The sequence below is a fragment of the Rhipicephalus sanguineus genome, chromosome 3 (assembly GCF_013339695.2).
Source record: "Rhipicephalus sanguineus isolate Rsan-2018 chromosome 3, BIME_Rsan_1.4, whole genome shotgun sequence".
Classification (NCBI taxonomy): domain Eukaryota; kingdom Metazoa; phylum Arthropoda; class Arachnida; order Ixodida; family Ixodidae; genus Rhipicephalus; species Rhipicephalus sanguineus.
This window is the reverse complement of record NC_051178.1, coordinates 82,019,843-82,091,931: the sequence shown is the minus strand read 5'-3', so window position 1 is coordinate 82,091,931 and position 72,089 is coordinate 82,019,843.

The window sequence follows — 72,089 nt, the reverse complement described above, 5'->3', positions numbered from 1 at the left end:
TAGATAGATAGATAGATAGATAGATAGATAGATAGATAGATAGATAGATAGATAGATAGATAGATAGATAGATAGATAGATAGATAGATAGATAGATAGATAGATAGATAGATAGAAACGCTCAAAGTGCCAAAGGTTCGCTAAGAAATGCTTCGCATTTAATAAAGAAAATAAAGGCATAAAAACATGGAAAGACGAAAAAGGACATAGACACAGACACGAAAAAGAGATGGAAAAAACAGAGAGCAAAAGAGAAAGAGAACGAAAGAAAGTAATTTAGAGAAATTAAGAAAGAAATAGAAAGGAGAAGAGAGAGAGACAGGAATTTATAAAGAGAAATATAGGAAGACAGAGAAAGACATAGAAAGATATCGAAATAAACAAACACAAAAAGGAGGTAGAAAATGAAACAGAGAGCAAAGAAAAAACAAATAAATAAAGAAATAAAGAAAAAACAAATGCGAGAAAGAAGCAGAGAGAGAGAGAGAGGGAGACGAAGGTGAGAGTAATAAAGATATAAAGAGCGAGAAATAGAAAGAAAGAATAGAGAGAGGAATAAAAAACAGAAAGAAAAAACATGGTTGATCCATCCGTCAGAGGAATCGGAATAACACGAAAGTAAAACGTGCCCTTATAGAAGTAACTGAATGTTTACTGTACATTGATATAAGAAAGCTTACACAATGTATATTGATGTCTGGCAGGTATAGCACCGTTTAACGTGGATGCACCCACTTTAATGCTTTGTGGTACATCTCCATGCCGACGACTAACGTCCATGTTCAATGATTAAACAAACCGTTGTGGTAGCTGTAGTAGTTAACGGCGAAAGCCTAATCGGAGAACGAGGTGTGATAGCCAGAAGAGCGTCGCATATTGGACGCAGAACTTGGTCGCCATCCCGCGGCCTGTTAAAATGTGACTGATCACCACGGCCGGACTAGAGGGAAACGCAAAGCGCGCCGTGCCGCCTCGGTAGCCCAGCCTCGATGTTTCTCGGGGCGAGCGCGTGAGCGTGGAACGCGGTGTTACAGCCAGGTGAGGCATGCGCGCGTCGCAGAGCTATTTTAGGGGCGAAGCTCCTTAAGGCGGCACCCGTTCGTCCGTCGTAGTTGTCGTAGTCGTAGTGCGTAACCAGTCGTAACGCTAGTACCAGATCTTGACCTCGAAGGCGGTGCAGGTAGGAGATTTTTCCTGTGCGTTGTTGAACAATAAAAAATTCGCAGCGTGCGCGTTAACTAAAAGCCGAATTCTTCGGTCTCTCATTCCCCATTAGCACCCATTGGCATGTTCCAGTAGGAAACGTCAGTAGAAGTAGAAGTGTAAGTGTTAGCTGAAAGCCGACTTCTTCTGTCTCTCATTCTCATTAGCAGCCATTGTTTACCTCCAAGGTACTGCCTGGTGAGATTTCTCCTGTGCGCGATTAAACAATAAAAATTTTGTTCAAAACGCCGTTGATTGATGAAATAAACCAACGAAAGACGCCAGATGTTTTCTAAAATCAAAACGAAAGAACGCCAGATGTTTCTAAAGCAAAACGAAAAGACACGAGCTGCTTAACGAAAGACGCCAGATGTTTTCTAAAGCAATGGTTTTCTAAACAATGAAAATTCACAGCGTACATGTAAAATTAAAGTGAGCTGCAAGTCGTCATAACTCATCGAACCTTTAGTATAAACGCGCCCGATCTCACGTCGGTGATGATGTACTGGGCAGAATTCACGCAAGATTCACGGTTTACCGATGAATCTCCGCAGCTTCGCCCACTCATCATCATTCACTCCGTGGATATGCTGTGATTTTTTTTTTGTATTAGCGTGATGCTATGAGCGAGGCCGACGCTTTTACTACGCTTGCGCAAAGGTCACCACCTCGCGGTGTGTTAAGGCATTAACAAAATTCAACTTCTATTGAAAACGCGCCGAACGGGACGGACGCGTAACGCGTTGCAGGTGCTAGTCGCGAAGGACGCAGCAATGACGAATTACTTTGCTTTGCCGCTCCCAGAGGTCAACACCACCCAGCCGACCGGGAGAGTGGTAGATATAAAAGGCGCGTTCGTAAAGCCTTCAGAGTCTGTGACCGTGGCGCAGTGTATAGCGCGCCCGGCATCTGTTGTTGTGGACCGAGCGGTCGTGTGTTCGAAGCCCGTTGACGGTACCTTTTTTTCTTTGCCATTTGATCGTGTATATTTTTTCGACGTCATTTCCGTGACGGAAATACGTCACTGAAGTCTTGGTGGGCCCCGGCATAAAACACTTTCGTGTTAAAAAAGAAAACATGGTTGATCCCTCCGTCATAGGAATCGGAATAACACGAAAGTAAAACGTGCCCTTACAGAAGTAACTGAATGTATACTGTACATTGATATAAGAAAGCTTACACAATGTATATTGATGTCTGGCAACTATAGCACCGTTTAACATGGATGCACCCACTTTGATGCTTGGTGGTACATCTCCATGCCGACGACTAACGTCGATGTTCAATGATTAAACAAACCCTTGTGGTAGCTGTAGTAGTTAGCGGTGAAAGCGTAATCAGAGAACGAGTTGTGATAACCAGAAGTGCGTCGCATATTGGACGCAGAACTTGGTCGCCATCCTGCGGCATGTTAAAATGTGATTGAACACCACGGCCGCACAAGAGGGAAACTCAAAGCGCGTCGTGCCGCCCCAGTAGCCCGGCCGCAATCTTCTCGGGGCGAACGCGTAGACGGGGAAGGCGGTGTTACAGCCAGGTCAGGCAGGCGCGCGTCGCAGAGCTGTTTTTGGTTTGATTAGCGTGATGCTATGAGCGAGGCCGACGCTTGTACGACGCTTGCGTTAAGGTCGCCACCTCACGGTGTAATAAGGCATTGACAAAATTGAACTTCTATTGAAAACGCGCCGAATGGGACGAACGTGTAACGCGTTGCAGGTACTAATCGCGGAGCCACAGTAATGATGAAAACTTTACCTTACCACTCCCAGAGGTCACCACCACCCAGCCGACCAGGAGAGTGGTAGATATAAAAGGCGCGTTTGTAAATCCTCTAGAGTCTGTGACTGTGTCGCAGCGGATAGCGCGCCCGGCATCTGTTGTTGTGGACCGAGCGGTCGTGGGTTCGATGCCCGTTGACGGAACTTTTTTTCTTTGCCATCTGATTTTGTACATTTTTTCGACGTCATTTCCGTGACGGAAATACGTCACTGAAATCTTGGAGGACCCCGCCATAAAACACTTTCGTGTTAAAATTGAAAGGAAGGCATAGAAAAAAATTTGCAGTGGCTTAGCTCGGCTATGCCAGGATATACGTAGCGTTAGCAAAGGTTCAGCTGATTATTCTTAGCTTTCCAGATTGTGTAGGATTCTTAGCCTTCTTCTCATTACCCTGCCATGTTGATCTAGTGTTTATGGCGCTCGACTACTGACCCGAAGGTCGCGGGATCGAATCCCGGCCGCGGCAGCTGCATTTTCGATGGAGGCGGAAATGTTTGAGGCCCGTGTACTTAGATTTAGGTGCACGTTAAAGAACCCCAGGGTGCCGAAATTTCCGGAGCCCTCCACTACGGCGTCTCTCATAATCATATCGTGGTTTTGGGACGTTAAACCCCAGATATTATTATTCTTCTGCTCATTCTTCGTACGCTGAACCGCTAATTGCCAGGCAACTACTTCGGGATCCGATGAGATAAGCTTCTCGGCTCTTCTGCGCCGTCGAGCAACATTTCCGCTCTCCTTCTCCATGGCGTTACCCACCTGCAAAGGCAAGTTAGAGGCGCTATCAAGAGGCCCCAGCGCAGTGTCAGACGGCGATTGCACAGCGAAGGCGAATATCTGCGCACGCGCCGTCGCCACTGTGTCTATGCCTACGACGTCACTCCTCTCGAATTCGGCGCAGACCAGAAGCGGCGAGCCGCGCGTGGCGGTGGCGGAGTCTGCGCGCGCGCCGGCGCCAGTGTGTCTGCCGCGCCTACAACGCCACTCCACCCGAACGTGCAGACCAGCAGCGGCGAGCCGCGCGCGGTGGTGTAGGAGAGCGCGTGAGATGCCAGCTCCGGTGACCCAGCTGTGTGACATCACTGATCCTCGCGCATGCGCAACACGGCTCATGACCCTCCACGCGAAATCGGCTCCGGCTAGGCAAGTGTAGCTAATGCTACAAAAGAAGATACAGCGAGCAGAGAGAATGTGCACTTTGCTGATGTGGGGGCTGATTACGATAAAGAATTATGACTGAGCCTTTTGTACTTGGATGCGGAAGCACTAAACGACCCAGTCGTTACGCAATTCGCATTGACACCTGGTTGTCATTTTACTCTTCTACCACGCTATATAATATATGTTGACGCGATTCCTTTCCCTGCATGGTGCCTGTATAGGGCCTTTTTGCGACGCAGTTTCAAGCGCTGGCGCGACTCTGTGGTAGACTACCTGGCTGCCGCGCAGAGGGCCCGTGTTCAAAACCCATCCGATAAACATTCTTTCTCATTTTCATTTTTTTTCCATTTTGCACAATAGCTGTTACGGACACCGGCGCCGACGATGGACCATTACGACGCCGAAATCGGCTGTTGTGACCTCATAACAGCTTTCGCTGTAAAACAATAAAGAGAAACAACGAAGGCCACCCAGCTGCAATCTTCCTTGAGGCTTAGCGCCACTGCCATAATTCTATAATCATCCTCAAGTGAATATATCTAGAAATGTTATACCGTTGCTAAAATATTCATACTGCATAGGTTTTAATGTCCACCTTTTGGGTTCGCGCTCTTTTTGCCGGCCTTATACTGTTTCACTCATTCCCTAATGTAGTCGCATTCGAAGACCGTGGGCACACTGAATGTGTGCACTACAAAGGCTGTCTAAAAGAAAAAAAATTGGCCGCATATCTGCGTGCTTCGCTGCAAATGTCGTCTAAAGACGACAGAAGAGGCGCTGCGTGAGATATGGACGCCATCTGGCAATACGTCGGGAAACATGAGTGCTGTGTTGCGGGCTGGTAGTCCCGGCGCGGCTGCAGGCGAAGACCGGCGGTGACCAACGCGACCGGCGGAGGCGCCAGTCAGCCCGAACACGCGGTTTGGCGCGAAGCGCTGTAGCAGAAGAAACGTCCGCACTCAACGGGTACTCTCCACACACTCTTTTATTGACACGTCGCCTGGGTAAAACAGGAATGCCAGAGCGGCGCCCCATGGCATTCGTACAGTTCAATACTGAACCGAAACCGAAACACAACAATAAGTTCGTGCAGAGGACACGGGTGAAGGCAAGTTTCAGCGCAGTCGCATTTTCAGCGCAGCTTAAGAAGCTAGGGTCTTTAGAACTACATATTTATGCATTTTCTATTAAAGGAACACACCACCTAATACTTGCCTAGTGATGTTGCGCCTCAGATATGCGTAATGTTTGCTTTTTGATCGACAATGTGCACAAGTATGAACCTAGTCAGCCATTCAAGATGGCTGGCCCTTGGGCAAGTGGTTCAACTTTGGCCGAGTGGCTGAATCGAGTGACGTGCCGACAAACAGAAAGACAGAGAGACAGACAGACCAAAATTTCTCCGTTTAAGTATCCCAAGAAAGACTATCGTCTCTAATACACCATCTCCCGCTAAAGACGACCATGAGGCGATGCGAAGCCGGAGCACTTGCACGATCGCGTTCCGTTGGCATTCGTTGGGCATGCTACCGACCTCGGGGATGCTACCAACCTCACGTCGTGGAACGCGAAGAGGAAGACTACGTGCGTCGTGTCTTCCCTCTAGCCTGGTCGGTAATTCTCACAGGGCGAGCGGGAATCGCGGTTTAGAGGCGCGCGAGAGGGGAGCAGCGTTGGAGAGGAGAGAGAGGGGGAGGGGACCCGCATGCGCTGGCGCTCATCGCGGCGCTGCGCAGGAGAGAACTTCGGCATGTCGAGCCCGCATTTCAAAGGAGTCAACCGAAGCAAGCGCTGGACTGAACGCGCGCAGCGCTCCATCAATTGAAGGAGACGAGACTAGGGGAGGAGAGTAGCGCATGCACCGCGAGAGCAGAAGAGATAACGCAGGAGAAGCGCAAGCAGGTGCTGGTCGAGAAGAGGAGAGAGTAACGCGCAGCTGTTGAAGAGAGGGAAGGAGGTGAGTTGCGCATGCGTAGTGTGAGCGCGGACTAGCACGCCACGGGATATAACCCGAGCAAGAGATGCCTTCGCATCTAAAATATAATATTTTCTTGTAATTCACAAAATTCAAACACGTGAACTGTAATTAAAGAATGCACTGGAATACCAACTACGGACTGCTTCCTTGAAATTGTAGATGCGTTGTTCATAGGTGTCGAAATAATATTGGCGTAATCGCATAATGTCTGGTATACCTATACCTTCGCTAATTGTGTATGTGGCGCATTGCTCATCTACAAGAAAATGCGAATTGTTGCTGTGTTTGGGTCTAATGTTTCTAATCTAGCTGGTGAATGTATAGTGCTATCCACACTTAGGGTGAGAACGGCTCAGCGTGGCAACGCTCCGCGGAGCGCCATTGCACCCGGCGCGGCCGAGCATCGAAGCTTAGCGACGCAAGCGCACAGGGACCCACGGGTTTATACTTCACGTCATCTGCTAAACGCTGGAGCGCGCCGCGTCGTAGTAGCCACAATGGCCGTGGCTTCGCTCTTGCTTGGCTAGAGTACAGGAAGACGGCGCGCTCGTGTGTGCCTTCGCCACTTTGATTCGGTGCGCGGCAGCGCCGGGTGCAGTTGCGCTTCGCGGAGCGCGGCCACGCTGAGCCGCGTTCGCTTTTAGAGTGGACGCCACTGAACATGTTTCAGTACCAACTACCGGCTGGAACATCCATTTGGAGGTTATGGCCAGAGACGAAGCGATAATATAGCTTTCTCGAACCCTTCTCGCCCCGCGAACTTTTGTAGCGTTAGCTACACTGGCCGAGATGGAGCAGTTTTGCGTTGCAGTCCATGAGCCGTGCTGCGCATGCGCGAGGAGCAGTGACGTCACACGGCCGACAGCTGGCGCATGGAGCCGCCGCCGCGCGCATCGCCGATCTGCGCATTCCAGAGGAGTGACTTCATAGCCGCGCAGACATACTGGCGCCTGCGCGCCCAGCTGTGCGCCTCCGTTGCAATGGGCCGTCTGACGCTGCGCCAGGTGTTGGGGCCATAGATACGGCATCGTGTTACTATTGGCCGCGAGATCAAGCGGAGTCGCGGCCTGGCGGCTTCTGGCTGAACTGCGCCTCGTGTGGATTGCTCCATGGGTCGTCTGCTAGCCACGTTGTGTTTGCATACGCGCGTACGTCATGCAGGTCCTCAAAAGGCGGCTTGTTCCGTTGCGTTAGCGCTACTTTAACCGCTCGTACGGATGCCTAACACGATGTAAAGAAGCATTTGGCCTTGACCGGCTGTATATGTACTGTAATAAGATCAGTGAGTGCACTTGTCGAGAGTGCTGTGTGTGGTCGTCGTGCCCTCCGTTCACGAGGGTCATATCAGTGTAGGTGCCGCTCTGTGGTCCAAGCGCATTGCCAAGTGCACTTGGCGTTGTCCTAACGACGAGAAGTATTAAATCTCATGTGAATATAGCCTTTTAGCTGCTCAGTGGAAAAAAAAGGCTCTCATGCACTTGCGCGTTGTGGTTAGGTGTGTAACTTCGGCACTGTCGTTTATAGGTTACGCGACGAGCTTTAGTTAGATACGTACGGTCCTGGTCCCAATGCAGAGAAATATATCTGTCAAGTCACGTCTGACACTACGGTACTTAAATTATCCCCTAAAAAGAACAGAAAATGTAACGACATGGAAACCACAAAACTGAGTTCCATCGCGCAATTTTAACTTGTGGCGAAATTTATACAAAAATACCCATGTACTTAAATTAAGGTACGCGTTATAGAGCCCTGATGGTCAAAATAAATCCAAATGGCGTACTTTAGATTCATGTAGTAATTTTACGCGAAGCCACATCATTTTTTCTTTGCCTTATCTTGAGCGTTTGTGTTGCGTTGTCCTAGATTGACGGAAGGCAGCGGACATTATTCGCATGAAAAAACGTACTGTGGTCCCGTGAAATAACCGGGTCTTTGTTCCATTACTGTCGTGCAAGTAATCAATTGAATAAAGTTCCGTGCTGTACAGTTACCTTTGTGTACTGTTACTGGAATAAAAACAAACGTGTGCGTGAGCGTGTACGTGGCATCTCCGTAGCGCTAAAGCGCTGTCAGCCACGTAGCTTTCCTCAGTAAACCTCTCAACTGTCCTACATTTCACGGAGAACTGAATAAGAAATGCGGATGAATATTTGAGCACGCAGGGCACAACTGCTATTTGAACTCATCGTGAAGGAATACGGGCGTTCTTTTCGTTGGGGATATCCAGATGAACAAGAAGTAAATAATTCAGTCGCGCTACATCAGTGCGCAGTAGGTGGAACACAAGCTAAACATGTACAAATAAAACAAGAAAACGCCATCTATTGCGAAAACGCCGACTGTTGCCGAAGGCGAGCAACCCGTTTGTTGAGAGAATGCGTTCCTCTCACAAGTGATAGTAACGTTCGGCGCGCTTTGTGCATTAATTCGGGAATGAAGAGCGCACATATTACCAAAAAGCTGCAGTCAACGCATTTTGTTTGCCGGAAATCGGGTCAGATCGCTCACAACGAAGAGCTGTTGTGTGCGTTTCCGTACGCGCCGACAACCGCCTATCCACACTTGCGCGGCGACGGCGCTGCCACCTGTAGCCCGATCTCGCGGCGAATACTGACCACCGAGTCGTCTTTGTGGCAATAGAGAAATGACGATGACTAGCGTAAAAAAAGTAAATATATATGTCTCAAATAATGCGTATACCGTGTGTGTATCATTGAAGCAGCAGTAAGCATGATAATCAAGATAATCCTGGACAACCAGGAGAGCTAAGAATAACCAGCTGAACCTTAGCTCACGCTACCTATGTCCTGGCATAGCCGAGCTAAGCAACTACATTTTTTTTTCTGCTGGTTGTACACTTTTGGATGCACGTCGACGCGCACGAGCTATGGGGCACCAATCGCGCACTCGTACATGAGGCGTAAAGCACCGCATCCGCTTTTGAAGTGAAATCTTCTCTGTTGTTCTCGCTAATACTTAAAAAAAGGGTCTTAAAAGTGTCACTTGCTGTAGTCATGTCATAGTTACGACAAAAGAAGGCACGCAGCTAGATTCACCGCCGCTGAGCAAGTGAGGCACGCCTTCAATATAGGCGATGCATGCATCCAACTGAAGAACGTTGCCGCGAGTTGTATTCTACGAAAAAAGTACTACTACACAAGTCGTCTCAGTTTGCAACTTAGGTTCGGCTGCGTGAAAGAAAAGCGATACGAAAGGCGTATAACGTGTCAATCTTCTCTCTCCTTCTTTGTGTTTCGTAACTTCTTACTACAACCCTTGCAAGCTGCTGGCTTTGTGACTACCATCCAGGCCGTGCTGTTGTCATGATGTGCCTCTTTAAACACCAATCGATCGTATCGAAACCTGGATTTCCCGAAAACCTGTCGGCTTCGTTTGATGGATGAGCCACATATGATGTATGGGACCCACTTTGTGAGTTGTGAGCGCAAAGAGCTGTGAAATTTCGGCGCTTGCAAAAGAACCGTCTATCTTATGCTGCGTGTCGAAGATACTTCGGATATTTTTGCAGGGAAAGAGAATACAGTTATTTTCACTATGAAACGACAAAGTAGCAGACAGAAGCCAATGCGCTCTAGTTTCTCTTTATTTTCTAGCGAAAAACAATATTTAGTAACCAATCAATTCAGGAATCCCGCCTGACTCGATTGTTGCTAAAGACCTCTTTTAAATAACACTTCGTTATAATTATTAAGCACCAATAAACTGGGCGGTATTTCCGTAGTTATTGTCACTGCCGGCATTTTGCGCACACTATAACTACCTGCAGTTGAAATCTGTTTTAGCAAGTGCAGTCTTTGCTTTCGGCATTTTGTTTTGCAGTTGACACCGTGTGTGTTCAGGCCTGAATGGAGTTCTGTATGCGCTGAATAGATTCTCGGAAACTGACACGGCTACTTGCAATAAACTTTGTCGACAAAATTTCACTTCCGAGCTTTTGCGCAGTACCCAAGATATAGCGGGTCAAAAGCCTGAGTAGAGCATCTATTGCTGATGATCGCATCGTCACGATGTGCCTCTTTAAACACCATTTAAACACATTCGAAGTATACCGCGCGATCCAGGTAGTCGTAATTTGAGGAGTCCACCACTACGGTGTCCCTCATAATTTTATCGTGGTTTTGGGACGTTAAACCCCAGATAGTATACCGCGCGATATAACTTACAAGTTCGATGCGTAAGTTTCTGCATGACGGGGGGGCGATCTCACTAAATAAATAAAGCGCAGGCTGAAGATGGCCTGCACGCAGTTTTGAAACTGTCGCCCTCATATGTTCGGAGAAATATGGCAATACCATAAATTTTTCGGGCTGAAGGATGTCTCGGCGTTCGTGCATATCGCCACACGCGCTTCTTGTTCTATTTTAATGTAACCAGCCGTTTACACTTACAACCACTGCCTTGCGCAGGTTGCGCCTGTATGTCTTGAAACGTTCCCAATTATTTTAGAATTTCCCGATAAGAGTGCGCGCACAACGCGAACAATAGAGTTTATTCTAGAACTGACACGAGGACCAACGATAACTCTGGAAGGTTAGATAAGGAATATATAAAAGCCGACGCATTTTACAGAAGAACAGATTATTCGATGACCGACGACTGTGTGCGCCGATATCGTTGCAGTTCGAGAGTCATTCTTTCTCTGGACAGAAGTCCGCCCAATAAAGAGTTTCATCTTTACGGACTGCGATTGCATTCTTCACAGTCGCTACCACGGGACATCTGGTGGAGGTGCTGCTTCGTTGATGATCCGGACGCCCCCGCGTAGCGCTCACTGAAGCCAAAGCCGCGAAGAAGGTGACGCTAAGGACAGTCCGCATCGCGGAACTGACCTTCCGGCAGCAGGGACTAAAGCCAGTGCAAGGGTTACTTCCCGAAAATACCAGGCAACATAAAAGCCCAACCTCTAACACAGGGTCATATTGACAGCCACTGTGCTGCCTTAATCGATCGTTCTCGGGCAACCCAGGGAGCCGCCAACCTTCCGCGGATCATCAATAGAAGACCCGGAAAATTGGCGCGAAGCATACGACCGGTTCGCCGTGTTCAATAAATGGAGCAGCGAAAATAAGCTACGCCATCTTTCTTTCGCCTTAGGAGAAGCCGCTAGGACATGGTTCGCGAACCAGGGGTCAACCCCCAAAACACAGGAGATTTCCCGAACCAGGCTGTCGGCCACCTTCTCTATTGTCGTACGCAATAAGAGGGCGCGCGTTGCAGTTCCGTCCAGCGAAGTCCAGGAATACGGACGCACCCGATCCTCTCAAGCTGTAACTGGAGGAGACGATTTGATTTCCGCAATAATTGTTTTATTCGCTCATTCATTGTTGGAGACGATGACTATTGAAAAGACGCTAGCGATGCGTACTGGACAATTCCATCACCACTCGACGCCAGGCTGCGCTGATGTTCAGCCAGCCTACTCCAACGATTTTCTTTAGAAAGATGACTATTGAGTTGTGGTTGGAAAAACTGTTGAGGATTTACTGAAAAAAAAAAAGATTTTCATTAAGTTGGCAAAGACTTGAGCTTGCTCAAGATATATTCAATGGCTTTTCTGCTGAGTATATCACCGAAAACGCCGTTGAAAAAAATAAATATTGTTTTTTTGTTGTGCAATTATTGAGTACCAGTGTATGCATGAGCGGGTATTACCAAGCGTATAAAGCATGCAAACCTTTTGATCGATCAAACCACACGAAGCAAGCAGCCCATACCACCAAAGGACGCATATTGCAAACTTCCAGCGAGCAGTGGTCGTCTGTCGGATGAGTACTAGCTAGCTACTCTTAGCAACGTGATTTCGCCAGCCGGTCTGCTCTAATGAGCTCAGTCAGAACGACCCACTACATAGCTCTTCAGGCGGCAAAAATGAATAGCTGACTTCTGACTGCAGTTACCAAAGCAACGCAGATAATTGTAATCTCAGTTTACAGAATCCTGCACAGCAACTGCACTGCAGCTGAATACACAAAGAAAGCTTGATTATTAATTACCGGGGTTTTGTATTCCAAAACCACGATACAAAGCCGCGTAACCGCGTCACGGAATACAACGCCTGTCGATATGGTGCCGATACGACCGCATGTCTGAAGCCTTACTGCAACTTGCTACCAGAGGATCGTGATGTACCGGCGACTGTATTTTCTTTTCATTTTATTTTATTACTACTCTTGATGTTGACAAACATATGCCACCCGCGCCATTTTCTCCATGTAAAAATCATTGCAACTTGAAATCGAGCCTGCGCGTCATGTCTTATTGCGACAAAGAAAACAACGCGCAAATGGATAAATTTGTGAGGTGCTGGCATTGCTTCGGCAATCATGAAGAGTTCAAAGTTCGTTAACCAGCAAGCTTTACGTAACTTACTAACAGCGATAACCATCTAACATTTTGACGGACGTCGCAGCGCTGACGTGGTATCCATCCGCCGTCCGTATAGCTTCAGTTGAGCACGCGGAATTGGGATGTGCCGGTCGCGCCGGCCACGCTCGTCTCCTCTCGTTTTGTTTCGTGCTCTGTGCGTGGCCTGATTCACGAAAAGTATTAACGCAGTTGCGAAGAAGCTACATCGGGGCATGTTCAGCAGTCTGCGGACTAGAAGTTACGCCTGGTCCCGTAACATTTCTCGACGAGAAACGGACGTCTCAGGCTGCGTGCGAAACCCTCGTAACTTTTCTGCTAGGCTGGAGGGACGGACGCGATCACATTGATGTGCGCTTATCATTCCTTGGATTTTCGGACTCATACTGCAGGCCTCCGCCAGTCCATTTTTCTTGCTTTTGCACTATTTTATTTAAAACCATGAAATATGAAAACGCGTGTTTTGTTGCATCACGGGCTGCATGCGCGATATGTTTCAAAAGGAAGTCACTGCGCAATTGTTGCTGCATGCATTGGTCAGCTGTCTGAATATAAATATCGGCTACGATTTCCGTTCGCCTTCGTATATACCAGCTTCTATTGGCTGCACTTGTTGGAGCTTGTTTCATTGTACACATTATCTTTCAAGCTTGAGCGCATGTACGACTATTCTTCCTCTGCAAACTACCTGTGCCGTGTAATGACTTGGTAGAAATTACGGCATTTGTGTGCGCTTTATTGCGTCACTACGACAAATTTGTGGATAAGAGAATGTTTGTAAGAGCAAAGTCCTAACATTTTTCGGGGGGCAGGGGGGTCGTTAAACCATACTTTATGCATGTTCGTGCGTGCGTTTGTGTGTCCGTATACTATATATATATATATATATATATATATGCAAAACTCAGAAACTTCGGAGTAGTTTGAGTGAATGTGAATGTTAAAGTGGCGTTTTTGGAAGGCGAGTTGGGCGTCTTTTGAAATACTGTTAGGACGCACGCCTTCAAAGTTGTGGCTTAACCTCGTCCTTGCACCTCTCAGCACGTACAGAAAAAAAAGTTCTCCCGTGCGCTGCTAAAGTCTGGTTAGTTGTAGCAGGCACGTAGGCAAGGGGGGAGGGCAGCCCCTCCCCCCCCGAAATTCGTCCAGCCTTCTATTTTCCCCGGCAACTTTTTTTTTCTTTTTGCCATGGAAGGACTTTCTTTCGAACAATTAGGCTTTGGGGCCCCCCGAAAAAAAAAAAATCCTGGCTACGTGCCTGAATTGTGGCATGTTTGCCCTTCTGTAGCCGTACGGTCTTATTGAGTTTTCGCCTTTTCACACCGTCTCCTTCTAGGCACTAACGATTTCCTTATCATATTTTTTTTTTCAGGTGAGACTCGCCTTTGATATTTTGAAACAGTCGCTACACCAACTAAAAGATGGCATTCTTCAGTGATGGTGAGGTTATTTGCAGTTTTTCGCACAAATAAATATAGATGTCCGCAGATTTGCGTTTTTCTCTTTTCCTTGGACACTTGAAAGAAAGCGAAAGGTCACAGAAGTTATTAAAAAGCTGACTTCTCCAAGTGTCTGTGTGTGCATCATCCTATTGACTTATGTGCCCATGTCCTGTTTTTTTTTTTTGTTTAGTTCTCGCCCAATTTATCTTGTTTTCAGGTTTGTATGCGTTTTGAAGAATGGAAGCATTAAAGCACGCAATAAAACGTTTTCGTTGGCGCATTTCTTGAAAGCGGTATACATGTTTTCGCTCATGTTCATGAAAGTAAATTCTTAAGATAATGGACTTGTAGGAGTTAATACACAAAAGCTGAATAACGCTTTTAAATAATTTCAATACATGAGTGGCTCGCCTTGAAATTTGATTATGTCATGTTTAAAAAAAAAGCGCAATGTGCTTTTCAATGAAGTCGAAGCTGTCACTTAAGTGGGGCAGTGACATATTGATTTTGCCTTCTTTCAATTTTGTGCCTACAATAATTGAACAACTATTTAAACATGTGTTGTACGACGTATTTACATGACAGAATTTCAGTACTGCTTCAATTTTAACTCAATAACTATTCAACAGAACCACCACAGCAAATTCATGGAGCACAACGTACGTTTCATAATAAATCTATAGCGATTCAACACCTCTCCAACCGAACTTATATAAGTTCTCGGCGGCCAATTTTAAACAATGTCAACAATGACCTCAATGATTCTTCGATGGAGAGACGATTACTCTTCAATATAATATGTCAACATTCACCAATGGTTTCTCAATAATTTCTCAATCAAATTTTTTGCAAGGCGAGACCATAAGGACCGTGGTGCGCAAAGAGCTGCGAAGACTGTTTCCGTCGACCCAGCCTCAAGTGGCCTTGATAGCAGATATCGTCCAAGAAGAAATACAGCAGTTGTTGGATGCCCCTTAATCGCCACAGCCTCAACAGCAAGCCATGAGCTACACTGCGCCAGTCTGTCGCAAAGCTCACCCTCCGCGCCAACGTCAAGACGCCGCACCGCCGTAGTACCGGATGGATGAATGGATGCATGCTATGAGCGTCCCCTTTATAACGGGGCGGTGACATGTCTGCCACCAGGCTCGGAAAAAAAAAGAAAGAAAAAAAAAACGTTCCTTGCTTCATGTTGGCCTAATACCTTATCTCCATTGATTAAATCTATGTTATTATACTAAAAAAATATAAATTCACGGTCCATCGCTCTGCCTCTTAAGGCAGAATGACCTTATTTTTCCCATTATTTATTTTTGTACTTTATCTCTACTTTTCTGCCACCAATACTCTAACCGTCTCTTACTTATTTCTATCGCGGACGTGTTCAGCTTTCCATTGTTGTCCCTAAAACCCAAGGCTTCATGTAGACTCGTGCCCACACGTATACCTGGGTGAATATCGCCACATTCAATCAGTACATGTTCCATCGTTTCCTTAGTTCCCCCGCAGCATGTACATTGTTCTTCTTCGTTACTGAATCTCGCTTTATAACTACGCGCTCTAAGGCAGCCCGACCTTGCTTCAAACAGTAAAGCGCTTCCCCTTGAATTATCATAAAACCTTTCCCTCCTTATTTCGTTTTTTTCCCTTTCGGTAGTTACTCAGAGCCGGCTTCTTTTCTCTCGCTGCCATCCAATAAGTCCTCTCCGCCTCTCTGACCTTCCGCTTAATGCTCCTTGTTGTCTTGTCGCCCGCACTGCTAGCCGTATATTTAATGGTGAGCCTCCTAGTTCTTTTTCTCCTCTGCGTGTCAACGCTTTTTCTATACAAATACCTGAAAACCTTCTCTGCCCATCTACTCTTCTTCATTTTCCTCAGCCTCTCTTACAATCTCATTTTGCTCTGAGCTTCCCTCACTTCAAAGCCTGTCCATCCCATATCACCCTTTAAGCCTCCTTTGTCGTCTTCCCGTGAGCGCCCAACGCGAGGCGGCCCACCGTCCTTCGATTTACATTTATTCCTGATTGTACCTCTGACTTCATGCACACCACTGAGTACCTTCGCCAGACACAGCTGCTACCACCGGCGCCCTGTCACGCGCGTGTCGGCAAACGCTACACTCAGAGGGAGACCGACATTTGGCGCACCCCAGACCACCGCCCGCTCTGAAGGAAGAACACACATCACGTGGCAGTAGCAGAACAAGGAGACGAACCGTGATCGCCTGCAACAAAAGACGACGAACTAGCGACCTCGATCGCCGTCATCAACGGCCACAGTGCCGTCGATTTAGTTGACACAGGAGCCGACTACTTTATTTTAAAAAAATGCACTTTATTTAAGCAACTTTATTTAAAAAAAAAATGTCCGGCAAGTTCTTCGGGGATTTGGCTACTATCCCCACCTAGGCGTCGGCAACGAGCCCTTGAGCTCTGGCGGTTGCCTCGGCCCGCTGGACGGCCCAGAGTTGGTCCTCGAGGGCGAAGCTGAGCAGTGCAGTCTCCCAGCGCGTTCGGTTCGAGGCTGCGTCTCCGTCTGGAACTCCACCTCGGTCAACTCCAACAACATGTGTTCCAGGGTTGCCCTGGCCTCGCAAAACTTGCATCTTGCCGAATAAAGCTCTGGGTAACAGAGATTCGAGATCACTGGGCTCGCAAACGTTCTGGTCTGCAGCTGTCGCCACGTCACCGCCTGCTTTTTGTTCAGTTTTTGGTGTGGTGGCGGAAGTTTGTATCTGGATAAAAAATATATATGTATCGACATAGGATCTCCTTTGGGACTTGTCTAAGCGATGAGTAAGGATAGAGTGTTATTGCAGGAAATGCCGTGCTTGCGGCCTTCCCTGTGCAGAGAGCATTCGCGAGGAACCGAGAGCAACAACCTCTGGGGAGGAACTGTTTGTTGTTTTCCAAAAATGCGAGCAACCGCGCGAGACGCGGCAAAGCGATGCGAAAGGGAAATAGGAGAAATGTAGGAGAGAAGGCGCGCGGTTTGAGTTGTCCTGACTCCCGAGTCGGACAGACAGACAGACAGATAGATAGATAGATAGATAGATAGATAGATAGATAGATAGATAGATAGATAGATAGATAGATAGATAGATAGATAGATAGATAGATAGATAGATAGATAGATAGATAGATAGATAGATAGATAGATAGATAGATAGATAGACAGACAGACAGACAGACAGACAGACAGACAGACAGACAGACAGACAAAGAACTTTATTTGGTCTCCGGGTCTACCCCACACCGCCCGACCCGTGGCGGCGCTCTAGCACGAGAGTTCTTTATCTGGTTCTTCACGATGCCGCAGGCGCCTGCTTCGGGCGCTACGTAAGAGGATACGCTACACCTGAAATGCTGTTGTCGGGCGGCATCGGCACGGCCGCTCTCATCTTTTCAGCGATCGTCAGCGTCTGGTACGGCCGCACGGAAGGCGCATCCCCAACCACCGAAACGCGTGCTTGGCATCAAGCTTTCGCAAATTCGAAATTTTCCTGGTGTGTATAATCAACCATGTCAGATTGACGTATCGTCTATGGGGTATTTATTTCATCGCCGCGGAATATTTCAACAAAGCATTCATAGGAAGTGTTCTATTCCTGCATTAGTTTTGTGCCTCTTGTAGAAAGCATTCATATGGCTCTGATAAATTAACATTCTGCAAGTGTTTGTGTGAAGCACACACACAATGAGGGAAAGAAATTATGCAGCTCAATTGTTAAGACGCTCGTCTTCGGAGGGGCGAGGACTGCGTTTAAAACAAAGCAGCGCCATGAATTTTTTTTTCGTTTTATAGATGTATTCCTCTATAGCAATGATTGTCTTACGTGACAGAGTGAAGGACGGAGGGACAATTTTCTCATTGAATCGGCATAGAAGTGCTCACTCATTTAAATGTATCAAGCTAAGAAGGAAATACCCTGTCCTGTAGCGCCAACTTAGGAGGTGTTGTTCGAGAGAGAAAAAAAGTTGCTTTCTGTTATGAGCTGAACCGTAAATAAATGATCAGAAACCCGACACTCAAAGAAAATAAAAAGAGTTCTTTTGAATCTTTTTGCAAGCGCTGACTTGTCACGTGTATGACTCTATTTAAAGAGGCACGTGAACCCCATTTGGTTATCATTATAGACTTGGCAAGTTAGGACTCACCGAAAAGAGTGAATTATGTTTTTTTTATATATATATAGTGAACTCAAGCTATATACTTGGAATTTACCAATTTAAATGGGGTGATGCTCATAATCAAGAACTTTTTTTCTACTACCCAGGAAAACACCAATTATCGTTCTCTGATAATTTCTCTTGAGTTTACAAGGCGAGCGAGTTAATTACAGAGCAGCGGTTCATCTTCGGATTTTAATTCCGACATCCCGTTGGTCGATGACTCTCACCTACTGACTCATATGGTCTCCGAGAGCGGCTTCACGGCCCTTATTTTAATTGACTTTTCCTCTGTATAATAAAGGGCGGCCTAGGTTTTTAAATATGCAAATTGCGAGACTAACCCCCGAGCCCGGAAGTTTAGGTTGACCCCGCTTAAATGAGAAATTTTCCTAATGAGGACCGTGCTGCTAAGTGTAATTGGACGTACAGTTATTTGACTTCTGTATTGAGGGTAAGCCCGCTGTACTAGTGGCACGGGCTGCGGAGCTTTCATTTATTCATCTTTTGCTGCCCCAACACACTAAACGTGTATTGATGGACTGCGTAAATTCAATTTGTACGCGATCACCCACTCAGACAGAGCGGTGCATAAGTGGTAATTAACATTCGTGCATGGAGTATGAGTGAACGAGTTCGGCACCCGGTTTCGACTGTTTTACTCCCCTGTGAGGAGAATGCAGAAAATGCTCCAGTACTTACTTCTAAGCACTTTAGTATACGTGTTCCTCAATTACTCTCAAGGGGTAAACATTCATCGACTACCGTCAACTACTGGGGCTGTCACCTCCTAAAAGATCTCCTTAAAAAGTTAACTTGCGTGGTTTCTTGTTTACTCATTGCATTATAAGTTATATTGGTAGTGATAGCGGGGAAGTACTGCAGTTTCCGCGTTATCGTCGTCATTATAAACAAGAGCAAGTTGCTTTGCGCGTACAAAAATACAAACGAGGCGTGCCGACTGCGCTGCGGAATTTCCTCTTTTAGGATATACTCGCGGGTCGGTTGGTAGCGCATTGTTTTAAAAAGCAACGCAACTTTGGTAGAAAATGGTTAGCACGCTTACTTAAACAACTAAGACACTGATATGTTTTCTTTTTATCTGTTTCTTTTTGTGCTTAGCTTGACGAGGTTGTAATTTTTGGCCAATCGGAATGGTTATATGATGATTTAATGACATATGATTTCCATGTGATCGCATTATCATCCTTATCTGTCCTTCTTACTCGTGCGTCCATGGCCTGTAATAATTAGCACTTATGAATATGCCTTTCTCAGCAGCAAACGTTTATTTGCACTTCAGCGCTTGTGCTTTGCGTAATTGAATTTGTCCCTCCTTCTCTCCTAAATTAACGCTGGTGCTTTATAAAATTTCCCTATATTATCGATAAATATTCGTCGTTTCCGCGTTAAATAGATGCCCTTTGCGCGCGAGCAAAAACAGATTACTCGATCGCCAATTGACCCTGTTTTGTCGCAAAAAAAAGAGCTTTTGAATTCGTACTTCTGTATTTTTCCGAATAACGGCGCTCCTTATCTAGCGACAGATAATGCAGAAGCATGCGGCACAAACGCTTTTCTCAGCTCCGCGTCATGTGAGGGACAATGCTGCATACTATAAGCGTATATTGCGTCTGTCAGAAAGCTTTGGAAAGTTAGATGTGCTAGGAAGCCTTCACATGTATGCAGGGCGGCGCAGGAAGATTTACTGAAGAAGACTGATGCGCAATGTATGGCGGGTACAGGCGACTCAGTTCCAATCATGCCAGTAACTAAGTAGAGCTAAGAGAGAAGACAGATCAATAGAACCGCTCCATGAAGAATTAAGGAAAATACAGGAGCCCTTGCCCGATAGGAAAATTGGGGGAAAGTGAAGCTTTGCGTCTGCGTGCCTGACGTTGTAGCTTTTCTCTTTCTTTCTTTCTTTCTTTCTTTGTTTCTTTCTTTCTATCTTTCTTTCTTTCTTTCTTTCTCCCTTTCTTTCTTTCTTTTTCTGTCTTACTTCACTTCTTTCATTCTTCCCTCTTTCTTTCTTTCTTTCTTTTTCTGTCTTACTTCACTTCTTTCATTCTTCCCTCTTTCTTTCTTTCTTTCTTTCTTTCTCCATTCACTTATTTGATTCTTTCTTTCTTTCGTTCTCTCTTTCTTTCTGTTTTTCTTCCTTTCTTTCTTTCTTTTGTTCTTTCTTTCTATCGTGCCCCGCCACGGTGGTCTAGTGGTTATGGCGCTCGGCTGCTGACCCGAAGGTCGCGGGATCGAATCCCGGCCGCGGCGGCTGCATTTTCGATGGAGGCGAAAATGTTTGAGGCCCGTGTGCTTAGGTTTAGGTGCACGTTAAAGAACCCCAGGTGGTCGAAATTTCCGGAGCCCTCCACTACGGCGTCTCTCATAATCATATCGTGGTTTTGGGACGTTAAACCCCAGACATTATTCTTTCTATCGCATTGCCCAATGCTCCCTCCTAAAAGACCGCTTCCTCCATGTCGGGAATATGACGTTCATCCGCGTGCTTAGTAACGCAACACCTCAGTTGCAACAGGCAACAACGACGGCCATGCGTTCATATCGCAGCGACAATAAAATGTGACGACGTGAAATGACAAGCCACTTCGATAAAATTGGGCAGATCACCACACGTGCTGTGCAAATCGGTTTCATGCGAAGCATTCAGCGAGTACTTCTATGCTGTATTTTATGGCTCTGAGCTAAGCGTGACGAGGTGGTTCGACGTGTTTTCGTAAGTGTAGCAGCTGTGTGCACATCGTGGGCTTACCAGGCACGTCGACAACACTGGCGTTTAAAGGGTAACTTATGGTGGGACGTAACGTCAGCCCTCACGTTGGAATACATACGTCAGTATTATCAAAAGTAAGTGCACGTTATGGTGCAGTCATATGAATATCACACAGAACTTTCGTTAATGTATTCCTTCGGTGTCGAGCAATGCTTCAATATAGCTTGTTGAATCATACGAATACAAATGTAACGTTTCTTAGACTGCTATAAAAGCGGCCAACACTAGAACCACAGACGGTAATCCGATATGATGCCTGTGTCGTAGGAGTAGATAAATATATGGTATTTATTGCTTTATTGTAAAATTAGGTAGGCAGCACCACAAACACAACTGACGTTGCACCGACATTACGCCTCCATAGGCTGTTTTTTCAAACCACTGTGTAGACCTGGAGTGGCTGCGTAGTACATTACCTGATTGCCAGGCATAATGCCTGGGTTCGACACGTGCTGGCATTTTATTTTAATTCTGTCCATTCGTCGGGGCAACGCTGTGGATGTCGGTTTTTCTTAACGCTCTCGCATTTAAATTACCAATGTCTGTTCCCGCCGTTCCAGGGTAGATATAAACTGTCAAATCACCTGTGGCGCATGCCAGTACACCGCAGCCCGTGGGAAACGGGTATCTGCCACACGTGTCTCGAGGAAAGTGTTTGACGACGCACGCGACAGAATTTTCACGTTATTCATGTCATGACCCGACGGTCATATTCGTCAAATCCTCTTACCCTCTCATGCCATTTTCTGTCTACACCAAGTTAAGGAGGCGATCATGAAGAGCGCCCTGACGTCGCAGGATAGATAGATAGATAGATAGATAGATAGATAGATAGATAGATAGATAGATAGATAGATAGATAGATAGATAGATAGATAGATAGATAGATAGATAGATAGATAGATAGATAGATAGATAGATAGATAGATAGATAGATAGATAGAAACGCTCGAAGTGCCAAACGTTCGCTAAGAAAGAATTTGCATTCAAACGATCACATTGCCTTATCATAAACGGCTGATTGACAGAGCACCATTTCTTCGAAAACGGCGCATAAAAATGCGCACATGAACGGCGCGTTTTCGAGAGCCGCCTTTCTGTACGTTCGCCGGCGCCAGGTTTGTCGCGTGCGAAGCCGGCACTGAAATCTGTGAGTGATAAAAGCTTCGCTTAATAACAAACAATTTCAACACTTTCAGGTGCTTCAACTTTGTCATCTAACACAAGGCCCAACCATCAGTTGCTGCGCATTGGTTTGTGAGGAACGGCAATGTGAACTCCAGGATAATCTTAACTGCATCAAGTTGTCTAACGCGTGCATCGAAATAGCCGAGGACGGCCATTTTTCAACTTCACCATTTCCCGACATATAGACCTTGCGACCGTTAGTGAAACACGTGATCTCTCACTCAGCAGCACAACGTAACAAGTAGCACCAGTGCTGGTGCTTGTATCTATAACGATTGCAAATAACGACTCTTGCATGCGTGTACGTCACAAATCTCAACACCATCAATTTGGCGCAACTCAAACTATTTTCATAATGTTTTGAAGCACAGTAACCACGTCAATTCGTTAAGAAAACGCTCTTGTTTCATGTGGTAATGTAGAGACAGATAAGCACTACTTTTAACGAAACAGAGAATTTGCGTAACGAGCCTAACACACACACACACACACACACACACACACACACACACACACACACACACACACACACACACACACACACACACACACACACACACACAAAAACAAACACACACACACACACACACGACGCAGATGACCAAAGGCAGCGATCAATTTTTTAGGATCGATGCATATGAACTCACCCAGGTCTAAGGCTTGCTTGATGCAGTAAATTTTTGTAATACATACATTTCCACGTCACGATAGTGTCAAGTTAGTCTTGTTGCGCAGGCTATGTAAAAGAGGTGATTAAAGCGCCCTGTTTTAACATGTTGGAGGCAGACGTTTTCTCCTTATACGCCAAAGCCTGCTTTTCTTCTTCAAAGTTGTAATTATAGGGTTCTGCTTCCTAACGAGCCCGCCGTGTGCAAGTAATAAATGAGCCGCTGGAGGCGTACCTGTCTCGCCTCAATGTGCGGGTCTGGCACTCCGCCGCCAAAAGTGAATGTTATTCACGGCGTTGCCTCGCCTCTCGTGAGAGCGGTTCATTAGTCGCAGGAACTTAAAGAAGTTGAGAATCGCCCCTTAACGACGAGTTTAAGCGAGTTCCTGTAGTTAAGATCCGAGTCATTTTTTTGTTTCGCGTTATTTATTTCTTACTCTGTATCTCAAAGACTGTAGTAGGGAAGGTGCCGTTTCCTCTTGTGCGAAGGGTCCTTGCTTTCCATTTTTGTTGAGAAAATGGGTCAGCGTCTCGCCGTAGTTTTGGTTCGAAACCGTGCTTTGTTAGCCCTCATCAAACCAGACACACGAAAAATAATTGCGAGACTTTCAGGTAAAGCAGAGGCTGCGTGCACACATGCCATGGAATGTCTCTACCTATAACTTTTCATTGGACATTGTTTCGACATTTTGTGATGCAGACAGGCGCTTCTTTTAGATGCGAAATCATCAAAGAGTACTTATATTTACCGTCGATATTGGCCATTGTTATTAGATGGTGGCAAGCCATGACTACGCGATCGGTCAGTATCGATCACTCATTAGACGGCAGATAGAAAGTTGCAACATGAGCATATCCGGATGATTTTCGTGTCATATAATATGCAGCCTCCAAAGATAAGCAAGACGTCAGTATCTTGAGCCGATAAACTGAGAACGTTCTACTGTCGTGATTATTGTTGCCGCTGACAGCTTCATGTTAGTAGCATACTTGTCACTCTTCTCTGTCATTTTAAAAAGGCGTAGTAGGGACATGATGCAACACCATAATAACGCCAAACTAAAGACAGAGTTAGCAAGTTTGAAATAATGAAGCATTTTCCTAAGAGATTCCTTTTGCAAATTTTACTGCGAGAGATTGAAGGCTATATGTAAAAGAAGAATATACCAAACTGTCCTTTTTCCAGTTATTGGGTCGAATTTACACTGCCAGCATGCCAATTTAATGTCATACCTGTTAGTGTATTCCCTCGGGTGACTGTCGCGCAGCAAAAATTCTGTAAACGTAGCAAGTTGCGCCTTTGAATTATCGATGACGCCGTACATGTAGTTCAACTTGTGCAAAAATGACCTCATATGGCCTTATCTGACGACATTAGATTAAAAAGGTCAAGCCGAGTTAGCGCGCTAAGTTAAATGCGGTTGCTCTCAAGTAACAGTAAAGTTTTTCTATGCGTAAGAGTGCCAACAGGTATTACCTTCTTTTCGCATTTCATGTGTGGAAAATATTACTAACAAAGATGAAATGATGTTTCACATTGACGGCCAATTAACTGTTGGTGTTGGCTATATATTGTACATAAACGCCAGTTCAAGTTCAAACTATTGTTTCTTTTCATGAGCATTGTACAAAATGCAGAGTATTGTTCCTCCGATTTAGACACATTGTGTTTTATTGGAAACCAGACCAGTATTTGTGGCTGCGATCATCCCCCCAGAAAAGTATTTGATTAGGAAAGACAAATTTCGTCCGAATTCTATTAGATGAATAAACAAAAAATGCAAAACGCAATATTAACCCGTAAGTTTTCATGCAAACTTACTTTTTTATATGAGTACTGCAGGCGCTTGTCATTCGGGTACTAATCATCCAAGGAATTTTGCAGAAAACACTGTGATGTGACTGCTAAGAAGGCGTTGTTGACGTTCACCATAGATTGTTTCAGAAAAATGCAATTCATAGCCCGGATTTTATGAAAGATAGCTTACAATACTCCTGGAATGCAATATCAAGCATTTCTTTTTCTTCGACTGTAGTTCCCAACCATTCCGTTGCTTACAATTTGGCGTTGCTGTTTTCGCGCTCGGCACAGATCCAGAAGTGTCAAATACTCTCTCAAATACTTTTTTAAATATTTTTCTCATTACTGTGAGAAACACCGGCACACGGACTATTTTTGTATTGTACGGCGCTCTTTACGAAATTGTTCTTTTTGTTTCACATGCCGAGTATGGCTGGAAGACTTGGCTTCGCTCTGGGTTTCCCAATGGACGCAATTTCTGAGCAGTTGAAATGCATATCTGCTTTCTGCGAGCACTCGCGAAACAGCATAAAGAAGTCGAGAGCTTTGACATTAATAAAATCGATGTTTACGAAATACGCCAGTGAGCTGGTAATAACGAATGATAACCACCGGCAACCAGGACATTAACGTACATTTCGCGTTCAACTAGTCTTATTTCTTTTGTGCGCTATATAGAATTCAATTATTTCTTAAAGTAATTAAGTATTCGTTATCAAAGAACTACTTTGAAGAATGCAAAAGAAAGGCAGGAAGGGGAAGATGGAAGCTTGCGGTGAGAAATTTGTAAACAGCAACCGTGTGCTGGAGCCGACGTTTTGACGAGCGGACTTGTCTTTTTGAAGGCTGCAACTGATTTCCTTAGCGTTTGTGTTTCTATGATTCATACCCTCTCCTCCAATCCAAACAAAGGAGGAGGAGATGGCCGCTGCGAAAGCGGGGGGCGGTGGTGGAGGGTGGGGGACAATTAGAGGCCGCCATGACGAATTGGGTGAGTCAGAAGAAAAGAGGTCTTCCGCGAAAAAAAAGAGAAAAGAGGAAGGGCGGAGGGCGGGGGGTGGGGGTGAGTGTACATGTCTGAAGAAAACACCACTTAACAATGGTCGGTTAGAAATTCCTACGAGAAGGGCCTCATTGGTTTTCTTTGCGTATGTACCACATCGGATGGCTTCAAGAGCCCCTTTTGAAACGTTTATACCTTCTGGCTGGCCGGTGTATATTAAACTATTGAATAAGGTATGACTCTGTATATTTCCTGTCTCTTGGGGACCGGAAGTTTGACTGAAGGATGCAAAGTTTGAGGTCCTCGAAGTTGTGACTTGCTACATTAAAATGCAGTGCCACTGCTTTCGGTAGTTTCTTCACCGTGTCCGCGCGTTGCCCGCTTAATCTAACATTAACAGGCTGTCGCATTTCGCCAGCGTGCCGTTTGTGAGAATATGAACATTCGAACATGATCGAATGTTCAGCTGGCAGAAAGAGTGTTCCACACTCGCCGTCGTGGCTAGCGTTCCCAGGATTACCTGCAAAGAGATACCCAATAAAGGGGAGAATAAAGGAAGAGAGACCGCCTCTGTAGCTCTTTTGGTAAAGCATCGCACTAGTTAGCCGATGTGGTACCCAATAAAGGGAGTGAGACTGCCGCCGTAGCTCAATTGTTCGAGTATGGCACGCATTATCCGAAGGTTTAAGTGTGGTACCCACTGGCGGCTAAGATGTTGATTTTCGTCCACTTTACTTCCTTTCTGGAATTCATTGTCACAAGTATAAGACTGCTGTTAAACACTACGAATGATTTTCCTATACCTTCTTTGCCATCATTGTTTGTTGGTTTAATTAGTTTATAGTCAAAGGTAGCCCCTCAATGCACAGCTAAAATTCTTTTAGACGTTTTCTGCGAATGGGTAGCACTGCCTTCTCAGGGTGACGGTTCCACTCCTTTTTTAGATGCGAAGCATCTTATGGCGGAGGTCAATCTGGTGGTGGTGGTGGCGGTGTGCGGCGTGACCACCTTTACTGCGCATGCGCAAACCCTCTCTCCGCACCTCCTCTCCCCCTTTCCCCTCACCACTCCGCCTATCCACTCCCCCTGTCTTGTGCAGACGCGTTCTATTACTCAAAGGAATCGACACGATGCCACTCTTCTACGCTGTCGACGTAGACCACCTACGATGCTGTTCATAAATGAAGCGCAAGTCGTACTATCGGTACCAAATATTTAGCTAGGCCAAAACTTGGAAACGATAGCCAAGCAAAGTATCTCGCATTTACAACTGTCTGGAACACTTTACTGCCCATATGTTCTTTCTTTTTTCTTGGCGCCATTGAAAAAGGCCAGAGGCCTCGTTAGGAACAGTTTTTCAATGCCAGCTGCTAGCTTCGTTAGATGCCAAATCCGTGGCACGTTAAGAAGGCTCTTTCAGCCGGACTTTGAAACTAATCTGGAGAGTTTTTTTTTCTCTATAGAGCGGCTTTCAACGGAGTATGCGTAAGAGCAGCGAGGGCTATGCATTATAGCTGAGTTCACTGTTTCTCCAAAAGTGCTTTCCCGGAACGAAGCCTATAGCTTTATTGTATGCCGCGTTGGGGCTTGAAATATGGCAACGTTTCGCTTTAAAATAAGTATCTTCTACGGTGAGGGCGTTCTAATTGTGTTGCCGGTTTACTTACTTCTGTTCTCCCACTTATTCAGCTTTTGAAAGAAATGTTTTGTTTGCAAGAGCTCTGCGAGAAATCTGGGAATGAGCCGACGTTTTACTAGACAAAAAGAATGAATATAGTTATGGCTAGTGAGTTATACTTTTTTCATACCAGAGTAAAAGCAGATTGTTGAAAAGAGCAGATTAGGTGATTTGCAAGACGACCACCTCAAGTGCCGTTTATTAGGCGCCGATGCAAATTCTTTACGGGCCACTGGTTTCAACACGCCGCATAGGAACATGGTACCGCGATCTTATTAAGAGCCTAAAGCAGCCTACACAAATTCCAGTGGACGAGATACTTTGCGCTGGGCGGAATCTCTTTATAGACAGTTCCATCTACCATCTCCACCAAGACACGTCCACTAAGAGCTTCATGACAGAGAATAGAGGAGCGCATCCCAGCTAATACGACCAGAGCACTCTGGCGAGTGGCTGTTACTATCGCCAGACCACTCCGGTTTAGCGTTCACTTGGGGTTGGGGGCGCTAAACGTACCTTCGCACGTTGAACACCCCATGAAAGCACTCAACTGTGTGTCGTAATGACTGTTGCAGTGGTTTACCTAAACCTGCCGTTATGCTGTGGCAGTACTGCTCTCGCGAGGTGCCTTAGCTAAATGCACAAACCTCGGCCGGGGTCACCTGCTTGTACTAGCTAGCACGATACTATATGTTCTCTGTAATAAAGTTCATCACTGTACATGGCTTGGCGGTAATAATAGAGGCTAGTTATCTTAAAGAGCCTCTGCCGAAGGAAGAATATCTCGTCTCCTGGACTTAGTACGACGTTTCAGTAGTGCTATTTGTGCTGCTTGAAAACTTTTAAAATTTACAGTAATATGCTCCCTGTGTGGCGTTGAGTGCAATCAGGACTGCGTACACTAAACGTAAAGACAGCGATTGCGTGACAGCCACTAGCCCTGCAGAGTGTGCTGCCTGCACCACACGGCACGTGCTCCAGTGTTCGCTGTTATTTTTACAGCGAAGCCGCATACCTCTCGTTGGTTTGAAATTTTCGTGACGTCAACACACAACTCTTATAGCGCGTATGTGCTACAGAAAATGGGCAAATCCTTCCACTCACCACAGACGTTCGCGTGCTCCTCTGCTAGCGATGCGCGAGCTCCTTGCGTTTTAACCTCGGGCGCTGAGGAAGGGCATTCGGAGAGGTGAACAGACGAGCCGACGAACGCAGCGCAGCGAAGGAAAGAGCGAAACGAGCAAACGCCTATAACTCCGCTAGTGTTTGCTGTAAACTCGTGCACAACTGCAACGGCACCACTTAATATCGACCTCTGGGTTGTTTCGGGGTCCTTTAAAACTGAAGGCAAACGCTATATCTTTCTTTGCAGTTAGGCATACAGCATATATCTCAGTATTCGTTTCAATAAAGAAAACCACAAAACTACCATCAAAACCGCATGATGGACGATAAGGCGTCTGTGAACAATGGGAACACTCTTCCATGCGTTCTTGGTAAAGATTAGGTTGCAGCTGCTTTCCACTTCACACGAGGGCTTCGAACGACGTCAAACGGCCCTTCCTTCTCCCTTCCTGTGTTTCAAGCTTTCATATATAAATGGAAGACCCATCTGGCAACTCATTCAGTTCATTCTAAGACTGTCATGGATAGACCACGGAAATTAAAGACAACAGAAAAACAGCGTGATTAGAATGCTTGACGAAAAGAAAAAAAATTCGTCTTGCTGTAAATGCTCGCAGAACCAATCGCGGCAGAACCACATAGCGATTATCGCTACCACTCCTCTAAAGTGACAATCCCCCCCCCCCTCGCCCCCGATCAGAATGGGTGGTGTTTGATACAACTTTGCTGGACAGTCACGTTCGGAGTGCGGAATGGTGGCCAATTTTTTGCTGTTCAGCTAGCTCAGTGGTTCTCAAATGGGTGTCCGCGGACCCCAGCGGATCCGCGAAGCCAATTTTAGGGATCCGCGATACCCATATTCGAAAAGAAAAGACAAAAAACAATGCATTTTTTCGAGGCATACGATGTCCCATGAAAACGGCCTCTTCCAATTTTTGGTATGCTTCCCTGCATAATACTTTCGTATAGCGGCGGAGCTGACTATTGTTTTCCCTTCTTCATGAGATGGCTGTAAAGCTTCCGTTGCAGTTTTCTATGACATACGAGACTGAGCGCACTTTTTCTAGGCCTGCGTATTTGAAGATCAAACGTAGATATGAACAGGTTAGATCTAGCTGCAGACCGCACAATTGCTTGACAAGCTGTTGAGATCGAATTGACATGACACTTTAGTTAGACCCTTCTTTGCCAGAGAGAAATAAGAGGCGGCTATTTCACCCTGAATGTTGTGTTAAATTATGACCCCCCCCCCCGCCTCTTTTTTCCCTCAGCAAGGAGGGCCTCATGACTCCTAACCGTCCACAAGGTGTCGCCGAAATATCCGTGGCTGAGAACCACTCATATAGCTTGTGCTTCATACTGGCGAGCGTGCTTTGTTTTCTTTATTTCATGACTACTCGACGACATGGTCTAATAGTGTCACACGTATCGTCGCTTGACGCAGGCCGCGCTTGAGTGTACGGGAACTTTGTCGAATGCTTTTTTATATTCCGCTCAGCTTTCATGCATGTCGCGTGTAGTTGATTGCTTTCTAGAACTTGCGTTAGGACCAGCGACAATTCTGGAATGCACGAAAACGCGTACACTACAGCTGGCAAGTTTCACAGATGATCATGTTCGTCTTGGCTTTTGCGTTCGTCAACGTCACAACAACGTGACATCTGGCAGAGGCGCTCAATATTGATCCTAGTGCATCTTGTAAAAAACAATATGTAGCCGTAACACGAGGGTTCGATCTCGGCCGCGGATAACGCGCTTTGATGTAGGCGAAATGTTATAGGTGCGTGCACCGTACGATCTCAGTGCACGTTAATGAACCCTCAGGTTGGCGAAATCGCCGGAGCTCAGGTCCTTGGCTACGGCGTGCCTCATAATCATGTAGTCATTTTGGCCCGTAGAAGCTCACAAACTATTCATTGGAAAATTGCCTATGTCGTCATATTGAAAGCTATAGGAATAAAATCTTCATCTATTCGTTTTGAGTGATTTGGTCATGACAATATCAATTACACCCTTAGTGGACATTGCAAGGGGCTGCTTTAAGAGGATGTGCTAACGAAGATTCCATTCGTGGCTGTTTTTCCATAGTTCAATACATGTTTCTCCCGTAGGCTATTTTCTATATGCTACAAAGCCCTGAAAGAACATACAAGGCCTGCGAACTTAAATTATGAGTAAATATAAGAAAACACTACGCAAGATTTATTTACACCGATGGTTTATGCAATCTGGCAGCCGTTTTGCCAATAACTATAGGTGTCGATCGCGTAGTTAAACAAAACACATTCATCATTTATCTCGTTATAAAGACTATATTGCATACTTGTATTTGAGAATTTCGAACATTATTTACAATATGGACGGGGCTGATCCTCCATTCTGCATATACTGAGAGCCGTCGTTGCCCACACTCTGAAGTATCTTGCAAAATGATTGTGCAGGAGTTTAGAAAGCAAGGGACCTAGATTTGGTCGAAATAAGAGTCATTAATAAGAAATTGCCAGTACGAGCAAAATGGGCGAGCAAAAAAAAAACGCATAACAATAGTGTTCGTCCGTTCAGTTCAGCATTCGGTCGCACTCAATTTTTTTTATAAACAGTAATAATAATCATGATTGCCTTAGGGCTGTGACTAAATAGCAGGGACACCATACATATATATATATAATATATATATATATTATATATATATATATATATATATATATATATATATATATATATGGTTCAGAAAGGAAGACAAAACGTGCGTAACAAGTTTTACTAACGTTTCTGCAGGAGGGCCTGCCTTCGTCAGAGTGTTCTTTACCTATTCCCACAGAAATTGCCAGCGCTCGAGTGCTCGAGGCCCTCCTGCCGAAACGTTAGGTAAAATTTGTTTCGCACGTTTTGTCTTCCTTTCTGAACTGCATTTCCCACCAGATCCACCGAACTTCATCCTCGCATATATATATATATATATATATATATATATATATATATATATATATATATATATATATATATATATATATATATATATATATACATATATATATATTAATGGGTAATGCCACTCAGTTGGAATGCTTTTGTTTACTTCACCGATGATTACGATACTGCCTAATGCGAATTCTAAGCGCAGCTTCGTGTTGGAGCAACGCCAACTGTGTTTGAAGGGTTGGGTTATCCGCGGTTGTAGCAGTGTAACATTCTTTACCTATTCCCACAAAAATTGCCAGCACTCGAGTGCTACGCAAACCACTCTGTGCATTGCAGTTGTCGCGAACCAAGCGAGACGCCGACAGCTCCTCTACGACAAGAGAAGCCAGCCGCAGTGCACGTGCCAGTCCTGCATGCGCACCAGCTCCGACCGAGGGGACGGCGCGCGTGACCGAGGAAAAAAGCGAGGATAGAGGCCAGTGGATCGGGATATCGACAAAAATACGTGTTCGTTCTCTGTCGTCCTCGTTTGCTGTATCGGTTACGCCGATGACGACAACGCCAACGCCGCTCAACGCATTAACAGGTGTCTAAACGTTGTTCTCTAAGGAGGAGGATACAACGTTTTTTAATGAGAAGAAGAAAGAATAATAAATAAAAATAAAAAGGAGGGGAAATTTCAAGGGCGGGTTCCCCATTCCAGGACATCAGTGGCCGCCGCTGCTCGCCCGGCTTGATCCAGAAGACCCCTTTGGGTCTTCAGGTCAGTTCGGGCGAGGACGGCCTCCCAAGGCTCCCGCAGCTTCATGAGTATCAGAGGCGATTGTGCCTCCATAGGTTTGCTCTGACATTCCCATGTGCCGTGCTGCAGCGTCGGTAGCGACTCGCACCACGGACATTGGTTTGGATATAAATTGGGGTTTATATGATGAAACCTTTCCAAATGTGGATAGGTGTCAACTTGAATTTGTCTAAGGCTGCGAGCTTCGTCTACTTTAAGTGATTTGTGCGGTGGGGCATACCATTGTCTTGTCTTACGTGGATGCTCCAGTATATCGCGAGCAGTGTGAGTGCCGTATTGGTTATCGCCGTCCTTCTTCGCTTGGTTGGTGAAATCACGAGCTAAAGTGTGCGCCAGCTCATTGCCCGAGATACCCTTGTGGCCTGGGCAGCAGATTATGGCATGGTCCTGTGTCAGCCTGTCGCCGAGTATTCTCGAGGCGACACTCGGTAGTCCTCCACGTTAAAAACATCCTACAAGCCTCCTGCGAATCAGACAGGGCTAGCGCGGAGGTATTCTCCGCCTCTTCAGTTCTAATGGCTAGCGCAATAGCTACTTCCGCCGCTGCTTCCGCCGTTGCGGTACAGGTCGTGTTAACCGACGCTGCGACAGTTTTAACGGTATGTGGCAGTGGTTGAACTGCTACTATAACGCAGCGCTGGCTCGATTTGGCGGCAGCGATGTACACCACCTCGTGACTCTGGCCAAACTGTTTATGAAGCTGTCGAGCTCTAGCATGTCTTCTCGCCCCGTGGTGCAATTTACTCATGTTTCGCGGAATGGGCCAGACGGTTATGTGTTGTCGTGTTTCCCTAGCCGTAGTAGTAATGTCCTCCTTGCAGTATTGCGGTCTAGTAGGGTATCCCGAGCGAATGAGGGTTTCTCTGCCTACCTTTGTACGGCATAGTCGTTCTTCCTGCGAAAGAAGCGTTGCAGCCGCAAGCTCTTCGAAAATGTTGTATACACCTAGCGCTTCTACTTTTTGATTTGATGCATTAAGCGGTACACCTAGGGCAGCTTTGTATGCTCCCCGTATGAGCAAGTCGATTTCCTTAATTTCCGTTGGTGTGAGCTCCTGATATGGTAGTCCATATGTGACGCTAGTAAGGACGAAGGCTTGTACCAAGCGTAGGGTTTCCCCTTCGTTCAGACCTTTGCCCTTCCTTGTTATCCTCTGAATCATTCGAGCTATATCTTTCACTGTACATTTGAAGACTTTATTTGTATACCTTGATCTTTTGTTGCTTTGCAACCATAAGCCTAATATTCTCATCGTTTGTCTCTCCGGTAGCATCTGATCTCCTATGCTAAGTTGTACCGCTGGTTTGTTTTTATAATTTTTGCCATGGACGCGGATAAACTCTGATTTATCTGGGGCACATGCCATGCCATTCCCTTCGGCAAACTCCTGGATTGTGTTTATCGCTTCTTGTAAGATTTGCTCCTTCTGTCCTAGTGAGCCTTTATTGACCCATAGAGTGATGTCATCTGCATATAGGGCAAATCGGAGTTCAGGAATTCACTCCAGCTGCTTTGCTAGCCGATTCCTTGCTATATTAAAGAGGAGTGGGGAAAGGACTGCGCCTTGCGGTGTCCCTTTATTTGGCATTGGAAATTTTTTGGGAGCGCATGTTCTCCATGCCAATGGTTGCTGTACGGTTTGAAAGAAACAATTTGATATAGTGAAATGTTCGAGCACCGCAATTCAACAATTGCAGTTCTTCCATTATAAGTCTATGAGAGATTGTATCGAATGCCTGCCTCAAGTCTAGTGCTGCGACGACGTTCTCTCCTCCAGTAGTTACATCTGAAGCACTTCGTCCTTTATGCGTAGGAATATATCCTGCGTAGATAAATGTTGTCTAAACCCATACATATTGTGAGACAAGTAGTTCCCTTTTTCTATATAATCTGAAAGCCTCATGTGTACAACCGTCTCAAAGAGTTTGCCAAGGCATGATGTCAAAGATATTGGCCGAAGATTATGAAGCGTTTTATCCTTTCCGGTTTTGGAATCAGCAATGTGTTGGCCTCCTTCCATTGGCTAGGTATTTCTCCCCCGTCCCAGACTTTTTCATTAAAGCACTGGGTTATTTTTCTAAGTTGCTGATCACTTATGTTTCGCAGCATCGCATTAGTTATGCCGTCCTCTCCCGGAGCCGAATGCCTTTTACGCGACATTGCAACCGCGAAGACTTCCTGCTCACTTATAGGGGCATCTAGGTCTTGATTTTCCGAGCCTTTGTAATCGAGGTCTTGTCTAGTTTCCCCACCGCTGCCAATGTATTTGTCCCGAAGGATGCGCAACAATGCATCATCATCCCCTTTGAATTCTCCAGCTAAAGTTCGCAACGTTCTAGTTGTAGTGGTTTTTGCGTTCATGGGGTCTAACATACTTCTTATAATTGCCCATGTTTTAGCGGTAGAGAGCGTTCCCCGCAATGAATCGCACAAGTTGACCCAGTTGCTAGCCTGAAGCTTTCGGGCATATTCATTCGCTTTTTCTGAGAGTTCTGCGATTTTGGCTTTAAGTTTTCTATTTAATCTTTGTCTTTTCCACCTTTTGATGATGCTACGCCGGCCTTCCCACAAGTGCATGAGATGTGGGTCTACTGCTGGAGATCTGTCAATAATGTTGATGTGCTTGGTGTGTAAGCTGTACGCCTCCTTTGTATCTGCCACCCATTCTTCTAGCGTTTCTAGGTGCTGCTGTGCCACTGGATACTTCCTGAAGGCCACCCACTCAATTATTTTAGCAGTCCCAAACATTCTTTTCAATTTGGGAGTGGAGGTAGAAAAACTGATTATAAAGTGATCACTCCCCATGTTTTCATTAAGATTTTGCCAGGATCCTTCTTTAACATTGTGTGTAAAGGTGAGATCTGAATATGTTTCCATGCAAACACTATTACCAAGTTTAGTTTTGGCCTGGTGCGTGGTCTCCAGCTGCAACTCGCATCTCTCTATTGCCTTCAATAGATCTGCGCCTTTCTTGGTGTTTTTTCGGTATCCCCAACTAGTATGAGGGGCGTTGAAGTCGCCTGCGAAGACTAATCTATCCTTGTGTCCCATGTGACCAAGAGCCCACTCGAGCATCTCGAGAAAGTTGACTTGACGTTCTTTCGTCGGGCTGTAAATATTAAGAATAAATGTTTTAGCTTTTCCCCTTTTAGAGGTGTGGAGCTAAACCAGTTGATGCTCACTTAGGCATTCGGATTGATGATGAACACTGCTCGCGATACCTTTATGCATCAATGTAGCGATCCTGAGCATTTTAAATTTTGGATGGTGTAGTAATCCCTCAATTTTATTACGCCCTTGCCAATCTCCTGCAAACATATGACGTCTGGGTGTGTAATTCCAGCGTCTATGTATGATTGAAGCGCTGCCGCTCGCTTGTGGAACGAGCGGCAGTTCCAGTGTCATATCGCAACGGAGTCAGTGGTGTGGGTTGTATTACTGGCCATGGTTAATCACACTTTCGACATCGGTAGAGTCGGAGGATACCCCATTTTTAATTTTACTAGCCATGGGCGCATCCGGATTGCTGCAAGCTCTTTTACGCGAGATTTGTTGTTGGATATTTAGTTGCTCGATCACATAAGCCTTGTGGCTCTGTAGTTCCGCATAAAATTGTTGTTGAAAGTTTTGTAAGCCCTGCATATGTTGAACTAGGTGGGTCATCGTTTTTGCAATACTGTCCAACGTGACGGGCTGAGTGGACAGTTTATCTGTGGGAGTAGTTTTGACTATCGCGCCCCCGGAGTTGCATCCTGAGAGCTGCTGCTTGCAGTTTGAATTCGCCCAAAGACTGCTTTAAATGTCGGTTTTCCAAAAGTATCTTCTGATACACAGGGTGAGATGTTATAGGGGTCGCCCCTCGTGCCGTCCCCGCTGCCCTGCTCACCTGCTGCTGGGTTGAGCTCCCGGCTGCCACCGGCGTCTTGTTTGGGGTAGGCGATCGGGATTGAGGACGGGAGTTAGGTTGCGACTTTGGAGATCCTTGTTCTCGATATTTCTTCCCTTTGTTCCTTGATCTTAGTCGCGGCTTTCGTTCGTACATTTTCTTTTCGGGTATGTCCGCCTGGTTCCTAAGCTGGGGCCATTGTTCATCGTCGGTGTCCTCCGATGAATACCACCTTGGTTTTGGCGGCGCTGAAAATGCTGCTCTTTGTGCCTGTTTGTCTGTCTTCTGGTCGTGTAGTTTCGGCTGCTGCTGCCTTACCGGCTGCTTGAAGCGCTGTTTGTATTCTTTTGTTCCCTTCAAGTGGCCTTCTCTACACGTGGAGGGTTGCAGGGCTGCAGGGGTGGTCCGGTTGAGGCTCCTTCATTCTAAATCTGTGACACACGGCGACAGGGGCGTAGCCAAGGGGGGGGGGGGGTTGGGGGGTTCGAACCCCCCAGAAATTTTTCAGTTTTGCTTTCACATATATACACGCACACATACAAACGCACGCACGAACATACATAAAGTATGGTTGAACTCCCCCCCCCCCCCGAAAAAATTTCTGGCTACGCCCCTGCACGGCGATGTGGGGCGACGGGCAAACGTCCGTTCTGTGTCCCGTCTGTTTGCAGGCTTAGCAGAACTGTATCGTATATTTGAATGGGTAACAGGGTACCTCGCCGCCCATATAGTACACAAATCTCGGTGTTATAGAACCGAAAAAGGTGATCACCGCTGTCTTAGCCTCTCCAAGCGTTCTGGCTCTGAGGATGTCGACTCCTTGTGTTCGTATGCGCAGGTTTGCTATCAAAGTGTCCGGGCTTGGGTTGGGAGTGATGCCATGTATTACTCCTTTTCGCGTGCCGTCCCCCACTGCTGCATAGGCATTGCCAGCATGCAGTCTTCCGTTGAGAGTGAGGCCCATGATTTTTCTGCTGATATCTGCCACCTCCTGGTCGGGAGTGGAGATGATGAAAATGTTGGATCCTGGCTTCAGCCGGAGAAGGAATTGGCTGCCGTTTATTTTGCCTTGACACGCGGTCACTACTGCTTCTGCAATTTGTGGTGCCGTTATTTCCCTTATAGGTAGTCCTTGGCATGGTCTTACGACGACTTTGAAGTCTTCCTTGGGGAGTGGTGGTAGCTTCCGCTTATGCGGTCTTCTTTACGACGTAGTTTGCTCAAGTAGGTTGGATGGCGGACTCAAGAAGTCACAGTCTCCCTCGATTGTCGTGAGTGTCTTTCCCGCCTTCGCGAGAGCTTTCTTTTTACGAACGGTAAGGACCGTCTGCCAGCGTCCATCGTCGTCGCGTACCTTGCCTCCAGATATTCCGTCGTTCCCTTCGTTGTCTCGGTGGGTGATGCAATCCCCCGCTTCGCTATCTTGGCATTTCATTTCAGCCTGGTCCAAGTTCGAGGTATCAGATTGTGCCTTGTGGTCCGTCGTTGGGCGTATAATCTTTTTGATCGGCGTTTTCAGCGCTTTCGGCCGGGCATGGGACGCCGCAGACGCTCTCGCAGGAGCCGCCGAAGTTTTCGCCATAGAGAGCTGCCGCGCCGTCGACGCTCCCTGCGTCTCAGGCGTAGGCGTCTCGCCACCGCTGCGTTTCTCACAAGTCATAAGGTCATGTCCTCGTCCAAAAAAGATGTGAAAAGGCTGCTCACTGGGAAGAATTGAGTTATCCAAGGGTGGCCTTGATGTCCCCTGAGCTCAGTGTACCGGCACAGTCCAGGTAAGTCACAATGGAATCACATAAAATTAGCAAAACTCCGTGGAGCACATCAGAGTGGTACTTCCCATCAGAGTGGTACTTCCATCAGAGGGCCCCTCACCAAGTAAGAACTATTGGTATTTCACTGAATCTTTTGAGGGCGCTCTATGCATGTTTTGATGGGCTAATTTTTGGACATTTTAGATGAAATCGAACGTTGCTGTTACCGTGCTTCCGGAAGGCAATCTTCACTACCACATTCGGCCTCCTCCCCCTTTTGCTTCGGCTAGAGTACGTAAGAAACGTACCTCCCTCTTCTTCCGTCAACTGCTAAAGATGAGGAAGTACGTCATGCTGACGTCATGAGAAAACATGCGTTGTTTTTCTTGTCTTTCAATTATCCTCCTCGGTGCACTTACAGTGGTGCCATTGCGCGCCACGCGTGGGTTGAAAAAAAAAAGTAGTCACGTGCCGTGTTCAGTGACGTTCAACGGCCTCTCTGGACGCGCGCGGGCTCCATTCTATACAGGGCGCGGACGAGCTATAGAGCACGAGTGACGTGCGTACGTAGTACGTGTGACCTTTTTACTCACTCGAAGTGCGGTTCTTCGCGAAAGAAACGGTGCGCGGCTTTCCGTTTTCGATTTTAGACCAGTTATCTGCCGCGCAGGGCGTTTCATAAAAAACAAACGCATTCGCTGCCGTGTTATTGTTGGGACGCTTGTTTGTTTGGATTTCGCACAGCTTGTGCGGGGCTTGTGCGGGCCCCGCACATGCTGCGTGCGGGGCATGTCATACGCAGAGTATAGACGGGGAATGAATGCAATAAATACGAGTCGATAGTATTTAACACCACCATTCTTCTCCAAGCCTTCGGAAAAATATGCATGCAACTGAAGTTACAGGAAATTTTCCTAACAACTTCAATATCTGTTCGCAAGCAGATACATTGTGTTTGCTCAGTGCATAAAAGGACAGTGCGAAAAAGACCGAACGCCAAGCGACTGGCGCAACAGTGAAAGAGGCGATACGCAGCGCTCGCCTCATAGGCAAACGTCACGAGTAAGTCCCGAGGTCGGGGCAATCAGGTTTTCATCGTAAAATACAAAGAGCAAGTGGCGTCTCCATAGGAACGCTGGGTCTTTGTGCTGTCTCCCGGGCGTGTTCTGGTTCAGTAGCCAGCCGCAGTAAATTAGATCCTGTCCCAAAAGGCAGCTTCGTTGTCCAGGGCGGCCGTTCTCCTTCCTCTCAGTGTTCTTTACGCGTTCCTTGTTGACCTTTCGTCGCTGCGGGCTCGTGCTAATTGTGTTGTTCAAAAGCGAACGAATGGTGACTCGCTCCACTATCACAGGCGTTCGCATTTTTGAGTGTTTTATTTTTCGAACTAACCATCAACATTGCTTCGCAAGTATAATGCTGGAAGCAGCCATTAATTCAGTATTTCTTTATTCATGCCTAATCATAATGGAGTGCTTATGCTATAGCACATAAACATTGACAATTGACTACATCAAAGCATGTGACGAACATCTACACAGCGCTATGCTACGACCCCGGCTCTAGTGTTGTGAGAAGTCACATTGAACCACCTTCCCTATCCGTGTTCAAATACGTGTACAATAATTATTATACTTAGCACATTACCATCATTCTGACATGATAACATGCGAAATCAGTGGCTCGTATATAAATTAACAATGAGGTCCACTGTAAGGGCCAGCTGTCGGTCGCCTTATCTGTGGAATTTTTATCGACTCGTAGCCTATTAGAGCCCACAAATATTCATGGCTGTTTAAAGTTAGTTTACAAATACGTTTGCTTTCATTATTGCCTTGCCTTTTGATTCCCTGATTTACAACTTGACGCGCCATTGCTAGCGAGCGCATGCCATGCTGGCTTCTCTTCGTGGGTGCTCTGAAACTTGTGCTATTATGTACGTACATATGCCACTTAAACAAAGGCCAAGATACCTAGTTTTTACACATAATCGTCTCGCTCAAAAGTGGACCCATCAACATTTCTATAGGTGGTTGCGGTTGTGCCGCGGCAGGCGGGGATAGCGCAACATCTTTTCTACTATCCTACAAGGCACGAAGAGTATTGGTCTGTACCTCACCGAAGTACTAACTACGATTTTCAAACTCTAAACTATACCTTGCCTTCTCTGCTTAACAAATTTTGCTTATCTCACGCATCTATCCACGAACTTTCTTATTCCTTTGGAAATTATTTCGTTAATGTGTGCATTTCCCTGCCACTGTATTTCTTTTTTTTGTGTGTGTACGTAAATTGCATTGAATCCTATGATATGCTGTTTTTGTAGCATTGCCCATTTTAGGGCACTCCGTATTTTTATTTTTTTTTCTGGGTTTTTTGTGCAGCATCATTAGCCTGTGCTGTTTCTGTTCTGTGCATACCGCAGTACCGATGTATACATGGAGGAAGGGAGCATCGTCAAGCCACGAACGAGCGGCTTTTTCTTTCATTTCTCTTCAGCCGTGTGTTTGTGTATCAGTGTTTGGAATAAAGACTTCATAACTCTCGGTGTATTCTGCGAGTTTCCCTACTTCACTTCACGCTATTTGTGACTTAATACGCCGTTTGCGGGTGAGTACATCTTTTGTGCTTTAAGTGGTTTCTGTATTGCGCGAAAATATTTTAAGATGCCCACTGTAATGACAAGCCGTCTTTACTGAACACTGAGCTTCCACATCATGCTGTACTATAAGCAATAAAAATCGATTTTGATGTTCTTACAATACCAATCTATGCTGCAGGAAGTAAATCGCAGCGCTGGCTTTGAAATCTGCAGCAGAAGTGTGCGGAATCAGCTCGTAATACTCGAGGGTTTTTCGAGTTGCTAGGATAAATGTGTGCTTTGAAGTTTCGAGTAAAGTGGTGGCAAAACAGTGGGAAAAGAACGCTATAAGGAACTTCCCACAAGACAGACCTTTCATGCACTTTGCTGCAGACGCTTTGGAGACCAGAGTAAGACAAAAGCAGCGCACTAATTGAACGTTTCAGCTCGCGCACTCAAACGTTAGCGGAAATCATTATGGTGGTATATGGATGGCAGTTCATGGAGGCGCTTCTTATAATGTCAGGCTTTATGCCTCACTTGGCAAGAGCGGCCACTGCAGCATAAAGGCAGCAAAGCACTCTTCTATATTAGGCAGAACTATACCCAAGCGCAGTACAGTACTCTCTCAACCAAATTCCGCATAAAGTGGCATAGCCAGGAAACTATAAACATTTTCCTTTGAGTTTCGCGGCTAGCGCTTTATCAAGGCCCTGATTAAAAGCGTACTGCAGGCTTCGTAAACAACTTAAGTATCTTTACTAAGAGTGCTTTCATGGAGTGCCTCCCATTGCTTTAAACAGTTCTGGTCTCATACTAGTAATGCCAATGCCCGTAGCCTTCACTTGCGAGGAGCAGGGGGGTTGATCAAATAAATGAAGAGTCGTTTTCGGGAATATGCGGGGAAAGAGACACGCACACACACACACGCACAAACACACACACACACGCACAAACACACACATACACAAACACACACACACAAACACACACACACAAACACACACACACACACACGCGCACACACACACACACACACACACACACACACACACACACACACACACACACACACACAGGCGTGCACCCGTACCTGTGTGTTTTTCCAGTGCGGCGAAAAACTGTTATATACGAGGGGCGTTGAATAAAGATTTCCCCTGACCCACTTCCTGTGGACGGAGAGCAACGAAACTTTGCAGATTTATTCGTCCTTCTCTACATAGGTGACACTCCGGGACACACACTTCTCCCATCTTTTTATGCAACTATAACCACCTCATTTGCAGAAGTCGACAGGTTGCTCCAAAAGCCATGTTGTAACTTCAGAAATCAGAGTCTCATCATCTGGAAAATGCTTGCCCTTCAAATATGACTTCAATGTTGGAACGAGGTGGAAGTCCGATGGTGCGAGGTCGGGTGAATAAGGGGAATGCGGTAGAATTTCAAAGCCGCAGGAGCGTGCTTCCGTCTGGGCAACATGTGAGTTGTGAAGTGGGGTATGGTCTCGCAGAAGGCGGACGCCTTTGGTGAACATGCCACGTCTCTTGTTTTTGATGGTCTCTCGCAATTTCCGCAGCAGTGAAGCATAGTATGCCCCAGTAATCGTGGCACCCTTTGCTAGGAAATCCATCAAGACTACTCCGTGCTGGTCCCAAAAGACTGTGAGCATTACCTTGCCCGTCGAGGGCTGGGTGCGTGCTTTCTTTGGAGGCGGTAAGTCCAAGTGCTTCCATTGCATCGACTGGACTTTAGTCTCCGTATCATAGTGATGGACCCAGCATTCATCCTGTGGAATCAGTCTGTTGAATAAGTTCTGCTGGTTTCCATGGTACATGGTCAAAAGAGCCTGGGAGCATTCGACTCGTACCTGCTTTTGGAAAGGTGTGAGCAGCCGGCGAACCCAGCAATCGGATACCTTACGCATATGAAGATGGTCCTGAATTTTTTCCATGGACCCCACACTAATCTTGACATGTTGGGCTAGGTCTCGAACGCTAATGCGGCGATTTTCCAAAATGGCGGCCTTCACTTGCTGGATGGTGTGTTCAATGACAGCGTAGTGGGGTCGCCCTGCAATCGGAGCCGCTTCCGCGGAGATCAGACCATATTTGGATTGGCGATGCCAGTTTTTCACTACATCATATGATGGGGAATCCTCCCCATAAACCTCTTTTATCTCATCGAACGTCTTCCTTGGAGTGCGGCCTTTCAAGAACGGAAACTTGACTGCTGCTCTGTATTCCACTGCATCCATTATCACACCTCACACCACTTCAGCACCTCTAAAAGAAAGACCGTTGTTAGTTTAGAGTTGCAAATTGGCACGTGACCTACAGTGACTAATGTCATTACACATGCGCAGTTTCAGCATCCTGCAATAAACAGAAGTTAGTCAGGGGAAATCTTTATTGAACGCCTCTCGTATGTCGCACAGGCGAACACCGAAGGCAGTTGCAAGGTAAAAACGGCGGATACTGATGCTCGCTTGCTTGTCTTCCTGAAAAGCATGTCATACGAGCTCCTACCAATAACGCCACACGCGATCCGCTGTTTAACAAAAGAACATGTCATTTGAACCCCAACGGAATCAACATTCAACGCAGTGCCTATCCCATCTCACCCATCAACCTAACCAAATCTTTTGTTCACCCATGGTGCATAACGCCCTTTCCATTTTTTTTCTTTTCGATCTTTGTACTCCTATTTTTTATTGTGCGTCCCTTACTGTAAAACACGGAAGCTCCCTCTTGACACAGGAAAAATATACCTCAATGAACCACTCCTTCTGTTTTTTTTTTCTTTCAATATCCTTTGCGCGCCTGTTTCTCATCGTCCACTTTTGAGGTTCCGTGAAAGTGCGCAACGCGTACCTAAGCACGCTGCAGCCAAGGAAAATTGTTGCTGCCCTGACTAAGATACATTTAATTGAAACATTGGCTCCAGCGACTTTACCTGTGCAAGGATTTTTTTTTACCTTGAACAGTATCTGGAAAATAGGAACCGTTGACAAAAGTGCCGGTATAAAGGCCCGTCTTCTAAACGAAGACTACATCCCAAGCTGCAATTACGTACAGAACTCTTTAGAACCTCTGACCATGCCAATGGACTGCCATCAAGACTTAAATGCTTGCAAATTGGTTTCGACCTGACCTCCTTGCAATAGCAGCTTCTACTACACACACACACACACACACACACACACACACACACACACACACACACACACACACACACACACACACACACACACACACACACGCACACGCACACACACACACACACGCACACACACACACACGCACACACACACACAGGCACGCACACACACACACGCACGCACGCACACACACACAGGAAAAAACAAACTCGGCAAGTTTGCACTAAGTCGCGCAAAGCTTTGCACCCGGGCCAGTCGCCGCTCGGGCTCCCCGTCAACCGACACGACTAGCTTCGAAACGCACGGCTTCCTCCTCGGGAGTACGCAGTTCCTTAGGACGCCCCATGACCGTCTCGGCAAGATCGGGCGCAGCCAGGCTATGCACTGTAGAGCGGAGGTTGCGCGCGATGTCTCTGTCGGTGAGCGTTGCTTAGCTACAGCGCGGCGCGGTTTGGCCAGGTGGTGCGGTTTCTGGTCGCGATTTCTGCGTCCCCTTTCTTTCTATCGTATTTTCTGTCTCTTTGCGACGGTGGCTTTAAACTGCCATGGGACGCTATGCGGGGCGTCTCCATCGGTCGCTATGCGCGGCGGTCTCCATCGCAGAGCGTGTGCTGTGCTCGGCGGTTGCTAGACAACAGCGCAATGGTTTTTTTGTTTTTTTTACACGAAAGTGTTTTATGCCGGGGCCCACTAAGGCTCCACTGACGTATTTCCGTCACGGATATGACACTGTAAAATATAAAGACTAACAGATGGCAAAGAAGAAAAACTTCCGTCACCGGGAGTCGAACCTACGATCCCTCGCTCCGCAGCGCGCGGCGCGAAATGATTAGGCCGCAGACGACACGTTCTTCGCCATGCTAACGGCCAGCTATTTATATACACCATTTGCGGGTGGTACGGTACGAAGAACTTTATTTAAAGATCCGGAGAAGTGCCACCCCTTAGGGTGACACCGCGGGCCGCTCCCACGTGGGGACAGTTAGACCTAGCCTAACCGCCGCATCGCAGGCTCTCTGGACAGCCCAAAGTTGTTGCTGATATTCCGAGCTCTTGAGGGCCGAGCTCCATTTCTGTTCTGTGAGGTCCTTATCCCCACGTAACGAGGGGTGGCACTCAAAAATCGGTGGTACATCAGCGCGTTTTCGTTACCACTAGCGAGATGGCGCAATGGGCTCGAAGAGCGCGCTTTAAAGATCGACGCCCCACGCATCGCGATGAGTGCGTTTCCCTACAGGGCGTGGTGGCTCGAGCGCGCTTATCTCTTGACGGCGGCCGTTTGTACGTCTTGTGCTCTCGCCGCAAGTTTGCGTTGAGAGAACGAAGGTCACTTCGCTCACTACAGCGGCCACTTTTGCGAAAGGAGCGCGCTACTCGCACAAAAATAAGTTACAACTGTGACAGTTTGCGCTCATCCTGTGTATGTTCGTTCCGTGTGTCCTTTTTTGCTTGAGCAGCACGTTGCAAGATTTGAGCTACTTGCCGTTTTTCGCGTGGCATTACAATTTGTTGCTATAACATTCATTCCTTCGCCGTTGGGGTGAAAGAATGCACAACGAACGCTCAACTACGTCTGTGGAGACACGTTTCACTTTCGTGTTATACAGATTCCTATGAAAGAGGGATCAGGCACGTTTTTTTTTTTGTTTTTGCTCGGTGGTTACCATACAAGCCTATACAGGGCTGCTATAGCGTACAGGCTGCTAGCGTGCCTACTACACCAGGCGCACAAAAATAAGCCATACACCTATTATACAAGGCGGCTAGCCTGCCTAGATAACATAAAGCAAAAAAGCAAACTAGAATATTATCAGAAAAAGTTCGAGAACATATATGATAACCCAAGAAAGGTCTGGGAAATGGTTGATGCGCTTACTGGAAGAAAGAAAGCAAGATATGATTTCACAGAAATACAGGAAGGAAACGTGGTGCTGCGCGGCGAGGCTCTTGCCAATGCTATAAATCGTCATTTCGTCAATGCGGGCGCGTACAGTAGTTCCTCTGAAAGCGAACACGACTCTTGTTTCGAAGATACGGCAGCGATGTAGAATTCTATATTTATGCTTCCCACTGACAGTGCTGAGATATCTAACCTAATAAATAAACCTAAAATCAATGTTGCCCCAGGTATAGATGACATCACCGCCGCTGAACTAAAGCTGATAGATCCACTAATATCTGAGGTGCTTGCTTACATAGTAAATCTTGTACTGACAACGGGCGTGTTTCCAGCACAGTTAAAGGTTGCAAAGGTAACCCCAATTTATAAAGGCGGTGGCATAAATAACATGTCAAATTATAGACCAGTATCTGTACTTACGACATTATCTAAGGTTTTTGAGGGCGTTATTCACGACAGGTTGTTATCCTTTTTTAACAAGTATCACATTATCACAACACATCAATATGGCTTTCGGAAAAATAAATCTACTGAGCAAGCATTAACGATTATAAAAGTTCAGATAATTGCAAACATGGAAAATAAGAAATTTACGCTTGGTTTATTCTTGGACTTAAAAAAGGCTTTTGATTCGATACATTATGACATATTATTATGGAAACTGTCACGGTACGGCATACGCGGGATTGCCCTTAAGCTTTTGCAAAACTATTTACATAATCGGTACCAACTAGTACAAATGAAAACAGCTACGTCAGGTCACTTATAGTGGCCCAAGGAGTTCCGCAAGGTTCTATATTGGGCCCTTTACTTTTTTTGCTTTATGTAAATGATATTGTATGTATACCAAAATCCACACAGCTTATTATGTATGCAGACGACACAAACGTATTTTTTACATCAGGACACTTAGAAACGCTAGAAAAAAACGTAAACGAGTATATGTCATCACTCTCAAACTGGCTTAATCAAAACAAGCTACAGTTAAATGCCAAGAAGACGACATATATTATATTCCGCCCAATAAATAAACATGTAAAATATGACATAAAGATAAGCTTTGACGGAACACTATAAAGCAGGAAAAACACCTAAAATTTCTCGGGGTATGGTTCAGTGAAGACTTGACGTGGAATATTCACATTAATGGTTTAGTTAAGCAACTTGCGCGAACGGTAGGATGCCTATACATAATTGGATCACTTATTCCTCTGTGGCTAAAGAAAAATTTGTACAATGCCCTCTTCTACTCGAGACTTTCTTACGGTGTACTAGTATGGGGACGACAACAACAAAAAATTACAACAGACTTATAATGCTACAAAAGAAAATACTTCGTATTTTTGAAAATTACAATGGTAGAATAAACTGTTTTCGCACTTCAGTGCTCTTTTATAAGCACGAAATGTTAAGGGCAAACCAAATATACTATTTCAAGCTACTACAAGAGGTACACAAAAATAAGTGGTATAAACCAAAAGAAAATCAGCAACGTTATCCTGCTAGAAGAAATTTACAGCGTTTACCCAGAGCTAGGACAAATTATGGAAAGCAAACTATAGAATACCAATCAATAAAATAGTTAATGAATTTAATAGCATACAGTTTCATGTTTCTCTAGAGGCATTTAAAAAACAAGTTAAAAAATTATATTGAAAAATGAAATAACTTATCACCACTAGACAATATTGCTCAAACCTTGTAGTGTCATCGTGGTATGAATTTTCTTTTTTTTTTGCTTGTGTACGGAAAGTGAGTCACGGTTCCTTTTCTAACAGATAACGTCTTTTTCTATTATTATTATTGTTCATGTGGTTACACGATGCATCGAATTTTCTGTTCTTGTTTTATTTATTTATTTATTTACTTATTTATTTATTTATTTATTTATTTATTTATTTATTTATTTATTTATTTATTTATTTATTTATTTATTTATCTGTGTAAGACTTGCGTATCTGCAGTGTCTTAAGCGTTGGTTGTGTTGATTGCAGTACTTCTTTGTTAGCGCTCATGTGGTTTTTTTATGATGTGTCAAAAATTCGTTTTTTTTTCTATTGTGCATGTGTTGCGAACTTCGGGTACAGAGGCCCTTGTCAGGCGTATAAAATGCCTTTTGCCTCTGTTCCTTTTTCTTGTATAACAAGAAAATAAAAGATACTACTACTACTAGATAGCCGAGTGGTTAGGACGCTCGCCTTCGGATCGAGGGTGCGTGGGTTCGAATCCCGCCTCGCGAGGAATGTTTTCCTCGCGTTAGTCCTTAAAGGGATTAATGGTTGTGGCAGCTCCGTCAGTCCCCAAAATGACGAACGACACACCCTTTTAACACCCTTTTGTCTTAGAGTGTGGATTCACAAAAATGCACAAACATTCACAAATGTGGCATGGGCGACAGTCCAATGCATTAGATATTGGGCTTTCAATGCGCTGAAAATATGAGTCGAAAGAGTCGCACAATTCACACTGAATGTTTTAGTGATGTACATGAATTCATTATGCAGAGTTATAGTAAGCGTAAAGTGCAAACAAACTGAACCATTCTACTTGTAGAAAAGATATCTAATTATTAAAGACGATAGTCTTTCTTGGGGAACTTAAACGCAGAAATTTTGGTCTGTCTTTCTGTCTGTCTGTCTTTCTGTTTGTCGGCACGTCCCTCGATTCAGCCACTCGGCCAAAGTTGAACCACTTGCCCAAGGGCTAGCCGTCTTGAACTGGTACGGCTGTTCATACTTGTGAACGTTGTCGATCAAAAAGTAAATATCATGCATATCTGAGGTGCAACATCACTAGGTAAGTATTAGGTGGCGTGTTCCTTTAATAGAAAATGCCTACATACGTAATTTTAAGGACCCTAGTTTCTTAAGCTGCGCTGAAAATGCATAAGAATGGAAGCTTGAGCGAGTTGGTATGCGTTCATCTTTGTTGAAACAGCGCTCACTAGACGACGACGAAGTAAAAGAAGGCACAGGACTGGCGCTGCCTGTCCTGTGCCTTCTTTTACTTCGTCGTCTAGTGAGCGCTGTTTCAACAAAGCTGAAAATGCGACTGCGCTGAAATTTGCCTTCCTCCGTGCCCTTCGCACGAGCTCATTGTTGTGTTTCGGTTTCGGTTCTGTATTGGACTGTACGAATGCCATGGGTAGGAGTTGAAAAACTTTAGTTTTGAGAAGACCAAGAAGGTGAAAAAAAATATTTAAAAAATGAAAAAGCAGCGTTGTGGGCGGCATTCAGGCTGCCGGTTGTGGGCGCCACTCTGGCGTTCCTGTTTTACCCAGGCGACGTGTAAATAAAAGAGTGTGTGGAGAGTACTCGTTGAGTGCGGACGTTTCTCTGCAAAGGTCTTCGCCTGCTGCTGCGCCGGGACTACCAGCACGCAACACAGCACTCATGTTTCCCGACGTATTGCCAGATGGCGTCCATATCTCACACAGCGCCACTTCTATCGTCTTTACACGACATTTGCAGCGAAGCACGCAGATACGCGGCCAATTTTTCTTTTAGTGTGCATTGATAGTTACCTAGTAACAATGCTTATAATAGGCAATGCTTTTCTTCAGTGGGCAACCCACTTCAATATCGGGGCATGCTAATGCTTCTCCTCGGTTACACCAATGTGACTGCGTGGCGTTGCCATCTGAAATAAACATTTAATCAAGCAACGGCGTATGGCTCTGCAGTAAATGTCTTGATTGCACAAAGGGGTCGAAAGTGTCTAGTAAATTATATGTACTTTGTAAGACATGACGTGAAAAGCTCTGCCTTCATGCACTCACTGTTGGATTTAAAGTGCGTGTGAATTGTATATTCCGCAATAAGCCATCTAGACAACAGGGTTAAATCAAGTATTTTCTATTATATATCAACCTTCACTCACTGCAGACGAATTTGACATGAGTTATTTTGTTGTTAGAATTATGCGGCGCAGTATAACTCACGGCCTATGCGTTCAAGCACACGCCGCTACACCGTCTCTCTGCTACATAATCTAAGCGATTTCAAAACCATAGATACCACACCCACGTTAGGCGCACATTTCAAGATTAAAAATTCGGCGACAAGATCCTGAAGCTCGGATGATCGTTTGAACAAGCTAACTTTTGCTATATTTGAACGCTTGGGCGATGTATAAGCATTCTCGAATGACCTGCAACCTTTCCACGTCTCCGCACTTCTTAAGGCATGAGACCTTCTAATGGCTGCAACAAAAAATTTGGCTTCTTGAAATCCAAGCAAATAACATTGTACATGTCTATGACGCCTGCAAGTGTGCGCGCACAAAATACATTGCGCAAAACGAACGAATACACTTCTATAGAAGTGTATTTTTGAAGTGCACTGTTATAAACCCAACCGTGAATTGACAGCACGATGGCTGCTGGAAACCGTACAGACTAGAAATCATGTCATACCTTTCCCTAGCAAGCGATCTAGGGAAAAGGGAGGTATTTAATGAAACATTGTGTGCTTTCCTAGCGTGCTGGCCTAGCGTTCTTGGACGCGATGTAGTATGCTCTAGTACGACCCAGAAGATCGAGTGCATGTGTCCCATTGATCTCCCGTATTGACGTAGCTGTGTGCTACGCTTCGAGAAAGACGTCATCGCTGTAAATATGCAGTAAACTTATTTTGTCTCAGACTGCCCTCTGCTCATCAGCACAGCTCATCCTCAGTGCTGATGCTACAGAATACGGCGTACGCCAGCTAAGCCTTCGTGTGGCTCCTACGTGGCGAGGCCGCCGACCAGTTATTCAGACGCAGGGCAGCGCCAGCTGACCGACCCTCGTAAGGATGTCAGACACGGACGCCGTGCTCCGTTTCTTCAGAGCCCATATTCAATAGCCACCTATGCCGCACTTCGAGCTAGAAGGAATACAAAAGCGTTTGCTGTTCAGCTCAAAATGTTCGGTATTAGCAGGAAACATTTCGGCAGGAAGGGGCATTTTTAACGGTTGTTTTAAAACGGTAAGCTGGATAACCTGCCGAAATAACCGACCAAGCAGACTACCGCTACTGTCATTACACTATTTTTTTCCCTAGATTACGTAGCTTTTAAATTTATTAGTGCAAATAAGTATTACTGACTTCGTGGGCGGCAGTATAGGCGAGGTGCCTACTGAAGCACCACGAAAATTGCCTAAATGGTGTCCCAGATAAAAACGACGAACAAACCTGAGGCGCTGCTTGTGTGTGTACTCTCCATTTTGTCCGTTGTCGCCGTCGCACCTTACACTTCAAATAACCTGAGCTAGGCTTGAGCTCTGGGTACCATGGCCATATATATAGGCCGACGCTTCAAGTCTTGGTCACCACTTCAAGTGAACCTGGTTAACTTATTTTTCGGGCGGCGGTTGGCTGAGCGTCTAGGCACGACCAGTTGATAAAGGATGAAACGGAGAACTGGCGCCGAACTCTATAGCGTAGCCCAACTTCGTCGTATATTGCTATGGGGCCGTGTTCGCGAGACTTATATTTCTGCAATACGCGACCTTGTAGAAGAATGGCAGACGCGAAAATGAAGATTACGAACGCAGCTCATGTTAGCATAGAACGCTAAATTATGTAATACAAGCCAAGACGACATTCACTCATATCTCGCATTTCCAATAAGAGGAGCATAGTTCCAACATTCCGGCATGAATGAGTTCGCAGTCTGCTCTAGTTACCCAATCTTCGCGGCGGAAGTGTGCGTAGTGAGTGGGAAATCCGTACTTATTGAGAAGAGCGCCGTACAAAGAGAACTCTCCGGTGAACACCTTGCCCGATGAAAATCAATATCTGCTGCTTGCATCCTGCCAAAAATATCACGCCGGATCGACTTTCTTATTGCCAACAATGACGGGTCCTTTTACTTAGGGTCTTTCCCCAGCAGCAGCGCAATCGACATGCAAAAGTAGTGCTTTATTATGACAGACTCTCGGTAAAAGATTGCTCTTTCTGACCTCACTGCCATGCTTATCTGAGACGACGCGATTGCATTCAGAATGTTTGACTGAGCTTAGTAGTTCCAGGTCCAAACATAGCGACGCGCCAGAACTCCAGTTCTGGAGACTGACTATGTTACATCTCATGTTTCAATTTGAGCGTAAGACTCTGCTTTCGATGCACAGGTTAACGCAGCTGAATGTTTGTTTTGTATTATGTAGATAAAGAGCGACGTATAACACTTTCCCCACTTTTCCTGCAGTGCGGTAGTGCTAAGGTGCGCGAAATAGACACATAGCTGCACTGTAGGATTATGTGCTTTACTTCGGTGAAATTTAATCATGTGCTAGTTAAAAGCGCAATGCTCACTACACATTCGTTCGCAAAGTACCAGCGATCTAAAGAGTGTTAACACAGTCAACTGAATCTCACTAAGTAGTTATCAAGCAGCGCAAAAAAGTATTGTCTATACGCTTAAACAAGTATCGCATTCATTCAATAATTTCACAACAGCAGCGTCACTGTTACCTAAGTGTGACACACGTTAAAAGTTGCAAACTGGATTTGACACGTCTGTTTGGTCATTGTCTATGTTACGTTTTCTTCTTCACGCTCTCGTCGTCGAAGCTGCCTACTCCGTCTTGGATTCACGGTCGCCTACGTTGGATTAAACAAAAGTGTGCTCGCCATGCTGTCTTGCTTATTGAATTAAACACCTGCGCAATTGTGCAGTCGGCCATTGTACGCGATGCGATTTTTACTCTGCGTCCTACTAGTGGCGTAGTTGACATCTGCAAAAGTACAGATGTTGTTAATGGTCATCCGATAACGCTATATGTTCCTGTTGCTTACATAGGTCCGCACATTTGTTATTTTACGTACATTTCCGATTGGGCCTAGCTTATCACTTAATTATAAGGCTTTGAACCGGGGTAATTAATCACGCTTTTGCAAACGTAAGTACAATTAAACGAAATGAATAGTTGACAGTGTGTCTTAATGTAGACGGGTTATCACATGGTTTCAAAGGTATCTTTAGTATATACGCCAGGGGTCGCAAACGCGCGGCCCGCGGCTTCACAAGGAATAAAATGTTTGTGACTTTGACGCTCGCATTATTTACTCGCCTATTGCGAGTAATAACGCTTTGATCGCGTAGACAGCAGAGACGGGACTGGTCTCAAGCATTTTTGTTTTCGTTAGGCACCTCATGGGGTCACTACTTGTTGAAACATGGCCGCGGAACGAAATCTCGATATTTCACAATCGGCGTCCAGGTTTGAGTCATTCTGGGAATTAGTATCGATATGTTTCTCGAATCCTGACGCTGAATTCCCTTCAAAAATGAACCCTATGTGAAATATGGGAAACGCGTTCTTTTAAATGGCAGCTTGATCTGACACTTTCTTCAACTCCACTTCGCACCTTCTTCACTGTCCCGGCGCTTGCGGGGCTAAATTTTGCCACGGAAAACCCGCTAGCTCAGCTGAGGTTGAGACCCCTGATGTATGCGGCAAAAACCTGCTTCTTGGTTCTGGGAAAGCACTAAATATTGGACCCTCTCAGTAAATGAAGAATTGAACATTGGTATTATACAAGAGGTCATAGCGATCTTCATTGCTTGTCAGAGCTTGTACACTGCATGTCTGGTGATGTTCAACATATCTTCTCGAAAGAGTAGGCAGGAGTTGTGCCCCTCCAGGTGGCAGTTGCCAGCTTGCTCTCCCTCTTTTCTCTGTGCCCTTGCCTATCTATATATGCAAATCAAATAAATAAATAAATTGCACTTGTAAGCGGAGTATCATTACGTCATATACACTGGCAGGTGCCTCAATGTTCAAATAAAGGGAAAAAATAAGACATTAAATAGTTGCGTTTTATTTACGGATACCTTGTCAGTCACGAAACTGATCCTGATTTCTCGAAGATAAAAAATGTGTCCTGTAAACGTCAGTGACAAATACTCCCGATGACATAGAAGCATTGTACCGTAATCAAATGGCAGTAGCTTGTGTCAGCCAGCTGTCCCCGTCATTATCGGGTAAGCAATGCGAATATTCTTCTATAGCATGAGCGTGACATGAGCCAGATGAGGACATTACCCAGATGAGGATGCGGTGGTACCACTAGAGTGTCCACTAGAGTGTACCACTAGAGTAGCGGACGAGGAAATACTTGACTTACGTAAGCACTGCGAAAATGCTTCGAAGTGTTTCGAAAACCGTGAGTTGTGCGGCTCACAGAACGTGAGCCGCACAACTCACGTTCTGTGCGAGCTACAACACAACTCGCGTGTTTGAAGTGTCCCCAAGGCGGCATGGCGACGCCGACAAATGTTATTTTCTTTTTAAAATAGTTATAATTCCAGTCAGAAGTTTTTGGGGTGTCGGCGCCGCCGTGTAGTGTTAGTGCCACTTCGCACCCGGACATCGTGTCGCGGTTTCACACTAAGCGCGAATGAAGTCATTTCCGTGAAGGTTTTGAAGGCTAGGTTGCTGGTTGGACATCGGCGCAAGCGTGCCCGCGAATCAACTCGTGCCAGCGCTGCAGGCCTTCCTTCAAAGCGCGTGGAAAGAGGAGGGGAGCGTGTGCACTTCCATACTCCGGCCGTCAGTAGTGATTGCATAATCTAGGTATACGCTTATCAAGAAGTGACAGCTCATACTTACCGACTGCAGAAGAAAAAATGATGTACAAGTGCTTTCGTTACATTCAACTCATCTGAAATGCAGATTGACGTTTCGCTCGGTGGTCGACATCATTATCTCAGCATTAATGCAATCATTGCCGCATCTCATGTATCTCTCGTTCGAACTAATGAGCCTCCTGGTGATGTCTAGTTGGAAATGTGGCCGGGGAGAGTACAGCTTCTTTTTACGCAATAAGGACTGTTTCATGTTATGTCCACCCGACTTTGCATTTTTGCCTGAAATTTGTGTTTTTGTGTCAGCGTAGGTAGCGTGTCACACTGTCGCGGAGCTCATCAGAACCGTCATACGAGAACGACGAAAACATTCCACTTTCGATCTATTTTTCTTCCTGCGCGAAAAACTTGAAATCTATTTTCTTTTATCCAGCAACCAAAGATGAAATAAAAAAATAATTCTTGCAATAAAAAACACCTAGTCAACAGGTGACGACGGCGTATCGGTTCAAGTTATAAATGACTTATCTACACTTCTAGCTGAGTCATTAACATATGGCATCAATGATATTTTCGAAACTGGTTGGTTTCCTTCGAAATTAAAAGTCGCCGAAATAATACCAGTGTTAAGAAAGGCGACAAGATGAAAGTTGCAAATTATCGTGCAATCGCCATATTGACCAAAGTTGTTGAAAGGGCATTGTACATTAGAGTGAACAACTTTTTTGAGAAACACAATTTGTAAGCACTTGAGAAATACGGCTTCAGGAAGGGAAAATCAACAGAACATGCTCTACTTAATATTGTTGAAAAAAAAAACATAACTGATCCCTCTGTCATTGGAATCGGTATAACACGAAAGTACAACGTGTCTTCGCAGACGTAGTTGTGCGTTTGTTCTGTATTATTTCACCCCGAGGGCAAAGGAATGAATGCTATAGCAACGAGTTGTAATGTCACGCGAAGAACGGCAAGCAGCTCGAAACATGTAACGCGCTGCTCAAGCAGGAAGGACGCACGGAACGAACATACACAGGATGAGCGCGAACTAACAACTGTCATAGTTCGACAGTTAAAGTGCGCTGGTCAAATACAAAGGAGGACGCACGAAACGAACGCACAAGTTTACACAGGATGAGCGCGAACTGTCACAGTTGTAACTCATTTGTTCATGAGCAGCGCGCTCCTTTCGCAAAGCGGCAGCTGCATTGGACAAAGTGACCTTCGTGCTCTCTGTAACTTCAACGCAAACCTACGGTGAGAGCGCAAGACGTACAAGATAAGCGCGCGCGCACGAGCGACCACGCCCTGTAGAGGCGCACGTAGGGCAGCTTCAGGGTTGCCAATGGTGGCTACTTTTCACCAACTTGGCGAATTTGAGAGGCCCGTGGCGACCTAAAATTTTGAATGGCGACATGGCGAATTTTTGGCGATTTTCAGCTTAGGTCTCCGCTGAGTTTTGCATCCTAAGCTCAGCGCCTTCCCAACGAATGAGCGGCACTATTCTCTGTATTTTTCTAGGTTCTGAGGTGCACATTACGCGCCGTTCTGTATGTCCGTCCTGTAACTCGTGTATATCTCCTCAATTCATCATGCTTCTAACTCAATTTATCTAGATTCATCTAGATGCTTCAGAGCTTCGCTAAAGTTTCGCTTCTGAAGGGGCTAGATGACGGGTTGGTCGTGTGTTCCGGCCATTTGTTCCGCCAAAGCTCCAACTGTTCAAAATAGCTTGGCGACTTATTCACTGCTGCAGTATCCCCTAATCGAGCTCGTATAGCGAAGATTGGCGAATATGCGGGTGTTCGTGCAATAAAAAAATATTTATTCAGGCATTTTCTACTGTTCTCGGTGAGCGTGTGCAATGAAAACAATTGCTATATAACATTTTACAACGTCTACCTGTTCAATTATAACGCACTGGATTGACGCGGGTAGATATAAGTGATTATATGTGAAAGGGACAGTGGCGTCCGGTATCATATTAGTTCACACTGAAAGGTATAAGACTCACTAATGAACGATACCTGTAAGAATTCTGTCTTACTACTTTCAATAAACCTGTTAATCCTTTTTTTCATATAAGGGGATGTAAAGCTGTCTACAAACGCCCAGGTTTACCACACTTTTACCTTTGAAACGAGCGGACAGGGATGGAAGGATATCATGAGCGTTTCATCCTTTCATACTTGCGCCGCCGCGCACATCCTGCGGCTAGTCGGAGAACCAGGTGCACCATGGTGAAGGGGCGATTCGCCTGGTATTGAAAAATGTCATTATACTATAAGGGCTTTGAATGGCACTGAATTCTACGGGGCTATACATTAGTGGAAGTTCTTATTTCTAGGATATGCCGCACATATCTACAATGGCGACTTTTTTGGCGAAATTTGTAAAAAAATGGCGACTTTTGGCGACTTTCTGCTCGTCGTTTGGCGACATTTACTCGAAAGTCAGCGGCAACCCTGGGCAGCTTCCACATGTACCAACGGTGTTTCTCCGCCGGCCACTGCTTCGAGTGCGATAGCGCCGACTAACGATAGCGCTGCAGTAGCCGCCGCAGAAAGTCAACGACGTCAACGGGCGAATGTCGCGCCTTGGTGGAGCGAGATGAACTGCAGCTGCAAGCGCAACGCCTTCGCGCGTTCGAGGCTCCAGCTACGAACCTCTGCCTTCCGCGTTCCTGAAGCGCAGTGTGGTAGTGTATTCATGAGTACAGGCGTAGGTTACTTTATTACTATGGAGCGCACACCTTGCCGGTTCCCTCCTCAATTGACGACGTTTTGAAGGAGTGCATATCGAATACCAGCGTTTATTATGTGCTTGTTGATGCCATCTTGGTGCGGGACTCGCGAAATGGTATGTCCGGATATAAGTTAACAACTGCAGGTACCCCAACCGTTAAGTCATGATCATGGACGTTATCGTCGCGAGGGAGGCGTACCACTACGCGGCAACGCCGGTGCATCTACGTCAAATGGAGCTATAGCGGCCAAACACCTATAGACATTGTACAAGCTATCATATATCAATACAGGATAAACACTCAACTGATTCTGTGGAGACACGTTTCACTTTCGTGTTATTGGCCTCGAGGCCCACCACTGGAAACGCCGGCGCCACCGTCGGCGTGACGTACTTGGCAGGATCACGTGGTCTCCGCGGCCGCGTCGGCTGCTTGTGGCGCACTGCCGCGTGCTCTGAAAACGAGTTTCAAGTCCCACATGCGCTGCGGTCTGTTCAAATTCGGAACTTTTCTCTCATTTTCTAATAAATTGAAACCATTTTAATAGAGTGGCTGCCTCCGAAGGCGACGAACATGGGGCTCTACCGCTTGGTGCCGCAGCGCCGCGCTTACGCAAAGGAGCCCAGTGTCAGCCTGCACTGGTAACCGCGGGACAAGAAACAGCGTGGGTTGTAAAGCTCAGAACCGGCAAGTAGCCATCCGCTACCAGTCTTGTGTGCAACAAGCACTTCCGCGACGAAGACTTGTTACTGCGTTGGGCCTGCGATGTTCGGTGAGTAGCAGACAGCGCGCACTGAGACGATGGCTCGCGCGCTTACCGCCGGCAAATGATGCTTATCTGCCACAGGATGGTAAAAGCGCTACATTTTACCACGTGCGATGCCATCTCAGAACCCTCCAATGCGACCTCTTATCGTCAGCCCCGTGCTCAGCGTCCACAAAATCGGCTGCAGATACACAAGTCATTGTTTAGATACGTTGAATTAAAAAACGCACAAGGTCCCTTATGCATTCGTTAAAGATGACTAGAAGGCGAAAGCCAGCTTCTTCTTGTCAGTCGATGTACCGATTCTCCCGCGTTACTGTATTTTCTTTCTTTTCCTAGGCGTCGCATGCTACTACATGCTCGGTCTCGTAGACTGGTTCTCCTTCCACCAGCAATCTCGAAGTGGTGATGCTTTGGTCTATGAATTTGTTGATCACAGAGAGCGGCAAGTTCACTGGAATGCAAAGGGAACGATAATAAGGAGCATTAAAAAAAGGCGTCGCATTTGCTCACGTTTTGTGTGAGCACCACGGTGTTGTGAACACCAAACGAAACGAATGCGCTGAATAAAGAAACAGAAGCAGCGGCATTTGCCCGCTGAGAAGACCGATCAATACGCAGTGCGAGACAACTTGTCCAATGACATTGCAACGTACCAGAATTTAGACCGAAAAAGAAAAAAAAAAAAACACTGAATCGTCGGGACGGCTGATCACAAAGTTGTCATGCGCACCGAAGCCGCAGTTGTAAGGAAATTGTTTTTGAACTGCTCTGATAGCGTCCGCGCAACAGTAGTTGTTTGTTTACTCACAAATTCTCATGTTTTGCGGCCTAAAGTTCACAGCGCGGTGCCAAAACGCGCTCGTAGCAAAAGCGAAACCATCAGTACGAACGTACATGCAGACGCTCATACATGTAGAGGCACCGTCAGTCGTCGCGAAGCCGTGCGATCGCTGGCTTGAGGCTTCTTTCTGTTATTCTCCGTTTGTTTATACAGGCAGTCTACTCTAACGAGATATTTCACATAGTTTGCACTCAGCGAGTGACTACCTTTCACGCAATAAGCCGGTTCAGGGGTCTCCAACGCGGTGACAGCGTGAAGCGGGTGCTCGGTTTTCTGCAAAGAGACAGCGACTGTAGACTACCTTGTGCTTTCAGTTCGTCAAAAATGATTATTTTGACAGTAAAGAACACAGTTCATTTCGAAAGTACTTACAGAAATGCCCTAGAGGGCTTCCGCGAGGTGTTTTTGTAGAGCGCCGACAGCAAAACCTATGGGGGAGCGCGCCGGCGGCATCCTGCCTAGCACGCAATCGAGGCGCGTCCGATAGAGGGCGACTCCGTAACTCCTCGAGGCCAATACCACTTGCTATGACGGAGGGAGAAACCATGTCCACCCCCCCTTATATATGTACTCTTCCTTATATCTAGCGCATTGGGTTGCACTGAGTGCTTGTATATTGCTGAGTGGCAACGTGTGTGCTGACAAACAATTAGTTCTCAGTGCCAGTGACTTCTCAGCACAGCAAATGCATGTTGCATCCCATAAGTCACTTTCAAAATAACATAGTCATGTATTCAGTAACCAGTTGATTTGTTGTTCGGTTCAGATCTGCACCTAATGTAATCCTTAACGCGTGCTCTATGTGCAGACCTTATGTCCTTGAATTCTAGTAATAAAGCAGCTGTACTTTGCACGATCAGGTGCTGAGCACGATCCACATGATTCAGTGCTTAGTGAACGCGTGAGTGCAGACACAAATTCATTCATAACTTAGAAGGGTGGCAGATCGGGCTAGTTGGTGCTCCACGATGAGAATCGTAACCATTAACGGCCTTGTATGTTTTACTTTAAGATAGGTGTTCAAGTTTCACTCAAGGGCTAAGGAGTAGCCGGCGCCATAATTGTGCGCCAACATCTCCTTATATCATTTCAATAAAAAAAATCGTAATAGCGCGGAAGCAACACAGAGGACAAGAACGGGCGCAGAGAAGAGCTAACTTTTGACTGAGCTTCATTGTGAAACGAAAGGAAGGCATATATATATATATATATATATATATATATATATATATATATATATATATATATATATATATATATATATATATATATACATACATATATATATATATATATATCTATATATATATATATATATATATATATATATATATATATATATATATATATATATATATATATATATATATATATATATATATATATGCAGGCAGTGGGTGAAATGACAAACAGAAAGAGTAAAGGCAGTCACGTGTCAACCAAGTGTCAACAGATTGAACAGCGCGTGTACGAACATGGCAAGTGCAGCCGAGCAAAACCAAGAGACCTCTCCCCCCCCCCCCCCAATACACACACAAAACCCGAGGATAACCATATCTCTTGTTCCGAACGTTGCTTGCCTGTTCACGAAGTCGCTAGGCACCTGAACATACAAACAACGTCTGGAACAAGAGAGATGGTTTTCTGGCTCTTCATTGTGATCAGTGTGGTTGTCACTGTGTTTGATGACACTTCTTTTTGGTACCGGCACAAAGATGAGCGCACCCGCATCAAAGCTGAAGCGGCTCAGATGAAGCCGGAGGGCTGCTCATGAGTGAGGAAGCCGTCCATATCACTTGGTGATAAAGAGCTTACGTTTTAAATGCGAAGCATTTCTTAGCGAACCTCTGGCACTTTGAGCGTTTCTATCTACGTATCTATCTATCTATCTATCTATCTATCTATCTAGCCGCCTACGTCTGAGTGCTCTCGTGATCGCCTCCTTAACTTGGTGTAGACCAAAATTAGCATGGGAGGGTAAGAGGACTTGAATATGCCTGTGCGGTCATGACATGAATAACGTGAAAATCCTGTCGCGTGCGTCCTCAAACCCTTTCCCCCAGACACGTGTGGCACATACTCGTTTGCCACCGGCCGCGGTGTACGGGTATGCGCCACAGGTGATTGACAGATTATATCTACCCAGGAACAGCGAGAACAGACATTAGTAATTTAAATACGAGAGCGTTAAGAAAAACCGAGATCGGCAGCATTGACCCGACGAATGGAAAGAATAAAAATCAGGATCCAAGCAGGAATCGAACCCAAGCATTCTGCGTGGCAATCAAGTATTCTACCACAAAGCCACGCCAGGTCTATAAACTCGTTTGGAAAAACAGCGTATGCAGGCGTAATGCCAGTGCAACGTCACTTGTGGTTTTGGTGCTGAGTATCTAATTTTACAAGAAAGCAATTAAGACTACATATGCAGTCCTACAATACAGGCGTCATATCAGATTAACGTCCGCGATTCCAGTGCTGGCTCCGCTTTTATAGCAGTTTAATAAGCATTACATTTGTATTCCTATGATTCAGCAAGCTATATTTAAGCATTGCTCTACCCTGGAGGAATACATTAACGAAAGTTACGTATGATATTCGCATCATCGCAGCGTAAAGTACACTTATTCCGCCAGAACGACGCAGTGTCCTCTTCATTTCTTACGAGGCTGGGCGATGGCCTCATGCTGACCGAGGATGATGACAGATTGATTGACAGCCGCTTTTTAGACTAGGCTACGTAGGTCACATACGCCAAGGTAGCCTACGAATACGACAAGCGCCATCCACTGATGTTGGTCCCTATCCAGGCCTACCAGCCTCAACGGCCTAAACCTCACCAACACTATGGGTGACTTCAGATTCCGACATGTCGCCGGCTCTATACACAGACAATTTGTCGATGAAATGACGGAGGCATCCACGATTTCTAACAGTTGTACTATAACTCGTACTTCATTACACATGGACCCCTCGCCACCGCGATCGCGACCGGATCCGATAAATCATGACCAGCGTCTAATGCTCACTGATCACGGTGATGATGACCTTGTTCAAGAACTGTTAGGAACCCCTTCCACACATGCACACGGGTTCGTGAAACGTGCGTGCTTTCTCCACGATAACGGACAAGTATAAGCACTACATATCAACTTACCGCTTTGGTGTTGATAATACCCACGTTGCCATTGGCAGCGTTACCCAACTTTAAACAACTGGTTTATTACACATATGCGGCTGTTCAGCATATATGTGTGCGTATAAAATTTATACAATTTTTAGAATCATTTCGTAATGTTTCGCTCAGTAAAAAAAATACGCCACAGTCACCTTCCCGCCGCATGCTTCGCATAACGTCGACTCCCGCGGTACGTGGGATCTGCCAAATTTTTTGAAAGGTGCGGGTTCACGCGTGCGGTGACACCGCCCGGGTTATTTTCGGGTTTTGTGTGTGTGTGTGTGTGTGAGTGAAGGGTGGGGTTGGTCTTTTTGTTTTGCTTTTCGGCACTTGCCATGTTTGTACACGCGCTGTTCATTCTGTTGATGCTTGGTTGACATGTGGCTGCCTTTACTCTTCCTGTTTGTCATTTCACCCACTGCCTGCATATATATACCTTTCGTTTCACAATAAAGCTTAGTTGATAGTTAGCGCTTGTCTGCGCTTGTTCGTGTGCTTTGTGTTGCTTCCGCGCTATTATGATTCTGATCTTTTACAACTGTCACAACGGCCATATTACATGAAGACAGCAACGTATCGAATCAGTAGGCCGAAAATGAAGTGAAAAAAGGCGAATTCTAAGTACCGAAATGCCAAGCGGACATTGATATGGCATAACTTGTGTGCGCGCTGATGTAGTGATTGTAACTAAAATATAACTAATGCACGCTTTGGCATAGAATTGTAAATGTGCAAGCGTTAAATCAAAGAAATCATGTGCCTCACCACCAATGTATCTCGACAGAAGCAAAAGTAGTGATGCACAAAAATCAAGAAAGGTTGCTTAAATTTTCAGCGGGAAACAACACATCTTTTTTTTTTCTTCTTGTTTTAACACTGCAGTCGCGAATACATCACACCAAGGGTTCGTGCTTTCTCAAACAGAGGAGACAGTCATCTCAAACGTTGCTTAGCATTTTCGCCGCACTCTGTATGATTTATTGGTCTAAGCTGAAACCATAGCCTCAAGTTTTAAAGTGGCCACCCCTTAAAAAATGCAAGATGCAGTCTGGTGCACCATTCAGGCATTAACAGGGAACTAAAACTTAATCTTCTGATTTCACTGTACTGTAACGTGTTCACTGAAAAGAAATAGCGAAGGTTGCACTAAGTCGCTCAAAGCTTAAAACAGCGTAACTGGACAATTCTGTAGTTTATTCGGCTTGCATCTAGGTCGTTTCTTGGCTTTAGCTAGGGGACGCTAGGTTGTTTCAAGGTTTGTTCTTGGTTGTTGCTGGGCTTTAGCTAGGGGACGCTAGGTTATTTCTAGGCTGATTCTCAGTGCAGAGAGGTTCGAGCTAAACAAGAGAGTCACAGACACGACGCGGATGTCCAACTCCAGTGACAGAAACTCGCGCTGAAACCAGGCGTTCGCACCTCTCATAGATCTATGGGCAGGTAGTCGTTGGCGTATGGCTTTTATCACTTCGGGATCTTCTCACAGCCGCCATTGCCGTCCCCGTTCCATAGTATTCTCTCGTTGTACGTGCCCGGGGTCTTCGGCTCACCGCCGTCGCTTCGCAGCGATTTCTTGGGCTAACTGTTGCCTTGTTCATTTCTAGTGGACCAGTGGTGAGTAGTAGGACTTACCCAATTTCTGTGGCATATACCTGTTTATGATGATGATAGTTTTTTTCCGGTCATACGTTTTACCCTGGGCTTTAGGAGCTTCGCTGTTAAAAATAAAGGACAGCTCTTGTTACGCCCTCCGCTCTCATTTACTCAAGGGGGATTACGATGAACCCATTTACTAAAGGTACTCTGAGCATTTTTGCGGAGCATAAAACTTCTACATGTACTACATAAGCACGATTAACGGCTATCAAAGCGACAGCCTAGCAATTATCCCGTCCAGCGACAACTACGCAATTCACGGGGGCACCTGTTCCTTTGGCGGTGTGCAATTCTTTTTTATTTTTCCTGCGCGTCTAAGAACTAGGGGAGAGGAGGGTAGGTGATGACGAGCAGCAGTAGCCATCACAACAGTGGCGTAACAGAAAGAAAATAGCAGGGAGGCTAGTTTCGCGTTGTTAACTGAAGACTCAGTGTAACACTTGCCTTGTACTCTGAAAGATTGTGTGGTGTTGCTCGTAAAATAGTAACAGTGTACCCTTTCGAAATGCGTTATTTTTTCCAGAGGTGACGCCTCTAAGCTCGTAGTGAGCATATGAGCCCACATCTAACGTCGCGTGTAATTGTCTTAAGGAATAACGGGTGAACTTGTCGGCTAGTTGGTTAAAAATTTCAAACTAGAGGACTTTGCACAATAACGACGACTCAGATGAGACGCACAGCAAGGACACGTAGCGATGATCGAAAACTGACCGTCCTGTGCCTAAAAACGTATGTAGTTCGCCCCACGTAACTTGAGACCAGAGAGAGAGATAGAAGATAGAAACGTAGCGAGGTTAAATATTAGCCATCAATTAAAAAATAAAAGGCTCGTCGGAACCCAATTGATCCAAACGCATATTATTCGTCGCAGCCTACAGTTATCATGCTGTTTTTATTTTCCGTCAGATAACTTAATTATTATGTTTACTTACCCAGATTTTTAGTTATTGGTTGAAGACCGAAAGTATGAACTCGGAGTTGTAGAGCCTCTTCAGAGACCGCCGGCTGAATTTTTTCCTGTATGATACGTCTCCTGTAGTTCTTTATTTGTTCGCTTTGCGAAGAAAGCCCGCGAAATATAAAAAAAAGGCCATGTGACTGAGCGCTTGCGCACTGCTAGCGTGCTGTTTTCAAGCATTACAATCCGTGAACAAGGTCGCCTATAGCGTGGCTGTGGCCACGGGGAGCAGCAGATTGTTTCGGTGGTGACCAGTATCTTGACCTCCGGCTTTTGTCGGATGAAGGCGCAAATGCATGCTGCTGAACGTGCGTTGCAGCTGCAACAAAGCGCCCATAAAACGCTACAGGCGACATGGTTCACCGATATCACGAATGATAATAAGAAATTGTTGGGGTGTTACGTCCCACTACCGCGTTATGATTATCGGAGACGCCGAAGTGTGTGTGTGTGTGGGGGGGGGGGGGGGGGGAGGGGCTCCCTAAATATGGACCACCTGTTGTTCTTTGAGGTACGCCTAAATCTGAGTGCACTGGTGTTCCTTGCATTTGCGATATATGTTCTAGTAGAACTCGTTGTTGGGCTAGTTGGTGCATTGCATCAAGGAATTAAACCAGCCGAAAACAGACGAACACAGGAAACGGTGAAGGAGACAGGAAAGCGGCTAGACTACCAACTCTTTTAATCACCAAAGCGAGGCTCAAATATATACACTCATGCGGTCACATGGTCATATCACTATCGCTCTTTACATCAACCGAACTAACCATATAGGCATATCATATCAACACATATCATATGTGTTGAAAGGTTTATGTCTCTCCTCGAGTTCTACCTTCGGTCTACAGTCGTATCCTTTGATGCAGGCTTGTTTATCCAAAAGAAGGGGATATGCATTGGATCCTGTGTTGCCCCAGTGTTGTGTAATATATTTTTTTATCGTCTATTGACCGTGATTTAGAATCCACCATTGACAAAGGCACAGTCCTGCGAATTTTTAGATACGTTGATGATTTTTTGGTGATTTTAGGAACCGATTTTAACTTGACCTATGACAACACTGTGCAAAGCGCTTTGTGCTCCTTTAGAAAGTTAGGAAAAGGTCTTAATTTTACCCATGAGCTGCCGGTGAACGATTGTCTGCAATTTTTAGACATTAATATCAAGTGTGTCGAAAGACAGGTGTGTTGGATGTATTTACCAAGAGCCAAGAAAGAGTTGTTGCCGTATGGGTCCGCACACTCTAAAACTATCAAGAGGGCTATCGCTTCCCTTTGCCTTGAATCTGCCCTGACTAAGTCTTGTGAACACATGGTTGAGACGAGCTTTACGGTCCAGATTCACAGACTGCAAAACGCGGGTTTTCCTAGCTCTGTTGTGTCTGCTGTAGCAGAAGCATTGCTACAAAAAATGAAAGGGAAAAGAAAAAACACAAAGGCTTGGCCTGAGCACAGGAGACCGCAAGTAGTTCCCTACACGCACAGAGTTGCGCATGGCCTGAAAAAGGTTGCCGTCAGGTATGGTGTGCCTGTGGTGTTCTCGGCGCCAAGAAAGCTGAGTGGGTTATGCGCACGTATTGGGCGAGAGAAGAAACCACAGTGTGATACGAAACATGGCCAGATCTTTGTGGCTTGTGCTGTTGGCGTCATATACGAGATACCACTGACTTGTGGAAAGGTTTATATAGGCCAGACGGGTCGCTGTGTAAACACTAGAGCGTGGGAACATTTCAAATCGTTAGAAAAGGGAACAGGATCAAATCTGGCCCTTCACTGTAAACAGTGCAAATGTGAGCCGGTACTGAATGATTTGAGAATTTTGGGCCGAAGTCATGAGAAAATGGCACGTGAAATACTTGAGGCCTTTCATATTGCGATGAAGGGCGAAGCATGTTGTAGCGATAGCTCTGTGGCATTGCGCAGAATAGAACAAGATTTCCTGCAATCTTTTTTGTAATCACGAGAAGGAAATGAGGATGCGAAGATGACACACGGTAATAGCATGCCATGTTTTGTGATATGCCTATATGGTTAGTTCGGTTGATGTAAAGAGCGATAGTGATATGACCATGTGACCGCATGAGTGTATATATTTGAGCCTCGCTTTGGTGATTAAAAGAGTTGGTAGTCTAGCCGCTTTCCTGTCTCCTTCACCGTTTCCTGTGTTCGTCTGTTTTCGGCTGGTTTAATTCCTTGGTGCGATATATGCATCCCGCCTGCCATGCAGACCGCATCATATGACTAACATTTTTACAGCGAAAGCTGTTATGAGATCACAACAAGGGCCGTTTATGACGCCGTAGTTGTCCGCCGCCGCCACCACGAACGCCGCCGCTGTCCATAACCACTATCGCTCGAAATAAGAAAAAAAAAAACGAAATGACAAAAAAATTCCAGCATGGAACGAGGTTCGAACCTGGGCCCTCTACGTGGAAGCCCAGTAGCCACACCGGTGCTTGCAAATGCTTTGCAAAAAGACCCTATACAGGTTTCACGTCGGGAAGGAACCACATTAACATATGTAATGTAGCATGGTAGAAGAGTAATATAACAACCAAGTGTCACACAACGCGAATTCTGTAACCAGGCGTCACACAATGCAAATTGCGCAACGAGTGGGTTGTTGAATGCTTCCAACCCATTACAAAGAGCTCTGCCATAATTCTTCATTGTCATCAGCCACTACATCAAGAAAGTGCACATAATGCCTTACAGGTGTTTAGCAAGTACCACGGTTCTCCGCAGAATGGCGAAAGCGAAAAATTGCATAGGGGCTGCTTCCCTGCTTCTCAAAAATTACAATGATTTATAGCGTAGTGGGTTCCTCGCAAGTGCACTTCAATTGGTTGCCAAGGAAGCCCATAAGGCTCCCATGATCCATTTCCTCAGGGTCTCAATAAAGTAAATTTCCCCTCTCTATCTCTTTCTCACGTTCGCGTATGTTATAAAGCGTGGTGGGAGAGTGAAATAATGACCGGGCGTCACACAATGCCAATTACGTAATTAGTGGATCCTTTAAAGCTTCGAACCCATTACAAAAGGCTCAGTCGTAATTCTTCATCGTCATCAGCCGTCGCATCAAGAAACTGCACATAATGCCTTACAGAGGGTACCTCGCTTCTCCGCAGAATGACGAGTAATGTCGGGGTGGGTGCTTCCCAACTTCACAAAAGTTATGAGTTGTGGCGTAGTAGGTACGTTGCTAGTGTACTTGTATTAGTAGCCACAAGAGAGTTTATAACGGCCTGTAGTAATGCCGATCTTTGAGCTTTCGCTGTGACTGTGCTGCGCTTTCCGCGCAGGACTGGCGTTTTTTTGATATCGTGTAAACCTCCTGACTTTCGTATATAAATGTCTTGCTTATTCCTTATAAATCAGTTTAAGTTATGCGCAACAATCATGCTACTGAATCACTTCGAGCTATGTAGTCAGGACATCACATTTTGTTCTAGCTGTCACAAAAGCCGCCTACCCTTTACTATAGAGTCGTTTCGAAGGGGCTCTAAAGCGGCTCCTACACCTCAGTTGTGACTGTGCAGCGCGTTTTTTTTCCTATGTAGGGCTTTCCATTCTACGCCGAGTCGCCGAATGTGAACGCGAACGAGATTTCCGCACAAAAATTCACTTTCTGAAGCCTTTTTTTCATCTGTTCTTAATAGTTTCTGCTTAGAGTCTTATGTATACAGTTTATCACAAGCTAGCCAATATGAAGCCTAAGGAAAAAGCTCTTGTACACGTGTCTATAAAAGCTTTTGTGGTAACCCCTCCTATGTACCGACGCATCGTCGGTGCTGCTGACAAGAGACCAAAGATGACAGTGAAAATAAAGACCCAGCATCCAGCAGTAGCGTCACCACAATATTTCAGGCGCGCAAAGTGCATCCTGTGTCGTGGGCTGGAACTGCAATCGATTATGGCATCCGAGAAGAGCGAAATGTGATCGGGCGTGCGCTGCCCTCTTCTCTGTGTGTGCTTTAGTTTTTTATATAGACGAGACTCTTTCAAGTGCTTTAGCGGAGGCAGAATCAAAGCTAGGTTTCTACGGGAAAAATGCGAGTGCGAAAAAGAAAGTTATGCTGCAAAGGTGAAACAGTGATAGTGAATGTAATGCACATAGTGCGATAAACATTCGTTTACTAATCGAATTGATCACAGCGTGGTCACGCACGCTTGGGACAACACACAGTCTTCACTGAATGAGCGCATGCGCTCACTCTAATTGGTGATGAACAACATTCAGTGAAGTGAACGATCGCCGCTGCGCTTGTTCATTACTTAAAGGCGTCTCCGAAATTGAACTAACGCGAGTCTTAATATAATGCGCTAGAGAAAAAAAAAGCGCACACGAAGTCACCAGTCATCTTGTCTTTCTCAACCTTTGAATGAGCCGCCTCCGACAAGCAACACAGAGTTCGCGAGCTAACTGCGGGCCCATCTGTGCCTAGAGCTGACACAGCCGTTGGTTTGGCTATAGAAGTAAAGATGTTTTGCCCTCGCTATTGGGTGCTCGCAGTTGCCTTTCTATCCGCTGTCGTTACTTGCGAGCGGTTTTAATGTGCACACAAATTAAGTAACCCTGATTCGCGGTTGCTATCGCACGCTTTCCCTCGCACCCGCAGACTGCCGCGAGAAGAGCGCAATAACGTCTTATTGCTGTTCAACTTAATACAGAACCTCACGGCTATGCGGCGCTGCCCACATTTCTGCTGAGGCAAGGATATAAATAAATTTATACGCTTAAACGGGATTTCGAGTCGGGCCTCGGTTCACAAGAGGTGACAAGATGCCTCATTCGAGGAATCATGTGGCTCTGCCTGCTTCCTTAGTCCTTGTGGCGAGATTTTCGCGTGAGAGCAGGCGTAGTTTTAGCCATATATTATATTAGCCATATAGGTGGCAGCATCGTCACTGCGTTAGTGTGGACACGTCACCCGTGCGGTATGTGGAAGTGTCCGGGCTGCTGTCTCTGTATCGTAATTCTGCGCTCCGTAGCTGTCGAAAACGTTTGAATTTCCACGGTGCGTTTTTGTTCGGTTCCGTAATGCCGCAGATATTGCACAGAACCAAAGATGAGCTTTCATTCCTATCCAGGCGACACGCAACATTGCCGCGAGTGTCTTGTCAGGTGTCGGAACGGCAAGGCGCTTTTCGAAAGTGCGCAGCAAGCACTTCGATCACGGCTCGTTCAAGCGTTAGCTTCTGAAAAGCCTTTACACTAACGCGTTTCTCACTCTTAGCCTGTAATCTGTGAATTCATGCTTGTTCCATGCGTAGCTTCTGCACGCTACGTGCATGAACACCGTTGCAGAACGCGTAAGATCGTGGCAGCTTGGCCAGCGCTGCCGGTCATGACTTGCTTACGCTTTGGCGTCCTTCCGCAAGTAAATGAATCGAGTCTCTAAGCATGCAATTCGTTCTACATCCTCCGTGCGCCGTCTTCGCAGCGAATGTAACGTTTATTCGCGCTAGCTGCGAGTCATTTTAAACGAACGTCACTGAGCCTTACTGTAGTTTGCGCATTTTACGTCGTGCTTATTCATCCACGAGAAGCGTTCGCAGTGCCCTGAAGTATAAATATTTGCACCGAAACTCGTCCAGTTTCTGCATGATCTCGTACCGGAGTAAAAAAGAAAATGTCTTGCGAGCCGGAAACAGACTGACCAAGTAAGCGATGAATGAACATGCGCGAACGAGCTGATCGCCACTGCTCATGCTGACATATTTGTTCTCTGAATATTATAAATGGTAATATTATAGAGTACTATAAAAGTTGAAGTTCATCATCATGATCATCATCAGCCTGACTACACCCGCTGCAGGGCAAAGGCCTCTCCGATGTACCGCCAATCAACTCGGTCCTCTGCTTTCTGCTGCCACGTTGTACCCGCCAACTTAATCTCATCTGCCCACCTAACTTTTTGTGTCCCCCTCGCGCCTTTGCCTTCTCTTGGAATCCAGTCGTATATCTCTTATTGACCGGTGGTTGATTTGCCTACGCGCTACATGACCTGCCCATGCCCATTTCTTCTTGATTTCGACTGAGATGTCCTTAACCCCCGTTTGTTCCCTGACCCACTCTGCTCTCTTCTTGTCCCTCAAGGTTACACCTATAATTTTCCTTTTCATTGCTCGCTGCGTCATCCTCAGTTTCAGTTGAACCCTCGTTGTAAGCCTCCAGTTGGAGTTGAAGTTGAACTCGAAGTTACCGTAGCGTATATTTCATTAGCAGAAGCTGCGTCGCAATGGGCCATACATCCAATTGCGATACGCGCCGCGACCAACCATATCCGAACAATTGAGGCTTTATTAGCACTCTGCAGGACATGAGCATTTCAATTCTGCTATGTTTTTGTGGTCCGTCAACGTGACGCAGACTTCTTTCGGGTCTTCGCTAAGCCCGAGAGGCTGCAGCACGAATGCGATAAACGTGGACGGCATCGCCCAAGCAGCACGTACAAGAGAGGACACTAAACTCAGTGATTTGTCCAGCCGCAATGACTTCGTCGTGATCGACGATAAACGCGACGCAGTCCCCAATATGGGTCAGAATTGTGCTCAGAGGCAAGGGTGTTGTGACACGGACAACAAATGTTAGTCTCAGAAGACGTTGAAAAACGATAATCGTGCGTGGTGCGGTCGCATTAAACAAGTTCTTTTCGCATCGCTGCAAAAAAAAAAAAAAAAGCGACTGGCTTTACGAACTTCCATTACAAAAATCTTACTGAAGGCCGACCAAATCGTCCCTGTCAACTACCATCGCGAATTCTCGAAGAACAGACCCAACACACACTGCTTCTGGAGCGGCAACGGGCCACCGGTACCCACACTTCGGGGTTTCGCCCGCTCGCCATTAGGTGCCAACTCTGTTAGATGTCGAGGCTAATTGTAATGACAAGAATATCGGTCTGATGAAAGTGCATCTTAAAACTCCGCTGTAGAAAATTCGTCTCATGGAAGTGTTTCCGCGTTAAAAACATTCAAGCAGCGAAAAAAATATTTTCGTTACAATCACATCAAGCTGTTGTGTCGCTGTCTATAAATCAGCGCACAGTGCTATTAATTTGTCATCGTTCTCCTGACAAACAGGCTGCGATGTATTGCGTTAACCACTGCATGTACGCGAACAAGATTTGGTGCAGCAAAAGAGCGCCTACCACATAGATTAAGGCTCCAGTTGCGTGTCAAAGGAAGATGCAACATCCACTTTTTAAAAGGGTGCATACTGAAGTGCATAGCCTAACTGTTCGCCACACGTATTTCCTTAAGGATCTGCTCTAATACTTCCCTTGAATATCCCTTATAACAAAGGCTTCATGCGAGGCTAAGCTTGTACGCGCAATTTGCATTTAATTACTGATGCTTCTCAAGGGAATGGTGATTTTGCAGCAAGGTGCATATAAGCCACAGAATTCCGCTAAAACCTAAGAGATGTGCTTACGTAAGTTTCGGTGAATCTTACTAAGCTTGCGAGATCGCGATTTCCGTCGAAACTTAAGAGATCTGTTTACATTTCCCTTTTTTTTACCGTGTACGCATCCGTAGACACTAGTGTATTGTTACTATATGGGAGTTCTTCAGTTAACAAACGATGGCGTTGAAAATATTAATTCTGAGAACGGTTCCTAATGATTGGAACGATAGGTTCGCATTCTTAAAACGCCTTACCGTGTTACCTTCGCCATTCAGTGTGTACACTATTATTTAGCCTTTAATTATGATATTCCGATATGTTATTTTAGTACAAAATCTTTCTATAAAGTTTGCCTTCGTTTCATCTAGTAACCTGCCAATTTCATTTCAGCCTGGAGGTAATCTTTCATGCAAATCTCAGGCTCAAAATCTAAAAGAAGAAAAAGACGGCATGATATTTCCGCTATGGGAAGCTATATTTAGACTGGGGTAGCTTCGTTTCATTTGCATTGTAGTTGCAATGGTGTGTAGGCCAAATAGGTGCGTGAAAATAAATCGCCGATGTTTTCGCAACGCACTTCCTGGTAGGAAAA